Genomic DNA, 69,094 nt, shown 5'->3' on the forward strand with positions numbered 1-69,094 from the left:
TTAACGCACCTTTCCAAGACTTAGAAAGTCAATGATGCTAGTGTTGGGGCGAGACGACAGACGAATGTAACAGACGACGGATGCTATGGTTCAGTAGGAAAGGATGACAATCGGCGAACCTTATATGCGGATGGGACGACGACGATGTTGTTGGTAGTAACAGTGTCTATGGAGATAGGCAAAGGAGAGGTGATGCACCATCTCCTGAAGATAATGGACCATCAGAATTAGCGACTTATTGTATAGAGATAAGATGTAAGGTGTTGTGACACTTGATTGTGTTCTTGGCAGTGTGCATATATGCGATGTTATTGTGTTTTATGTTAGTATTAGGACGTGTGGTCCTAACCCGAGTTATGAATGTATGGGCGTGGAACGTATCGTTTCCTTACGCAGGCATTTAGCAATCCAACCATGCGAGATCTATGGCGGTGCCAAGGGATTCAACGCCATGTGATGAGTATGATGACCTGAGACAGAATGGCTTCAAGTAGAATACTTAGTTGACGCATGTTATTGAGGATTTTAGAGGAATTAAGATTGCTCGATGGAGACAAGACAACAAATGTTCGAGGTGAACGTTGAAAGCTAAAATTCAGGAGAAAAAGAAACAAGAACGATTGGTGGAGTAGATTTTGAATTTACGAAAGTGGATGTATTAAGTTATTGACAAGTTTCTTGAGATCATCAACTTGGTAGGAGGAGTGCTTCACATTAGCAGGCATTTGATAAATGATGCACGAGTTTCTTGCGAATGTTCCTTTGACTACCCTGCGTGGTTTTTCTAATTGAAATTAGAATTGACAACAATGATGTCTTCTAGTGACATGTTGACGCGCAAGGATGCGGACGTGGGAAGACGAGATTGTGAGTTAGTATAATCTTAGTCGAGCAGGATTTGTGGACGAATCCTATTGTAAAGGGGTAGACTTGTAATGACCCATTTTTTTCGTTTTTAATTATACCGCTGGTTTACGACTACGTTTTGAAAAGGCCTTATGCCTAGGTAACGTGGAAGCCTAATATCGACAATAGTGAATGTACACATGTTATGATGGAAAGGAGGATGAAACACATTCGGTTGAAGACTCATTAGCTTATAATGAAATGAATTATGGATGTGCAAAATGAAGCTAAGAAGGATGTATGGATCAATAAATAGCATACACTTGGACATAATGAGATCTCTGAAGACAACAAAGGAGGAGTGAAGCTTGGGTTGGGAGAATGTAGATTTTGTGTTATGGAAATTCACAGATTTGATAAGGGACGAGAACGAGGCTTTGGTGATTCATAATGATATTGAGGCCGACGGCATTTAGTCGTGTTATAGAAACCTTTATCAACATAATGGAAGGAAGAAAAATTATGAATTAATATTTTCAAGTAACCTGAGGATGCAATGGAAACACCATGGATTCAAAAATCATAGCCACGACTATTCTTTATGCAATAGGATTCGAGGACAAGGATTCGAGGACGAATCCTGATGTAAGGAGGAGAGACTTGTAACATTCCGAATTTACGACATTTTTTTGTTGAACGAATGATTAACGAGATTTAGAAGTCACTAGACTGAACATCGATCTTAATGTGATTGTTTTCATTTAATGGACTTGGAGGGGCCTTTTATGTAAGACGTTATAAGCAAAGAAAAATATGTTATCATGATAAGATGAAGGAGTTTAGTGTAAATTTTGAAACCAACTCTCTGCTTAAAAACCCTACACCGCCGAAATCGTATATCATCTCCATAAACCCTAGAACAACCTGCTATACTCTTTTAAACGTTAGGCGTGGTAGCATCTCCTTAATCCTATCTCACACATCCGTTGTAAGGCTATCATTAGTCCACTATGCTCTTGATTGTGTCTTTCTTTATCATTTAGAAGCCCTAACATAAAACTTTGTGATGTGTATGGTTCCGCTACTTGGTTGTTTTCGGTTTGGCACTTCCTATTAGCCATTGTTAATAGTCTTAAAGCTTTCTGTTTTGAGCTCATGATGGGTCGAGTAAACTCGAATTTGTCTCGCTTCGATTCCGGTAACTGAGTTGTTTTGTAGCTGCTAAGTCAAGTCTACCAAAGGTATGTTCGACGGTTAATATACGGTGGTGACCGATGTGGTGGTGGCACTTGAAGAGTGGTAGTTGGGTGTTCGTGTATGGGGTGGTAAAAGTGGACGGTGAGGATGGCGTGGGCGGTACTGGATGACGGGGAAGATGCTAGCAGGGTGTAGGCTAATGGTGGTGACCGGCGAAGTTACATGGTGGGTTCCGATGGTGTGCGGTGATGGTGATGGTTGCGGCTGACGTAATAAGTAGAGGATGAGGTACGGTGACGGCGCGTTGATGTTTGTTGTGGAATGGTTATGATAGTTGCGGGTAGCGAGAAGGGTGGTGGTGCGATGTTGATGCCAACATGTGTGGTGGTTGAACGGTGCGGTGTGGTGTGATGATGAGGTTGCGGGTGGATCGAGTTCTTGCGGATTCATGCAAGGGACTACATTTTGGTTATAAACTAAATCCTCGTACGTTTTTTTTACTTGTGTACAAGCTTACATGCCATGGTGCGATGAATTTGTTGATAACTACTTGTTTTGTAGGAACGTTTGACGACCTGAAGAGTCGATCAGAAGAGCGCTTAGACAGAATCAGAGGCGGATTTCATTGATTCAGTCTTCGTAAAGCTTGATTTCACTACTTAACGTCTCTTTTATTGATTATCTGACAAATATACAAGATCCGGAGACAAACAGGCAGGGCTTCGCCGTTACACCTTCAAAACACACACTCTAACTCCCTGATCCGCTCATACGACTCCACTATATATAGATATATGGGTTCGCTTATATGGCTTGACAAATAAGCGAACCTATATAGTGCAGTATGAGCGAACCTCCCTATATTGTCACATAAGCGAACCTCTATGATATGACCTATAAGAAAACCTATATAATACATGATTTCTCGTTTTCCGATCACTATACAATCAGCCCTAGCCTAAGACTCGAACTAAGATGTAGTCGACAGACAACTGCACCAACGGAATCTTCAGTGAGAGTCTTCAATATGACATTACAGCTCTTCACTCTTAATCGGTCTTCTTCAGGAACTTCCTCCTGGAATCATGTGCCTGGATCTTTCTCTGGCTATAACTTTCATCAGACTCCCCCTATCATCATGCTGGGATCACTGTCTGGGATTTGTTACCACCATTGAAATCATCTCCTGACTTTATCTCTTCAAACTTCTTCTCAGGTTCTAATGTTTCTCCTGGCTTTCCGTAGCAACAGGATTAGAAACCTGCATAACTCAAACAATCTATCACAAACAAAAAACACAATTGTGATTCAACTTAATGAATCAACTAATCATTTAAGAATATTCAAGAGTTTTTCAAATTTAACAATTTATTAAACTTTCCAAAATCTAATTAACCATTTCAAATCACTTTAACCAAACCAACTATTCATCTTGTTTAGCCTTTGAGATTTTGAAATTTCAGCTCTCCAACATCAGTTGTCGAAAATCTTTTTGGATTTTTCAAATATGAAACACGAATGCAATAACAACAACTAAAATGCAGAAATGAAATATATACAAACATATTTTTGTGAGTTCGTGGAAGAGGATCATATCAGCTGCTGACTAGACACTAGCACCGTTAAGCTGTTATTTCATTTTAAGCTTTTAAACAGTTCGCGTAGATTGCCGATATTTTGATCCACTTAAATTCTCACAAAATGTTCAACCTGTTCGGGATACAGATTTAATGTTTTAGAACTTAAACATCTACATGTGTCCCACCTCAGTATATACTCCCATATCCAGACCCCAGTATTCAGTCTTACCGGTGAGTATACCACAGCTGATATATGTTAAGGGGTTATGGGCGAGGGCCGTGAGAGCTCAGGTCGATACTTCCGTATACGCAGAGAGATGACGGCTTCGACTTTAAGGTGGGTCCCCTTTAGAGGATCTTTTATTACAACAGCAAAGATTCTCAATTTTATTGTTTAATCAGATTGCTGAGGGCTAGCTTATATTTCAAAGCTTTTTGCAGAAAGTATTATCCGGGGACTAGGTCAGTACTTCCATACAGCAGAAGTCCCGGGATAATAACCCAGATATCACTGAGCATAAAGACCTACTATTTCAGAATACGTGACCCTTCAAACAGGATTTCAGGGGTTACCTATATATCCTGGAGGTGTTCCCCACGTAGACGCAAGTGAAATTTATGTTTATATCCCAAACTGATCTACTAATAACCTATCGACACATCTTTAGCGAGACTGCTTAATTGCATTTATACATTACAAATCTTTAGCGTACTGTGCCAGTCTAGCTGATGTACTATCATTTCCCCTATTTGCACCAAAACTCATTTTTAATTTTTCAATGTTTTTTACATTTTCAAATTTTCTAATTTTTTTAAAATTTTACTCCCCCTAAAATCAAAATATGTTTCAATTTTGATTTTCTGGGAAAATTTGAAACAAACTGTACAAATTTGACAACTTGATGAGAATCGCATCAATTCTCCATCCACATGGCGTAAACAATTAGAACTCCCCCTCTCAACAAACTATTTTCCCATTATGATCTCAAAACACTTAAGTTTATTTTAATCAAAACGGAAATTAGTTTGTTTACCAAACATTTATAGGTACTGGGGATCAAATCATGTAGTTAACTCAAGTTCAATTTAATGACCTTGATTAACCACTTGTAGGATTGATCTGATTCAAAATCTGAACCACTTGAATCAATCACAAACAAACCTTTTACCTTTTGAATGAATGACGTTACCGAATAAAATTTTAAGAAAGATACCGATTCATGCTCCACGCTTACCAACCTGGGAGCTCCGGCAAGTCAGGTTTTTCTATTTAAACAGATTCACCCAAGCCTGACGGTCCTTGGGTGATTTCGAATTCTTATTCAACAATGGTGGAAAATTTGCATCATCCATTGTTAAATCTGAATTCTCCTTTTTTACCTCAACCAATGGCTCCACTGGTTTTGACGAACCAGAATCATTGCCCGCAGGTGGCTTGTCTGACTTTGACCTGTCAGATTCATCGCCGACCATTTTCTTCTTCTTCTTTTCTTCTTTCATCCTCAGATTTGTATCTGATGAATTCATCTTGCTTGACTTTGCAGTCGAGGGAGTGGATTCATCAGAACTCTTATTTTTACCAACAGATGAACCTGAGGACAAAATCTTCTCGAGATACTCTCTCGCCTTCTTCCACTTTTTCCTCAGTCTGTCTTTCTGCCCCTGTGAAAGTTTAACTTTCTTTTCTTGAATTGTCTGATCTTGAACTTTAGGTTTTAGAACCTTCTGTTCATGGAGCTTGACTTTGACTGGAATCTTTGCCAATTTCTGAGACTTAGCCCTCAATCTTTCATTCGATCTCCTTGGGCAATCTCTGGCAATGTGACCTTTGATCTGACAATTGTAGCATCTTCTGGTCTCATAACTCCAATTCCGGCAGTTAACAGCAATGTGTCCTTGATATCCGCATCGGTAACACACTCTGTTATCGTACCGTATACCACCTTCACACCAAACGCTCAGATCATAGCATTGTCTGGCTTGGTGATATTCCTTCCTCAAGTTTGCTGGTTTTAACTTTTCAGCACTGTGGTCCAACCTGCACCACTTATTACCAACACTTTTTGAGTTTTCATTTTTTACTATTTGTAATTTTTCATTGCGATTGGATGATCGATCTGATGAGCTTTTATTTTCTTTTTGTACATTTTTCAAATTTTTATCTTTTTGTTTCTGTTCCACTTTCTTCTTCAAAGGTTTTTGCTTAGAGCATTCACCTTTTTCAGTTGATTGTAGAACAGTTTTCTGAAATTTTTCTTTTAATTTCAAAAACAATTTTTGTTTTTCAATTTTTTCTTTTTCATCAGATTTCTCATCGCAATCTTCAACTTTGACATTATCAAAGTTTGTGACATTGTCACGTATTGGAACAGAATTGATCGGTTTTGGACAAGGAAATTTCAAACCGTCAGATGAAGTCACAAAACCTTTCAATTTCTTCTCGAGCTCATCAATTGTCTTTCTAGAATTCTCAGCTTCATTTTCAAGCTGAGATATTTTACTGAGCTGAGAAGCAATTGTATTCTCATTTTCAATTTTCATGTTTTCAAGAACAGACTTTTCATTTTCCAAAGCTTTTATCTGTTCTTGAAATTTCTTTTCATTTGCTTTCAGATTTTTGTTTTCAAGTTTTATCGAGAAATCTTCATTTTCCGAAGATTTCTGTTTGCTTTCAAGCTCTTTTTCGAACTTTTCAATTTTCTTTCTAGCACATTCACCTTCTTTTTCCAATTTTATAATCTTCTGAAGATGGGAATTTATCATTTTCTGTTTTTCAATGTTATTTTTACTAAACACATCTCTCCCATCTTCAAGAATTTTCATTTGATTTTGAAGATCTTTCTCAATTTTTGTTTTTTCAATTTCACAGTTTTTAATCTTTTCTTCAAACTTCTGATTTTTCAATGTCAAACTGTTAAAATTACTTAACAGTTTGTTGTTTTCAGCTTTTAGTGTTTCTCACAAATTCCTTGAACCATAAGAATCTGTTTTTCATCAGTTTGCTTTTCATCTTTCAACTTCTTGACTTCTGATGTCAAACTTTCCGCATTCTTCAACAGTTTGTCATAGTCAGTCTTGAAGCTGTCACACTTAGAGCACACTGATTCACAATTTGACAATTCAAACTTTGCAGATTCCTCAGCACTTGAAGCTTCCTTTTCATTTTCCCTTACTGTACCTGCACAAAATATTTTAACGAAATCAAGAGGATTTTCATTTACATCTATATAACAACCTCTCTTAAAATCGTATTTCATCACATATTTTGCTCTAACACATTCAACTATCCTTTTGATCATCTCCTCAATCACATCTAAACCCAAACCCAACACATGATTTTCCAACACTTTAATCATATCTTTTCTTTTCTTTCTACTTTCAACTTCATGAGTTTTAAGTTTGCTGATGAATTTGTTTAGATGTAATTTTGAAAAATTGGAATCCTTCCTTAAATTTTCCAAACATTCACTCCATTCAACAGGTAATGCATCTGCAAACTTTTCTATCTTTTCACCATCTGATAGAAATATCTCATGTTTTTTTAAGTATTCAAGTAAGACTCCATATCGGTTTTCTGACTCTTCCAAAGCTTCATCTTTCAAACATACAAAATATTTAAACCTTTTTGCCCATCCATCCTTGCTCACTGTTCTATAACTCTCATCTATAAATCCTCGATGCCAATCATTAAATCTCTCAAAATAATAATTTTCTTGTTCATCAAATACCATCGTCATTTTTCAAAATAATCCCGACAGATCTTTATTGAACACAAAAGCAAACCACCAAGAATGACAGAAAAGCGAACCAGAATGTTCCTAAAAGCGAACTAGAATGTCTTAGGAGCGAACCTATATCAAAATATGTCCTTAAAAGCGAACTGTTATCCACCCTAAAAGCGAACCAGAAAAGTGTACTTTCGAGCGAACCAAGGTGCAAATTTGGAGCGAATCTACTACAAAGTGTCCAAATAAGCGAACCTATTCCTTGTTCGAATAAGCGAACCTCAGGTCGAAGCAATTTTGACCCATTTTTAGTCCGTAATTTGGTCCAAAACTTTCCAGGATTTATCAATGTTCAATAATACACAATCGGTGAAATTTTGGTTCAATTTTGTCTGGTAAAACTCCCTGAACTAATGAAAGAAGGTGTAGAAATCAGAATTTTGAGCGAAAATCGAGCTAAACGGTAAGAAATCTTCCTCCTGAGCTTTGATACCACTTGTAGGAACGTTTGACGACCTGAAGAGTCGATCAGAAGAGCGCTTAGACAGAATCAGAGGCGGAATTCATTGATTCAGTCTTCGTAAAGCTTGATTTCACTACTTAACGTCTCTTTTTGTTGATTATCTAACAAATATACAAGATCCGGAGACAAACAGGCAAGGCTTCGCCGTTACACCTTCAAAACACACACTCTAACTCCCTGATCCGCTCATACGACTCCACTATATATAGATATCTGGGTTCTCTTATATGGCTTGACAAATAAGCGAACCTATATAGTGCAGTATGAGCGAACCTCCCTATATTGTCACATAAGCGAACCTCTATGATATGACCTATAAGCGAACCTATATAATACATGATTTCTCGTTTTCCGATCACTATACAATCAGCCCTAGCCTAAGACTCGAACTAAGATGTAGTCGACAGACAACTGCACCAACATGTTTCATGAAAGTGACCATGATGTTGTAGTTGGATTCTAGCCTGCATGGTGGAAAATAAATGAAGTTTGGTGTACAGAATGAATGACGTTGAGGATGCATGCAAAGTAAGGTTGTCATGGGGTTTAGAGTATTAAGATATTATTATGTAATAATTTCAAACAATGATGATTTAATGATTGGATAAGGATGATAATTTTATAATTTAGTGATGATAATGAAAATAAAGGCAACTATGGAGGTTTGTGTTGAGTGAGTTACATGTAATTGAAGATATGCATGGGTTCATGTACGGGGAGGTTGTTTGGTATGCGTATCGGAACCGGGCGCGAGTTCACAGGTTCGGATGAGCCCGGGGTGATTCGATCACATTGAGGCATGAGTCGGGTTATACATTATTTATTCGAATGACACATAACCACGAGTTATTCGGTTACAAGTTTCGCTTGAGGATGCGGTTCGGGACGTAGTATGTGGACCGGAACTTTTGCAATTGGTGAGTTCTTGAGCCCACTCTTTTAAATGTTTTTAAATATTTTGGGCTAATGTGCATGCTAAACTCGTATGATTATTTTTATGAAGGAAGTTGTGAAGCTTGTTACGTACGTATGAAATTCATGCATACTTGTATGGTTTTTAAGAATGAAAAATAAGTAGGTTTATATATTTCTATATACCTATTTGTGTGAAGACGAGCATTGATTATACTTATATATACGTATATTTATGTATATATATACGTATATATATTTATGTACTCGAGTCTATGAAGGGAAGATATATACCAAAGACATATGATGATTTAAGCATATCTATATATCTATATCTATATCTTTATATATACATACATACACACACATAAACGTATGTATTTATGTGTGAGCTGATGATGCCCTCTTTAAACTTTTTCAAAGTTTAGGGCTAACACACATGTTAGATGTATTACTTAGATGAATATTTTTTTTATTTATGAAGTTGTATAGTTTATTTGTACTTACATACCAACTATACATGAGGATTATTTGCTTGCCCTTTTATGTGCTTGCGTGTAATGTGTTGGGTCATGCCACAACTAGGTCGAACAGAGGAAGTCCCCTAACAGTTTATCTGTCCTTGGGGCAAGAGGAAGTCCCCTAACAGTTTATCTGTCCTTGGGGCAAGAGGAAGTCCCCTAGCAGTTTATATATCTGCCCTTGGGGCAAGCTGAGAAGAAAAATTCCTTTATCCCCTACTTTGTGTTCGGGATTTAAGGTGAGGAGATTTGTGTTGTGTGCTTGACTCATCAAAAGATGAATTTTAAATTTTGAGGATAAAATAAATATATTTATTTAATTCGATGATGAAGATGTTTTACAAGTTTTTATTTGTTAAATTATAAACTTGAACTCACTCTGCGTAGCTGACTTTTGCATGCACGTTAGTTTGATTTCAGGTTAGACATATGAGCGCAAGACCCCTTGGATGTTGCACGAAGCTACCCGGCATTGACATTGGCATTTCTAGTTGAAGACGCCGCTTTAATAATTTTTTTAACATTAAATTTTGTATTTTTAGTTTGGAAGTTTCCCATGTTTTGGTAATTTGACTTCAAAGTTTTCCACTGCGTAGTTTTTTTTTTCAAATGAAGGAAATAATAATTAAAATTTTCAAGTTTTTGGATTATTTATGCAATGATGTCCTAACTGTGAGGCACCCGGATTTTGGGGTCTAACAAAGATTCTTGCTAGCTATCGGTTTTTGAAAGTTGTTAACAAATAAATAAATACGGGCGCTCAAGTTTGCTTCAGATATTATGTTTATTTATGAGTTTCTAATCTAGAATGACCTAACCTGATTAAAAATGAAATAAATGTGAGCCACGATTTTTTGTCTCCTTTGATAAATAATTTGGTTGTTCCAAATTTATGTAAATATACAAATGTATTCCTAACAATTCTCACTCTATTTTACTTGAAGCCATATTTAAAAAAAAATAGTTTTAAAAAATTATTTTATCAACCTAAATCAATTAAGTTCAGCCAGTATTTCTTTTTCATCTTTTGTTCTGTTTAGAAAACGGAAGAAATCACATATACAATGGAATTATATGTAACAATACTAGAAAAATAAGTATTTGCGAACAAATAAAATTATCGCAAAATTACTGATCGACGGAGATCCAATTGCAAAAGGGTCGCAATTCAATGCCCACCAGGTCTGGTAGCAAATTGGTAACCGTCTAAGGGTTGTCGCAAAGCTGTCACAAAATTAATTTTAAAATAAAAGTTAAACTAGGTCGTAAAGGTTGCAAAAATGTCACAAAAAATGAAAAGAAAAATTGAAAACTAAAATCTCGGTCACATTGGTCACAAAAATGAATACTCTTTGGCAAGGTTATTTTGATGACTATAATATACAATAAACATTTCTCGAATATTGACAGTCTAGACGTATTGGGTTGAATCGGCTTGATGTAGATTGGAGTCAAGAAGTTGATCTTATGGGTTGTTTTGGGAAAATCATGAGAATGATAGTTGATTCTATGTTTCAAACAATGTCATTCCACGAGTAGATCCATATTTAATTTTACGGTTGCCACCAATTTTCAATCTTTATATGTCTATCACTAGACTTGCAGGTTTCTTGAGGGCCTAGTTGGATTACGTTAACTAACTAATTAAGTTAACTAAAAAACAATGTTAATATATAAGAAAATTTACACTCTTAAATTATTTTGTACAAATTTTCATCATAGCTCGAAACATTATTTGTGTGATGTTTAATGTGTGTGTTGGGAAAAGGGGGATAGAACTAACACTTAGGTGTAATGGGTCAACAATGGAATGCCAAAATATAAATGTGTGTATTCTTGACTTTGTGTTATATATTAGCATCTAAATGCCCTTAAAATTCCTACCCTTCTACCCTATAAATACCATTGTGTTGGCACATATTTCATCATCATTCATCTAACAAATCTTCATTCCTAAAATAACTCATACATAATGGATGTTGCTTCCATGGAGGTTGAGATCACTTCTTCCCTTTCAGCTTCTAAACTTTTCAAGATGCTTTCTGACTTTGACACCATTGCACCTAAAGTAATTCCTCAAACATACAAATCCATCGCCCTTATGCAAGGTGATGGTGGCGTTGGAAGCATCAAGAGCGTTACTTTCGGTAATGGTAAGCGATCGCACAATTAAGTACATGTATAGTGTTTGCATCAAATACAAATAAGTTTCAGCATGCAAACTTTATGAAATAAATGAAAAGCCCACATTTTCGTAATTACTCTAAAACAAGATAATAGAAGAGTAATAACAATTATGCTATAGTTTACAAGTAACGTAATTTAATTACTCTATTTAAATTTTGTTGTAAAGTAATTATTTGTTGAATATTGTATTTATCATATTTACCATTATGCCACTTCATCCTTTTTTCTTCTCTTTGTACACTTTGCACACTAAATATTATTTGTATTGGAACCCACCATAAATAGTTGTTTTATTATTGAATTCAACCGATCCACTTTCATATCTTTTCGTAAATGGTTTTTCGAAATACTATCATAGGTACAACATGGAAACAGAAGATAGATGCTATTGACACAAGCAACCTTTCAGTTAGCTACACCTTGTTTGATGGTGATGCATCGAGTGATATAATGGACACAGCAACCCATCATATTAAGTGTATATCTTCAGCTAATGGAGGATCTGTATATAAACATACGTGCTTGATTAAGTGTAAAGGTGATGCTAAGATAACTGACGATTTTATTAATCTTAGCAAAGAATCCATGACGGACACTTTCAAGGCGCTGGAGTCATATGCTATTGATCATCCTGAAATTTACTAGATTTTCTATCTAAATAATGGGAATGTGTTTGACTATATCATCATTCTACTATGTTATCGTTTGATGTAATAATAAACAATGATATATTATATGTTTGATCCATGTTCGCATCTTAGACTACTTTGTATCGTTCTATCTATGATTCGAGTGGTTACATAAAAGGATTATAATTCTTGACAGTTATAATGAGACCCTCTCTCTTGACCGGTATTGCACTACTAACAGAGAAACAAATGTAAGGTTAGGAATGAGTTTCTAGATTAAAGTAAGTAGAAGATTCTTGCTAGCTATTGGTTTTTGAAAGTTGTTAACAAATAAATAAATACGGGCGCTCAAGTTTGCTTCAAATATTATGTTTAGTTATGAGTTTTTAGTCTAGAATAACGTAACAAGATTAAAATGAAATAAATGTGAGCCACGATTTTTTGTCTCCTTTGAAAAATAATTTGGTTGTTCGAAATTTATGTAAATATACAAATGTATTCCTAACAATTCTCACTCTATTTTACTTGAAGCCATATTTAAAAAAATAGTTTTAGAAAATTATTTTATCAATCTTAATCAATTAAGTTCAGCCGGTATTTCTTTTTCATCTTTTGTTCTGTTTAGAAAACGGAAGAAATCACATATACAATGGAATTATATGTAACAATACTAGAAAAATAAGTATTTGCGAACAAATAAAATTATCGCAAAATTACTGACCGACGGAGATCCAATTGCAAAAGGGTCGCAATTCAATGCCCACCAGGTCTGGTAGCAAATTGGTAACCGTCTAAGGGTTGTCGCAAAGCTGTCACAAAATTAATTTTAAAATAAAAGTTAAACTAGGTCGTAAAGGTTGCAAAAATGTCGCAAAAAATGAAAGGAAAACTTGAAAATTAAAATCTCGGTCACATTGGTCAAAAAAATGAATACTCTTTGGCAAGGTTATTTTGATGACTATAATATACAATAAACATTTCTCAAATATTGACAGTCTAGACGTATTGGGTTGAATCGGCTTGATGTAGATTGGAGTCAAGAAGTTGATCTTATGGGTTGTTTTGGGAAAATCATCAGAATGATAGTTGATTCTATGTTTCAAACAATGTCATTCCACGAGTATATCCATATTTAATTTTACGGTTTCCACCAATTTTCAATCTTTATATGTCTATCAACTAGACTTGCAGGTTTCTTGAGGACCTAGTTGGATTACGTTAACTAACTAATTAAGTTAACTAAAAAACAATGTTAATAGATAAGAAAATTTACATTCTTAAATTATTTTGTACAAATTTTCATCATAGTTCGAAACATTATTTGTTTTATGTTTAATGTGTGTGTTCGGAAAAGGGGGATAGAACTAACACTTAGGTGTAATGGGTCAACAATGGAATGCCAAAATATAAATGTGTGTATTCTTGACTTTGTGTTATATATTAGCATCTAAATGCCCTTAAAATTCCTACCCTTCTACCCTATAAATACCTTTGTGTTGGGACATATTTCATCATCATTCATCTAACAAATCTTCATTCCTAAAATAACTCATACATAATGGATGTTGCTTCCATGGAGGTTGAGATCACTTCTTCCCTTTCAGCTTCTAAACTTTTCAAGATGCTTTCTGACTTTGACACCATTGCACCTAAAGTAATTCCTCAAACATACAAATCCATCGCCCTTATGCAAGGTGATGGTGGCGTTGGAAGCATCAAGAGCGTTACTTTCGGTAATGGTAAGCGATCGCACAATTAAGTACATGTATAGTGTTTGCATCAAATACAAATAAGTTTTAGCATGCAAACTTTATGAAATAAATGAAAAGCCCACATTTTCGTAATTACTCTAAAACAAGATAGTAGAAGAGCAATAACAATTATGCTATAGTTTACAAGTAATGTAATTTAATTACTCTATTTAAATTTTGTTGTAAAGTAATTATTTGTTGAATATTGTATTTATCATATTTACCATAATGCCACTTCATCCTTTTTTTTTCTCTTTGTACACTTTGCACACTAAATATTTTTTGTATTGGAACCCACCATAAATAGTTGTTTTATTATTGAATTCAACCGATCCACTTTCATGTCTTTTCGTAAATGGTTTTTCGAAATACTATCATAGGTACAACATGGAAACAAAAGATAGATGCTATTGACACAAGCAACCTTTCAGTTAGCTACACCTTGTTTGATGGTGATGCATCGAGTGATATAATGGACACAGCAACCCATCATATTAAGTGTATATCTTCAGCTAATGGAGGATCTGTATATAAACATACATACTTGATTAAGTGTAAAGGTGATGCTAAGATAACTGACGATTTTATTAATCTTAGCAAAGAATCCATGACGGACACTTTCAAGGCGCTGGAGTCATATGCTATTGATCATCCTGAAATTTACTAGATTTTCTATCTAAATAATGGGAATGTGTTTGACTATATCATCATTCTACTATGTTATCATTTGATGTAATAATAAACAATGATATATTATATGTTTGATCCATGTTCGCATCTTAGACTACTTTGTATCGTTCTATGATTCGAGTGGTTACATACAAGGATTATAATTCTTGAAAGTTATAATGAGACCCTCTCTCTTGACCGGTATTGCACTACTAACAGAGAAACAAATGTAAGGTTAGGAATGAGTTTCTAGATTAAAGTAAGTAGAAGATTCTTGCTAGCAATTGGTTTTTGAAAGTTGTTAACAAATAAATAAATACGGCGCTCAAGTTTGCTTCAAATATTATGTTTATTTATGAGTTTTTAATCTAGAATAACGTAACAAGATTAAAAATGAAATAAATGTGAGCCACGATTTTTTGTCTCCTTTGAAAAATAATTTGGTTGTTCGAAATTTATGTAAATATACAAATGTATTCCTAACAATTCTCACTCTATTTTACTTGAAGCCATATTTAAAAAAATAGTTTTAGAAAATTATTTTATCAATCGTAATCAATTAAGTTCAGCCAGTATTTCTTTTTCATCTTTTGTTCTGTTTAGAAAACCGAAGAAATCACATATACAATGGAATTATATGTAACAATACTAGAAAAATAAGTATTTGCGAACAAATAAAATTATCGCAAAATTACTGACCGACGGAGATCCAATTGCAAAAGGGTCGCAATTCAATGCCCACCAGGTCTGGTAGCAAATTGGTAGCCGTCTAAGGGTTGTCGCAAAGCTGTCACAAAATTAATTTTAAAATAAAAGTTAAACTAGGTCGTAAAGGTTGCAAAAATGTCGTAAAAAATGAAAGGAAAAATTGAAAATTAAAATCTCGGCCACATTGTTACAAAAATGAATACTCTTTGGCAAGGTTATTTTGATGACTATAATATACAATAAACATTTCTCGAATATTGACAGTCTAGACGTATTGGGTTGACTCGGCTTGATGTAGATTGGAGTCAAGAAGTTGATCTTATGGGTTGTTTTGGGAAAATCATCAGAATGATAGTTGATTCTATGTTTCAAACAATGTCATTCCACGAGTAGATCCATATTTAATTTTACGGTTGCCACCAATTTTCAATCTTTATATGTCTATCAACTAGACTTGCAGGTTTCTTGAGGGCCTAGTTGGATTACGTTAACTAACTAATAAAGTTAACTAAAAAACAATGTTAATAGATAAGAAAATTTACATTCTTAAATTATTTTGTACAAATTTTCATCATAGTTCGAAACATTATTTGTGTTATGTTTAATGTGCGTGTTGGGAAAAGGGGGATAGAACTAACACTTAGGTGTAATGGGTCAACAATGGAATGCCAAAATATAAATGTGTGTTATAATATAACAAGGATTAACACAAGATTAGTGCTAAAACTTTAAGAATTTTTAGAAATGTTATAAGAGAAAGAAGAAGAGAGTTGTATAACTTATAAAAGTGTATACATGAGGTGCATATTTTTTCTTCTATCTTGAGCTAGTATTTATACTACAAAAAGATTAACTATTTGGTAGTCAATGTTAACTATTTGGTAGACAAGATTAACTATTTGGTAGATAAGGCTATCCATAAGTTTGACAAAGAGTTCATCCACTTGCTTGGTAAATGTAGAGGTAGAACTTGATCTTCATGGTAAATCATTTTGTAATATTATAACACTCCCCCTTGGATGACACTTTGCAAACTTCGGAGTCTTTATGTACTGCCTCATTAAAAACCTTGCTAAAGAAAAACCCAGTGGGAAAAAACTTAGCTAAGGGAAAAAGAGTGCAGTCTATAGCTCCCCCTCAAGTTTGCAATTTGTAAGGAATCACATTCTCCGTACATGACGCATGCCAATGTCATGAACATGTTTCCTGAAAGTTGTTGTAGGTAGTGCTTTTGTGAAAAGATCGGCTGAATTATTACTGGATTGGACATATCTCATCTCGACCTGATTGTCTTTAATAAGGTCTCGAGTATATGCAAAGAATCTTGGTGGTATATGTTTTGTTCTGTCACTTTTGATATACCCTTCTTTCATCTGAGAGACACAAGCAGCATTATCTTCATGGATAGGAGTTGGACTTCGATCTTTCTCTAGCCCACAAGAAGTCACTATGTGTTGTGACATAGATCTTAGCCATACACATTCTCTTGAAGCTTCATGTAGTGCAATGACTTCAGCATGATTTGAGGATGTTGCGACAAGTGTTTGTTTCTGAGAACGCCATGAAATCGCAGTTCCTCCGTTCATAAATACATATCCAGTTTGAGATTTTGCTTTATGAGGATCAGATAAATAACCTGCATCTGCATAACCAACTAACCCTTCTTTTGAATCGTTAGGATAAAACAAGCCTAAATCAACAGTGCCTCGAAGATATCGAAAAATATGTTTAATCCCATTCCAGTGCCTTTTAGTAGGAGCTGAACTAAATCTTGCCAACAAGTTCACTGCAAAAGAAATGTCAGGTCTCGTACAATTCGTAAGATACATAAGTGCTCCAATTGCACTGAGGTATGGTACTTCTGGACCGAGAACTTCTTCGTTGTCCTCACAAGGACGAAATGGATCATTTTCGACATTAAGTGACCTAACGACCATTGGAGTGCTTAAAGGATTTGCCTTGTCCATGTTGAAACGTTTCAACAGCTTTTCAGTATAATTCGTTTGATGCACAAGTATGCCATTGCTCATATGTTCAATTTGTAAACCAAGACAATATTTGGTGTTTCCAAGGTCTTTCATTTCAAATTCTTCCTTTAAAAGAATAATTGCTTCAAAAATTTCTTTTTGCGTCCCAATTATATTTAGGTCATCAACATATACAGCTATGATCACATATCCTGATGTTGTCTTCTTAATAAAGACACATGGACAGATAAGATTATTTGTATAACCTTTACTTGTCAAATAGTCGCTCAAACGATTGTACCACATCCTTCCAGATTGTTTCAACCCATATAAAGATCTTTGTAATCTGATCGAATACATTTCTTTGGGTTTTGAATTTAACGCTTCAGGAAGTTTAAATCCCTTAGGAACTTTCATATAGATGTCACTATCAAGTGATCCATACAAGTAAGCTGTAACAACATCCATAAGACGCATTTCTAACTTTTTAGAAACTGCTAAGCTGATTAAGTATCTAAAGGTTATTGCATCCATAACGGGAGAATATGTTTCTTCATAGTCAATCCCTGGCCTTTGTGAAAAACCTTGAGCTACAAGTCTTGCTTTATATCTTGTAACCTCGTTTTTCTCATTTCGTTTTGGTACGAAAACCCATTTATACCCTACAGGCTTTACAGCCTTAGGTGTAACAACAATAGACCCAAAAACCTTTCGTTTGTTAAGTGAATCTAATTCAGCTTGCATAGCGCCTTTCCATTTATCCCAGTCATGTCTATTTTGACAATCATTGACAGATTTTGGCTCAGGATCATCATCTCCACCCATGATGTCACTTGCTATAGAATAAGAAAATATTTCATCAATATTTTCCATTTCATATCGGTTCCATATGATATGTGTATGACCATAGTTGATTGATATCTCTTTGTTAGTATCATCAACATCTTTCTCATGAGAGGTTTCGGTATTTACTGTTTTATCAAGATCATTCTCTTTGTGGTCAATTTCTTTTACAAGTGCTTTTCTTTTTCGTGGATTCTTATCCTTTGAACCGATTGGCCTTCCACGTTTTAAACGTTTTTGAGATTCATGAGCTATCTTATTATCTATTGCCTTACTTGGGATCTCAACTCGAGCTGGAGCATTAGCAGCTGGTATATGAGATTTAGTAACTCTATTTGTATCAGTAAAAGCATCAGGCAATTGATTTGCAATGTTTTGCAAGTGTATTATCTTTTGAACCTCTGTCTCACATTGTTTTGTTCTTGGATCAAGATGAGACAATGAAGGCACACACCATGAGACATCATTTTCTGGTTTTTTATTTTCTCCCCCTAATGCTGGGAACATTGCCTCGTTAAAATGGCAGTCATCAAAACGGGCTTTAAATACGTCACCTATTAAAGGTTCAAGATATCGTATGATGGAGGCTGTTTCATATCCAACATATATTCCCAACCTTCTTTGAGGTCCCATTTTTGTGCGTTGTGGTGGTGCAATTGGAACATAAACTGCACACCCAAAAATTTTAAGGTGGGAAATGTCTGGCTCATTGCCAGAAATGAGTTGTAATGGAGAGTACTTATGATTTGCACTTGGTCTCACACGAATCAGTGATCCAGCATGTAAAATTGCATGACCCCAAACTGACACAGGAAGTTTTGTTCTCATTATTAATGGTCTAGCGATTAGCTGTAAACGTTTGATCAATGATTCAGCTAAGCCATTTTGTGTGTGTACATGAGCAACAGGGTGTTCGACAACAATTCCCACAGACATGCAATAATCATTAAAAGCATGTGATGTGAATTCACCAGCATTATCAAGTCTCACCCTTTTAACAGTGTAATCAGGGAAATGTGCTCGTAGTTTGATAATTTGAGCAAGAAATTTTGCAAAGGCAATATTGCGAGTTGATAATAAAGAGACATGAGACCATCTGCTGGATGCGTCTATCAAGACCATGAAATATCTAAACGGTCCACATGGTGGATGAATTGGTCCACATATATCACCTTGAATTCTTTCAAGAAACATTGGTAATTCCTTGTCAACTTTTAAGGATGAAGGCCTTGTAATTAGTTTTCCAAGTGAACAAGAGGTACATAGAGGCATTTTATCTGATTGGGGGATCTTTTGATATTTCAATGGATGACCATGTGTGTTTTCAATAATTCTTTTCATCATTGTAGATCCTGGATGGCCTAGTCTGTCATGCCATAAGTTAAATGTCTCAGGATCACAAGAATTTTCCTTTACTGCCATATGTGCTTGAGGCACATTAATGTGTGTATAATGCAAACCAGAGTGGAGCATTGGCAGTTTTTCCAATATATGGTCTTTGCTCATGATGTGTAAATATTTCTTATTATCAACAGTCCTTGACTGAGTATCATATCCGTTATGGTATATGTTTTTGAAACTCAACAAGTTTCTTGTTGATTTTGGGGAAAATAAAGCATTCTCTATTAAGAGCTTTGTACCATTTGGTAATATTAAATTAGCTTTTCCCACTCCTTCTATCAAGTTTGTAGGACCTGATATTGTATCAACGGTTCCTTTTGTTGGTTTCAACTCATAAAAATATTTCTTAGATTTAAGTATAGTGTGTGTGGCTCCACTATCTGCTATACATATATCTGCATCATTTGTCTGTTCTTGTGCTCCAGTGGTATTCATTTTAATCTTGAAAAATATAAAGTGAAATAATAATAAGTGTATAACGAAGACATTGTGAATTATAATAAGAAGTTTATTTATTAATTGAAAATGTTACATGAAAAGAAAGACTAATGAAACATAATAAAGATACTTATAATAGAGGAAATTACATAATTGTTGCATATAATCATTATGGTTTAGCAACATTCGTTTCAGAGTTCCATGTTATTGTTAAAGTCGGCGACATTCATTTCGACGTTGATATCATTAAAATTATCCACATGGTTCATCTCCTTTTCTTTTCTTTTGAGAGAGGCTTGGTAAAGTTCACATAAATGTGAAGGTGTACGACAAGCCTTTGACCAATGGTTTGCACTTCCACATCTGAAACAAGAAGTGCCATTGTTTTCGGACCTACCAGCTTCATTCCTTTTGTTATACTGGTTGGAATTGGTATTTTGTGGAGTGTGGTAATTGGGGGTTCTTTGATTTCGACCACGACCACGACCACGTCCACGACCATGGGAATTGCCTCGGAAGTTATTATTTCTTTTGAAGGAATAATTTCGACCATTACCTTTACCAAAATGGCCACGGCCACGGCCTCGTCCCCATTTTCTTCCAGAGTCTTTAATATCATCATTAATAACAGCATTTGCTTCTGGAATGGCTAATGATCCAGTGGGACGAGCTTGATGATTTTTCATTAGTAGCTCATTGTTTTTCTCTGCTACGAGGAGAAATGAATTTAGATCAGAATATCTTTGAAACTTTTGCAACCGATATTGTTGTTGCAAGTTTATATTTGATGCATGAAATGTGGAGAAAGTTTTCTCCAACATATCTTCCTCCGTAACAGTTTGCCCACAGAATCGGAGCGTTGAGCATATCCTGTACAAAGCAGAGGTGTATTCATTCACCTTTTTAAAATCTTGGAACCTGAGATTGTTCCATTCATCTCTAGCAGTGGGAAGTAAAACTTCCCTTTGATTATCAAATCTGCTTTTTAAATCTTCCCACAAAACGTATGGATCCTCAAAATTTGAATATTCAAATTGCAACATTTCATCAATGTGTTTATGGAGGAAGACATCGGCTTTTGCCCTGTCTTGATCGCTACATTCGTTCCACTCCGTTATCGTTTCCAAAACACCCATTGACTTTAGATGTCGCTTAACATGTGCCGTCCACGGCATATAATTTTCTCCGGTGATATTAAGAGCCGGGAATTCAATTTTTGCGATGTTTGCCATTTTTGTTGCTAAACATAAATAAGATAAATATTAAAATCTAAATACTCATTAAAAATGAGATAACATACAAAGGTAAAGCTATAAACAAATAAATGAATACATAAGTACTAAAAAGATGAGGTGGAAGCTCATACATTAAGGTCGGCAACAATATTAATATTATGCCGACCAATATTAAAACCGGGTGAATCATCTTCGATTTTTTTTTTCTTGAATAGCCTTGAAAAGAAAACTGTTTGTTGTGGAAAAAATGAGATTGATAATTGGTAATTTATAGCGGTAAATTATAACCGTTTTATAACGGTTATATTACCGTTTTATAGCCGTTATATAACGGTTATATACATATATATATATATATATGTATTTATAATAAATGATGTATTACATAAATGTTATTTTATAAGATATAAAATTAGGATGTATAATAAGAAAAAAATGTTAGTATACATGAATGTAAACTCTAAATTAAATGTTAGTATGTGTGTATAAATAAAAGTTAGATGCATAAATAAATACAAGTGCTATCAAGTCTTTCAGTCTCTTTACTTTATTTTTCACTTTTTTTTAAGTATGGGACTTAATTGTTTTTATGATAGGAGTGTCTGGATAACAGGGTCTCCTAAAGGAAAACAATCCCATGATACATAAAAAGACATGTTACGTTTTTGTAGTCCAACAACGATCGAATATCCATCGTAAGATACATCTGCACTGGTATTAGTTTATCATAGCAATTATAGTTTATATATTAATCAAATGCTTACTTTGATTATAATTGCTTGAACGTTTCCTTGACTAGAGCCTCGTGCTGATAACGTGTTATAATATAACAAGGATTAACACAAGATTAGTGCTAAAACTTTAAGAATTTTTAGAAATGTTATAAGAGAAAGAAGAAGAGAGTTGTATAACTTATAAAAGTGTATACATGAGGTGCATATTTTTTCTTCTATCTTGAGCTAGTATTTATACTACAAAAAGATTAACTATTTGGTAGACAATGTTAACTATTTGGTAGACAAGATTAACTATTTGGTAGATAAGGCTATCCATAAGTTTGACAAAGAGTTCATCCACTTGCTTGGTAAATGTAGAGGTAGAACTTGATCTTCATGGTAAATCATTTTGTAATATTATAACAATGTGTGTATTCTTGACTTTGTGTTATATATTAGCATCTAAATGCCCTTAAAATTCCTACCCTTCTACCCTATAAATACCATTGTGTTGGCACATATTTCATCATCATTCATCTAACAAATCTTCATTCCTAAAATAACTCATACATAATGGATGTTGCTTCCATGGAGGTTGAGATCACTTCTTCCCTTTCAGCTTCTAAACTTTTCAAGATGCTTTCTGACTTTGACACCATTGCACCTAAAGTAATTCCTCAAACATACAAATCCATCGCCCTTATGCAAGGTGATGGTGGCGTTGGAAGCATCAAGAGCGTTACTTTCGGTAATGGTAAGCGATCGCACAATTAAGTACATGTATAGTGTTTGCATCAAATACAAATAAGTTTTAGCATGCAAACTTTATGAAATAAATGAAAAGCCCACATTTTCGTAATTACTCTAAAACAAGATAGTAGAAGAGTAATAACAATTATGCTATAGTTTACAAGTAACGTAATTTAATTACTCTATTTAAATTTTGTTGTAAAGTAATTATTTGTTGAATATTGTATTTATCATATTTACCATAATGCCACTTCATCCTTTTTTCTTCTCTTTGTACACTTTGCACACTAAATATTATTTGTATTGGAACCCACCATAAATAGTTGTTTTATTATTGAATTCAACCGATCCACTTTCATGTCTTTTCGTAAATGGTTTTTCGAAATACTATCATAGGTACAACATGGAAACAGAAGATAGATGCTATTGACACAAGCAACCTTTCAGTTAGCTACACCTTGTTTGATGGTGATGCATCGAGTGATATAATGGACACAGCAACCCATCATATTAAGTGTATATCTTCAGCTAATGGAGGATCTGTATATAAACATACGTGCTTGATTAAGTGTAAAGGTGATGCTAAGATAACTGACGATTTTATTAATCTTAGCAAAGAATCCATGACAGACACTTTGAAGGCGCTGGAGTCATATGCTATTGGTCATCCTGAAATTTACTAGATTTTCTATCTAAATAATGGGAATGTGTTTGACTATATCATCATTCTACTATGTTATCGTTTGATGTAATAATAAACAATGATATATTATATGTTTGATCCATGTTCGCATCTTAGACTACTTTGTATCGTTCTATGATTCGAGTGGTTACATACAAGGATTATAATTCTTGAAAGTTATAGTGAGACCCTCTCTCTTGACCGGTATTGCACTACTAACAGAGAAACAAATGTAAGGTTAGGAATGAGTTTCTAGATTAAAGTAAGTAGAAGATTCTTGCTAGCTATTGGTTTTTGAAAGTTGTTAACAAATAAATAAATACGGGCGCTCAAGTTTGCTTCAAATATTATGTTTATTTATGAGTTTTTAATCTAGAATAACGTAACAAGATTAAAAATGAAATAAATGTGACCCACGATTTTTTGTCTCCTTTGATAAATAATTTGGTTGTTCGAAAGTTATGTAAATATACAAATGTATTCCTAACAATTCTCACTCTATTTTACTTGAAGCCATATTTAAAAAAGTAGTTTAAGAAAATTATTTTATCAATCTTAATCAATTAAGTTCAGCTAGTATTTCTTTTTCATCTTTTGTTCCGTTTAGAAAACCGAAGAAATCACATATACAACGGAATTATATGTAACAATACTAGAAAAATAAGTATTTGCGAACAAATAAAATTATCGCAAAATTACTGACCGACGGAGATCCAATCGCAAAAGGGTCGCAATTCAATGCCCACCAGGTTGTAGCAAATTGGTAACCGTCTAAGGGTTGTCGCAACGCTGTCACAAAATTAATTTAAAATAAAAGTTAAACTAGGTCGTAAAGGTTGCAAAAACGTCATAAAAAATGAAAGGAAAAATTGAAAATTAAAATCTCGGTCACATTGGTCACAAAAATGAATACTCTTTGGCAAGGTTATTTTGATGACTATAATATACAATAAACATTTCTCGAATATTGACAGTCTAGACGTATTGGGTTGAATCGGCTTGATGTAGATTGGAGTCAAGAAGTTGATCTTATGGGTTGTTTTGGGAAAATCATCTGAATGATAGTTGATTCTATGTTTCAAACAATGTCATTCCACGAGTAGATCCATATTTAATTTTACGGTTGCCACCAATTTTCAATCTTTATATGTCTGTCAACTAGACTTGCAGGTTTCTTGAGGGCCTAGTTGGATTACGTTAACTAACTAATTAAGTTAACTAAAAAACAATGTTAATAGATTAGAAAATTTACAATCATAAATTATTTTGTACAAATTTTCATCATAGCTCGAAACATTGTTTGTGTTATTTTAATGTGCGTGTTGGGAAAGGGGAATAGAACTAACACTTAGGTGTAATGGGTCAACAATGGAATGCCAAAATATAAATCTGTGTATTCTTGACTTTGTGTTATATATTAGCATCTAAATGCCCTTAAAATTCCTACCCTTCTACCCTATAAATACCATTGTGTTGGCACATATTTCATCATCATTCATCTAACAAATCTTCATTCCTAAAATAACTCATACATAATGGATGTTGCTTCCATGGAGGTTGAGATCACTTCTTCCCTTTCAGCTTCTAAACTTTTCAAGATACTTTCTGACTTTGACACCATTGCACCTAAAGTAATTCCTCAAACATACAAATCCATCGCCCTTATGCAAGGTGATGGTGGCGTTGGAAGCATCAAGAGCGTTACTTTCGGTAATGGTAAGCGATCGCACAATTAAGTATATGTATAGTGTTTGCATCAAATACAAATAAGTTTTAGCATGCAAACTTTATGAAATAAATGAAAAGCCCACATTTTCGTAATTACTCTAAAACAAGATAGTACAAGAGTAATAAGAATTATGCTATAGTTTACAAGTAACGTAATTTAATTACTCTATTTAAATTTTGTTGTAAAGTAATTATTTGTTTAATATTGTATTTATCATATTTACCGTAATGCCACTTCATCCTTTTTTCTTCTCTTTGTACACTTTGCACACTAAATATTATTTGTATTGGAACCCACCATAAATAGTTGTTTTATTATTGAATTCAACCGATCCACTTTCATGTCTTTTCGTAAATGGTTTTTCGAAATACTATCATAGGTACAACATGGAAACAGAAGATAGATGCTATTGACACAAGCAACCTTTCAGTTAGCTACACCTTGTTTGATGGTGATGCATCGAGTGATATAATGGACACAGCAACCCATCATATTAAGTGTATATCTTCAGCTAATGGAGGATCTGTATATAAACATACGTGCTTGATTAAGTGTAAAGGTGATGCTAAGATAACTGACGATTTTATTAATCTTAGCAAAGAATCCATGACGGACACTTTCAAGGCGCTGGAGTCATATGCTATTGATCATCCTGAAATTTACTAGATTTTCTATCTAAATAATGGGAATGTGTTTGACTATATCATCATTCTACTATGTTATCGTTTGATGTGATAATAAACAATGATATATTATATGTTTGATCCATGTTCGCATCTTAGACTACTTTGTATCGTTCTATGATTCGAGTGGTTACATACAAGGATTATAATTCTTGAAAGTTATAATGAGACCCTCTCTCTTGACCGGTATTGCACTACTAACAGAGAAACAAATGTAAGGTTAGGAATGAGTTTCTAGATTAAAGTAAGTAGAAGATTCTTGCTAGCTATTGGTTTTTGAAAGTTGTTAACAAATAAATAAATACGGGCGCTCAAGTTTGCTTCAAATATTATGTTTATTTATGAGTTTTTAATCTAGAATAACGTAACAAGATTAAAAATGAAATAAATGTGACCCACGATTTTTTGTCTCCTTTGATAAATAATTTGGTTGTTCGAAAGTTTTGTAAATATACAAATGTATTCCAAACAATTCTCACTCTATTTTACTTGAAGCCATATTTAAAAACGTAGTTTTAGAAAATTATTTTATCAATCTTAATCAATTAAGTTCAGCCAGTATTTCTTTTTCATCTTTTGTTCCGTTTAGAAAGCGGAAGAAATCACATATACAATGGAATTATATGTAACAACACTAGAAAAATAAGTATTTGCGAACAAATAAAATTATCGCAAAATTACTGACCGACGGAGATCCAATTGCAAAAGGTTCGCAATTCAATGCCCACCAGGTCTGGTAGCAAATTGGTAACCGTCTAAGGGTTGTCGCAACGCTGTCACAAAATTAATTTAAAATAAAAGTTAAACTAGGTCGTAAAGGTTGCAAAAACGTCGTAAAAAATGAAAGGAAAAATTGAAAATTAAAATCTCGGTCACATTGGTCACAAAAATGAATACTCTTTGGCAAGGTTATTTTGATGACTATAATATACAATAAACATTTCTCGAATATTGACAGTCTAGACGTATTGGGTTGAATCGGCTTGATGTAGATTGGAGTCAAGAAGTTGATCTTATGGGTTGTTTTGGGAAAATCATCAGAATGATAGTTGATTCTATGTTTCAAACAATGTCATTCCACGAGTAGATCCTTATTTAATTTTACGGTTGCCACCAATTTTCAATCTTTATATGTCTGTCAACTAGACTTGCAGGTTTCTTGAGGGCCAAGTTGGATTACGTTAACTAACTAATTAAGTTAACTAAAAAACAATGTTAATAGATAAGAAAATTTACATTCTTAAATTATTTTGTACAAATTTTCATCATAGCTCGAAACATTATTTGTGTCATGTTTAATGTGCGTGTTGGGAAAAGGGGAATAGAACTAACACTTAGGTGTAATGGGTCAACAATGGAATGCCAAAATATAAATGTGTGTATTCTTGACTTTGTGTTATATATTAGCATCTAAATGCCCTTAAAATTCCTACCCTTCTACCCTATAAATACCATTGTGTTGGCACATATTTCATCATCATTCATCTAACAAATCTTCATTCCTAAAATAACTCATACATAATGGATGTTGCTTCCATGGAGGTTGAGATCACTTCTTCCCTTTCAGCTTCTAAACTTTTCAAGATGCTTTCTGACTTTGACACCATTGCACCTAAAGTAATTCCTCAAACATACAAATCCATCGCCCTTATGCAAGGTGATGGTGGCGTTGGAAGCATCAAGAGCGTTACTTTCGGTAATGGTAAGCGATCGCACAATTAAGTACATGTATAGTGTTTGAATCAAATACAAATATGTTTTAGCATGCAAACTTTATGAAATAAATGAAAAGCCCACATTTTCGTAATTACTCTAAAACAAGATAGTAGAAGAGTAACGTAATTTAATTAGTCTATTTAAATTTTGTTGTAAAGTAATTATTTGTTGAATATTGTATTTATCATATTTACCATAATGCCACTTCATCCTTTTTTCTTCTCTTTGTACACTTTGCACACTAAATATTATTTGTATTGGAACCCACCATAAATAGTTGTTTTATTATTGAATTCAACTGATCCACTTTCATGTCTTTTCGTAAATGGTTTTTCGAAATACTATCATAGGTACAACATGGAAACAGAAGATAGATGCTATTGACACAAGCAACCTTTTAGTTAGCTACACCTTGTTTGATGGTGATGCATCGAGTGATATAATGGACACAGCAACCCATCATATTAAGTGTATATCTTCAGCTAATGGAGGATCTGTATATAAACATACGTGCTTGATTAAGTGTAAAGGTGATGCTAAGATAACTGACGATTTTATTAATCTTAGCAAAGAATCCATGACGGACACTTTCAAGGCGCTGGAGTCATATGCTATTGATCATCCTGAAATTTACTAGATTTTCTATCTAAATAATGGGAATGTGTTTGACTATATCATCATTCTACTATGTTATCGTTTGATGTAATAATAAACAATGATATATTATATGTTTGATCCATGTTCGCATCTTAGACTACTTTGTATCGTTCTATGATTCGAGTGGTTACATACAAGGATTATAATTCTTGAAAGTTATAATGAGACCCTCTCTCTTGACCGGTATTGCACTACTAAGAGAGAAACAAATGTAAGGTTAGGAATGAGTTTCTAGATTAAAGTAAGTAGAAGATTCTTGCTAGCTATTGGTTTTTGAAAGTTGTTAACAAATAAATAAATACGGGCGCTCAAGTTTGCTTCAAATATTATGTTTATTTATGAGTTTTTAATCTAGAATAACGTAACAAGATTAAAAATGAAATAAATGTGACCCACGATTTTTTGTCTCCTTTGATAAATAATTTGGTTGTTCGAAATTTATGTAAATATACAAATGTATTCCTAACAATTCTCACTCTATTTTACTTGAAGCCATATTTAAAAAAGTAGTTTTAGAAAATTATTTTATCAATCTTAATCAATTAAGTTCAGCCAGTATTTCTTTTTCATCTTTTGTTCTGTTTGGAAAACGGAAGAAATCACATATACAATGGAATTATATGTACCAATACTAGAAAAATAAGTATTTGCAAACAAATAAAATTATCGCAAAATTACTGACCGACGGAGATCCAATTGCAAAAGGGTCGCAATTCAATGCCCACTAGGTCTGGTAGCAAATTGGTAACCGTTTAAGGGTTGTCTCAAAGCTGTCACAAAATTAGTTTTAAAATAAAAGTTAAACTAGGTCGTAAAGGTTGCAAAAACGTCGTAAAAAATGAAAGGAAAAATTGAAAATTAAAATCTCGGCCACATTGGTCACAAAAATGAATACTCTTTGGCAAGGTTATTTTGATGACTATAATATACAATAAACATTTCTCGAATATTGACAGTCTAGACGTATTGGGTTGACTCGGCTTGATGTAGATTGGAGTCAAGAAGTTGATCTTATGGGTTGTTTTGGGAAAATCATCAGAATGATAGTTGATTCTATGTTTCAAACAATGTCATTCCACGAGTAGATCCATATTTAATATTACGGTTGCCACCAATTTTCAATCTTTATATGTCTATCAACTAGACTTGCAGGTTTCTTGAGGGCCTAGTTGGATTACGTTAACTAACTAATTAAGTTAACTAAAAAACAATGTTAATAGATAAGAAAATTTACATTCTTAAATTATTTTGTACAAATTTTCATCATAGCTCGAAACATTATTTGTGTTATGTTTAATGTGTGTGTTGGGAAAAGGGGATAGAACTAACACTTAGGTGTAATGGGTAAACAATGGAATGCCAAAATATAAATGTGTGTATTCTTGACTTTGTGTTGTATATTAGCATCTAAATGCCCTTAAAATTCCTACCCTTCTACCCTATAAATACCATTGTGTTGGCACATATTTCATGGTCATTCATCTAACAAATCTTCATTCCTAAAATAACTCATACATAATGGATGTTGCTTCCATGGAGGTTGAGATCACTTCTTCCCTTTCAGCTTCTAAAATTTTCAAGATGCTTTCTGACTTTGACTCCATTGCACCTAAAGTAATTCCTCAAACATACAAATCCATCGCCCTTATGCAAGGTGATGGTGGCGTTGGAAGCATCAAGAGCGTTACTTTCGGTAATGGTAAGCGATCGCACAATTAAGTACATGTATAGTGTTTGCATCAAATACAAATAAGTTTTAGCATGCAAACTTTATGAAATAAATGAAAAGCCCACATTTTCGTAATTACTCTAAAACAAGATAATAGAAGAGTGATAACAATTATGCTATAGTTTACAAGTAACGTAATTTAATTACTCTATTTAAATTTTGTTGTAAAGTAATTATTTGTTGAATATTGTATTTATCATATTTACCATAATGCCACTTCATCCTTTTTTCTTCTCTTTGTACACTTTGCACACTAAATATTATTTGTATTGGAACCCACCATAAATAGTTGTTTTATTATTGAATTCAACCGATCCACTTTCATGTCTTTTCGTAAATGGTTTTTCGAAATACTATCATAGGTACAACATGGAAACAGAAGATAGATGCTATTGACACAAGCAACCTTTCAGTTAGCTACACCTTGTTTGATGGTGATGCATCGAGTGATATAATGGACACAGCAACCCATCATATTAAGTGTATATCTTCAGCTAATGGAGGATCTGTATATAAACATACGTGCTTGATTAAGTGTAAAGGTGATGCTAAGATAACTGACGATTTTATTAATCTTAGCAAAGAATCCATGACGGACACTTTCAAGGCGCTGGAGTCATATGCTATTGATCATCCTGAAATTTACTAGATTTTCTATCTAAATAATGGGAATGTGTTTGACTATATCATCATTCTACTATGTTATCGTTTGATGTAATAATAAACAATGATATATTATATGTTTGATCCATGTTCGCATCTTAGACTACTTTGTATCGTTCTATGATTCGAGTGGTTACATACAAGGATTATAATTCTTGAAAGTTATAATGAGACCCTCTCTCTTGACCGGTATTGCACTACTAACAGAGAAACAAATGTAAGGTTAGGAATGAGTTTCTAGATTAAAGTAAGTAGAAGATTCTTGCTAGCTATTGGTTTTTGAAAGTTGTTAACAAATAAATAAATACGGGCGCTCAAGTTTGCTTCAAATATTATGTTTATTTATGAGTTTTTAATCTAGAATAACGTAACAAGATTAAAAATGAAATAAATGTGACCCACGATTTTTTGTCTCCTTTGATAAATAATTTGGTTGTTCAAAATTTATGTAAATATACAAATGTATTCCTAACAATTCTCACTCTATTTTACTTGAAGCCATATTTAAAAACGTAGTTTTAGAAAATTATTTTATCAATCTTAATCAATTAAGTTCAGCCAGTATTTCTTTTTCATCTTTTGTTCCGTTTAGAAAGCGGAAGAAATCACATATACAATGGAATTATATGTAACAACACTAGAAAAATAAGTATTTGCGAACAAATAAAATTATCGCAAAATTACTGACCGACGGAGATCCAATTGCAAAAGGTTCGCAATTCAATGCCCACCAGGTCTGGTAGCAAATTGGTAACCGTCTAAGGGTTGTCGCAACGCTGTCACAAAATTAATTTAAAATATAAGTTAAACTAAGTTGTAAAGGTTGCAAAAACGTCGTAAAAAATGAAAGGAAAAATTGAAAATTAAAATCTCGGTCACATTGGTCACAAAAATGAATACTCTTTGGCAAGGTTATTTTGATGACTATAATATACAATAAACATTTCTCGAATATTGACAGTCTAGACGTATTGGGTTGAATCGGCTTGATGTAGATTGGAGTCAAGAAGTTGATCTTATGGGTTGTTTTGGGAAAATCATCAGAATGATAGTTGATTCTATGTTTCAAACAATGACATTCCACGAGTAGATCCTTATTTAATTTTACGGTTGCCACCAATTTTCAATCTTTATATGTCTGTCAACTAGACTTGCAGGTTTCTTGAGGGCCAAGTTGGATTACGTTAACTAACTAATTAAGTTAACTAAAAAACAATGTTAATAGATTAAGAAAATTTACATTCTTAAATTATTTTGTACAAATTTTCATCATAGCTCGAAACATTATTTGTGTTATGTTTAATGTGCGTGTTGGGAAAAGGGGAATAGAACTAACACTTAGGTGTAATGGGTCAACAATGCAATGCCAAAATATAAATGTGTGTATTCTTGACTTTGTGTTATATATTAGCATCTAAATGCCCTTAAAATTCCTACCCTTCTACCCTATAAATACCATTGTGTTGGCACATATTTCATCATCATTCATCTAACAAATCTTCATTCCTAAAATAACTCATACATAATGGATGTTGCTTCCATGGAGGTTGAGATCACTTCTTCCCTTTCAGCTTCTAAACTTTTCAAGATGCTTTCTGACTTTGACACCATTGCACCTAAAGTAATTCCTCAAACATACAAATCCATCGCCCTTATGCAAGGTGATGGTGGCGTTGGAAGCATCAAGAGCGTTACTTTCGGTAATGGTAAGCGATCGCACAATTAAGTACATGTATAGTCTTTGAATCAAATACAAATAAGTTTTAGCATGCAAACTTTATGAAATAAATGAAAAGCCCACATTTTCGTAATTACTCTAAAACAAGATAGTAGAAGAGTAACGTAATTTAATTAGTCTATTTAAATTTTGTTGTAAAGTAATTATTTGTTGAATATTATATTTATCATATTTACCATAATGCCACTTCATCCTTTTTTCTTCTCTTTGTACACTTTGCACACTAAATATTATTTGTATTGGAACCCACCATAAATAGTTGTTTTATTATTGAATTCAACTGATCCACTTTCATGTTTTTTGTAAATGGTTTTTCGAAATACTATCATAGGTACAACATGGAAACAGAAGATAGATGCTATTGACACAAGCAACCTTTCAGTTAGCTACACCTTGTTTGATGGTGATGCATCGAGTGATATAATGGACACAGCAACCCATCATATTAAGTGTATATCTTCAGCTAATGGAGGATCTGTATATAAACATACATGCTTCATTAAGTGTAAAGGTGATGCTAAGATAACTGACGATTTTATTAATCTTAGCAAAGAATCCATGACGGACACTTTCAAGGCGCTGGAGTCATATGTTATTGATCATCCTGAAATTTACTAGATTTTCTATCTAAATAATGGGAATGTGTTTGACTATATCATCATTCTACTATGTTATCGTTTGATGTAATAATAAACAATGATATATTATATGTTTGATCCATGTTCGCATCTTAGACTACTTTGTATCGTTCTATGATTCGAGTGGTTACATACAAGGATTATAATTCTTGAAAGTTATAATGAGACCCTCTCTCTTGACCGGTATTGCACTACTAACAGAGAAACAAATGTAAGGTTAGGAATGAGTTTCTAGATTAAAGTAAGTAGAAGATTCTTGCTAGCTATTGGTTTTTGAAAGTTGTTAACAAATAAATAAATACGGGCGCTCAAGTTTGCTTCAAATATTTTGTTTATTTATGAGTTTTTAATCTAGAATAACGTAACAAGATTAAAAATGAAATAAATGTGACCCACGATTTTTTGTCTCCTTTGATAAATAATTTGGTTGTTCGAAATTTATGTAAATATACAAATGTATTCCTAACAATTCTCACTCTATTTTACTTGAAGCCATATTTAAAAAAGTAGTTTTAGAAAATTATTTTATCAATCTTAATCAATTAAGTTCAGCCAGTATTTCTTTTTCATCTTTTGTTCTGTTTGGAAAACGGAAGAAATCACATATACAATGGAATTATATGTAACAATACTAGAAAAATAAGTATTTGCGAACAAATAAAATTATCGCAAAATTACTGACCGACGGAGATCCAATTGCAAAAGGGTCGCAATTCAATGCCCACCAGGTCTGGTAGCAAATTGGGAACCGTCTAAGGGTTGTCGCAAAGCTGTCACAAAATTAATTTTAAACTAAAAGTTAAACTAGGTCGTAAAGGTTGCAAAAACGTCATAAAAATGAAAGGAAAAATTGAAAATTAAAATCTCGGTCACATTGGTCACAAAAATGAATACTCTTTGGCAAGGTTATTTTGATGACTATAATATACAATAAACATTTCTCGAATATTGACAGTCTAGACGTATTGGATTGAATCGGCTTGATGTAGATTGGAGTCAAGAAGTTGATCTTATGGGTTGTTATGGGAAAATCATCAGAATGATAGTTGATTCTATGTTTCAAACAATGTCATTCCACGAGTAGATCCTTATTTAATTTTACGGTTGCCACCAATTTTCAATCTTTATATGTCTGTCAACTAGACTTGCAGGGTTCTTGAAGGCCTAGTTGGATTACGTTAACTAACTAATTAAGTTAACTAAAAAACAATGTTAATAGATAAGAAAATTTACATTCTTAAATTATTTTGTACAAATTTTCATCATAGCTCGAAACATTATTTGTGTTATGTTTAATGTGCGTGTTGGGAAAAGGGGAATAGAACTAACACTTAGGTGTAATGGGTCAACAATGGAATGCCAAAATATAAATGTGTGTATTCTTGACTTTGTGTTATATATTAGCATCTAAATGCCCTTAAAATTCCTACCCTTCTACCCTATAAATACCATTGTGTTGGCACATATTTCATCATCATTCATCTAACAAATCTTCATTCCTAAAATAACTCATACATAATGGATGTTGCTTCCATGGAGGTTGAGATCACTTCTTCCCTTTCAGCTTCTAAACTTTTCAAGATGCTTTCTGACTTTGACACCATTGCACCTAAAGTAATTCCTCAAACATACAAATCCATCGCCCTTATGCAAGGTGATGGTGGCGTTGGAAGCATCAAGAGCGTTACTTTCGGTAATGGTAAGCGATCGCACAATTAAGTACATGTATAGTCTTTGAATCAAATACAAATAAGTTTTAGCATGCAAACTTTATGAAATAAATGAAAAGCCCACATTTTCGTAATTACTCTAAAACAAGATAGTAGAAGAGCAATAACAATTATGCTATAGTTTACAAGTAACGTAATTTAATTACTCTATTTAAATTTTGTTGTAAAGTAATTATTTGTTGAATATTGTATTTATCATATTTACCATAATGCCACTTCATCCTTTTTTTCTTCTCTTTGTACACTTTGCACACTAAATATTATTTGTATTGGAACCCACCATAAATAGTTGTTTTATTATTGAATTCAACTGATCCACTTTCATGTCTTTTCGTAAATGGTTTTTCGAAATACTATCATAGGTACAACATGGAAACAGAAGATAGATGCTATTGACACAAGCAACCTTTCAGTTAGCTACACCTTGTTTGATGGTGATGCATCGAGTGATATAATGGACACAGCAACCCATCATATTAAGTGTATATCTTCAGCTAATGGAGGATCTGTATATAAACATACGTGCTTGATTAAGTGTAAAGGTGATGCTAAGATAACTGACGATTTTATTAATCTTAGCAAAGAATCCATGACGGACACTTTCAAGGCGCTGGAGTCATATGCTATTGATCATCCTGAAATTTACTAGATTTTCTATCTAAATAATGGGAATGTGTTTGACTATATCATCATTCTACTATGTTATCATTTGATGTAATAATAAACAATGATATATTATAGGTTTGATCCATGTTCGCATCTTAGACTACTTTGTATCGTTCTATGATTCGAGTGGTTACATACAAGGATTATAATTCTTGAAAGTTATAATGAGACCCTCTCTCTTGACCGGTATTGCACTACTAACAGAGAAACAAATGTAAGGTTAGGGATGAGTTTTCTAGATTAAAGTTAGTAGAAGATTCTTGCTAGCTATTGGTTTTTGAAAGTTGTTAACAATTGTTAACAAATAAATAAATACGGGCGCTCAAGTTTTGTCACACCCCCAAATTCCACCTGCGGATAACACCCGCTTCGAGGGCGTGACTGACCAGGATCCAGCCACCAATTATACTGAATAATTAAATTGATAATCAAAGTAATACTCGCTAACCATGAGACTAGCAAATATCAAGTTCAGAGTTTAAAACTTAAATAGAGGAAGCAGAAGTATAAAGGCTTAACAAAGTTCATAGTTCATGATAAATAAACCCAACACACGGGTTTTGACAAACACTACACATTCCCAAGCAGCCGCTCCTCAGTCACTGGTTACCTGCAAAGCATGCAGTAAGGGGGTCAACAATAATGCTGAGTGAGTTCACTAGTTGTCCAGTTTTAATTACCAAAAACTTGTTTCACCAGTTAATTTATCCGTTTATACATGCCATGGGGAGCTACCCCAAAAGTTAGCGACTAAACTGTTTTTCCAATACCGAACACTAGGTAACCGTTTGCGTTTCCGCAGGATGCCCCGATGTCAATGTTCTATCATCATTGACGGATGCCTGAGTACATTAGTTCACGACCGATCCCATACCATGGCACGGTGTGAGGTTGGTAAAACCTAAATAGCGCTATCAACTAATAACCCGTTCGTCTGGCCCCGGCGACTAATCGGTATTATGTAGTAGGGACTTGAGTGATAGAGTTGCGTTTAGTGCCGTTTGGTTGCATTTCGTATAAACAGTAATTAACTAAAAGGTTTCCCAATGACAAGGGAAGGAAAAGTAAGTTTGTTCCCAGTAACTAGGGAAGGAATGTAAATGGTATCCCCTTTACAAGGGGATAGGGTTGTTTTAGTCTCGTGTCCCAAACCACCGGGACGCATGCTTTTAAGTTGTGAACTCACCTTGGGTTGCTCGGTAGATTATTTTACCCGGTCAAGTATGTTGGTCACCACGTCCTAGCATGGTTACCAAGTATGGGTCAAGTTGGGTACAAATAAACACATAGCGAACACGTACGGCAAACACATATAGCAAACACGTATAACATGCGTAACAACAAACAGTTGGGTTATTGGGCCAGCCCTAAACATACAATCAGCAGCAACAACACGTAGCCCAGTCAACAGAAAGCCCAACAGTCAAAGCCCAATAACACCAAAATAGCCCAGTCGAGACAAGGGTGGTTGCGACTCGCAACCGAGGTTACGACTCGCAACCGAGGTCACGGTTCATCACGTTTTGGTTACGACTTAGCAGCAATGGTTACGACTCGCAGCCGGATTCGACACGCGTTGATTGCGACTCGCAACTGGGAGGTCTCGACAAAGCTTGATGTGGTCTCGAGTCGCAACCAAAGGTTGCGACTCGCAACCGTGATTACGTGCACAGCAATCATCTAGAACCTGCAATATGTACTGACCAATAGGATTGTATTTTCATGAAACATAGTACTATCCACACTAAACATGTCTGTTTGTCTATTTTGTGTCTAAATTGGATCAAACAAGGCATATTCAAAATATTTAAGTGACATTCATGCTGTTCATCATCATATTCATATAACATTCAAGCAATTATTTATGAACATTCAAACCCCATTTATCAATAATCCAACCTAAAATCCTGTTTAAACCTTCTATATACTTCTCGGACAATATCAAGGCACACAAACAAGATTCATCATATAAACCCAAACATTTATGCCTAAAACCTCCTAACCAACCCTTACTACAACCGAATAGCAAACCTTTAAACACAAAACCGGATCATTTTCATTAAGACACAAAAATCATTTCAAGCAACCACTTTTATCATCAAACAAGCATTTTATAGCAACAACATCAACAATCAAGCACTATCAAGCATTTTAGTAACAAGACAAACAAGCAAAACAACTATGAAGATATTCATGCTAACCGGTTGGAAGTAGGGGTACAAGGAATCAATGAACCAAGCTCCAAATAATGATCTCGAGCTAGAATCCGAGAGTGATCTTGTTACCGGTTGATCCGAGGAAGAAGGAAAGGAGAGGAAATGAGGGTGTTGTGCTAGGGTTTTAGTGAAGGAGAAATGAGAGGAGAGTAGGAGGGTGAGTGTGAGAGGTGTGTTGTAAAAATGATTAAGGGAGGGGAGGGTTGGTTTATATAATGTCACGAGTGGGTTAGGGTGTGGTTGCGGTTAAGGTGTGGTTGCGTCTTGGGCCTCCATATGGCCCAAACCGAACCGGCCCTAAATAAGTTGCGAGTTGGGTCATGGTTTTCTGCTCGCCTCTCTCTTACACATACTCACTCACGCACACACACACACATATATATATATATAATACGTACATGTTATCATCATTAGTACGCCACAATGATCACAACCTTTCATTTAATATAAATCATATATATACAAGTAGGTTGAATACAGGAATGGTTGTCCGGGAAAACCCGAAGTATCACATTATCCCCAAGTTTTAGGAACTTTCATCCCGAAAGTTATGGCAGCCACTGTCGAGCTAGTATAAGTGAAAGCTAGTATACGGGCGCTCAAGTTTGCTTCAAATATTATGTTTATTTATGAGTTTTTAATCTAGAATAACGTAACAAGATTAAAAATGAAATAAATGTGACCCACGATTTTTTGTCTCCTTTGATAAATAATTTGGTTGTTCAAAATTTATGTAAATATACAAATGTATTCCTAACAATTCTCACTCTATTTTACTTGAAGCCATATTTAAAAACGTAGTTTTAGAAAATTATTTTATCAATCTTAATCAATTAAGTTCAGCCAGTATTTCTTTTTCATCTTTTGTTCCGTTTAGAAAGCGGAAGAAATCACATATACAATGGAATTATATGTAACAACACTAGAAAAATAAGTATTTGCGAACAAATAAAATTATCGCAAAATTACTGACCGACGGAGATCCAATTGCAAAAGGTTCGCAATTCAATGCCCACCAGGTCTGGTAGCAAATTGGTAACCGTCTAAGGGTTGTCGCAACGCTGTCCCAAAATTAATTTAAAATATAAGTTAAACTAAGTTGTAAAGGTTGCAAAAACGTCGTAAAAAATGAAAGGAAAAATTGAAAATTAAAATCTCGGTCACATTGGTCACAAAAATGAATACTCTTTGGCAAGGTTATTTTGATGACTATAATATACAATAAACATTTCTCGAATATTGACAGTCTAGACGTATTGGGTTGAATCGGCTTGATGTAGATTGGAGTCAAGAAGTTGATCTTATGGGTTGTTTTGGGAAAATCATCAGAATGATAGTTGATTCTATGTTTCAAACAATGTCATTCCACGAGTAGATCCTTATTTAATTTTACGGTTGCCACCAATTTTCAATCTTTATATGTCTGTCAACTAGACTTGCAGGTTTCTTGAGGGCCAAGTTGGATTACGTTAACTAACTAATTAAGTTAACTAAAAAACAATGTTAATAGATTAAGAAAATTTACATTCTTAAATTATTTTGTACAAATTTTCATCATAGCTCGAAACATTATTTGTGTTATGTTTAATGTGCGTGTTGGGAAAAGGGGAATAGAACTAACACTTAGGTGTAATGGGTCAACAATGCAATGCCAAAATATAAATGTGTGTATTCTTGACTTTGTGTTATATATTAGCATCTAAATGCCCTTAAAATTCCTACCCTTCTACCCTATAAATACCATTGTGTTGGCACATATTTCATCATCATTCATCTAACAAATCTTCATTCCTAAAATAACTCATACATAATGGATGTTGCTTCCATGGAGGTTGAGATCACTTCTTCCCTTTCAGCTTCTAAACTTTTCAAGATGCTTTCTGACTTTGACACCATTGCACCTAAAGTAATTCCTCAAACATACAAATCCATCGCCCTTATGCAAGGTGATGGTGGCGTTGGAAGCATCAAGAGCGTTACTTTCGGTAATGGTAAGCGATCGCACAATTAAGTACATGTATAGTCTTTGAATCAAATACAAATAAGTTTTAGCATGCAAACTTTATGAAATAAATGAAAAGCCCACATTTTCGTAATTACTCTAAAACAAGATAGTAGAAGAGTAACATAATTTAATTAGTCTATTTAAATTTTGTTGTAAAGTAATTATTTGTTGAATATTGTATTTATCATATTTACCATAATGCCACTTCATCCTTTTTTCTTCTCTTTGTACACTTTGCACACTAAATATTATTTGTATTGGAACCCACCATAAATAGTTGTTTTATTATTGAATTCAACTGATCCACTTTCATGTTTTTTGTAAATGGTTTTTCGAAATACTATCATAGGTACAACATGGAAACAGAAGATAGATGCTATTGACACAAGCAACCTTTCAGTTAGCTACACCTTGTTTGATGGTGATGCATCGAGTGATATAATGGACACAGCAACCCATCATATTAAGTGTATATCTTCAGCTAATGGAGGATCTGTATATAAACATACATGCTTCATTAAGTGTAAAGGTGATGCTAAGATAACTGACGATTTTATTAATCTTAGCAAAGAATCCATGACGGACACTTTCAAGGCGCTGGAGTCATATGTTATTGATCATCCTGAAATTTACTAGATTTTCTATCTAAATAATGGGAATGTGTTTGACTATATCATCATTCTACTATGTCATCGTTTGATGTAATAATAAACAATGATATATTATATGTTTGATCCATGTTCGCATCTTAGACTACTTTGTATCGTTCTATGATTCGAGTGGTTACATACAAGGATTATAATTCTTGAAAGTTATAATGAGACCCTCTCTCTTGACCGGTATTGCACTACTAACAGAGAAACAAATGTAAGGTTAGGAATGAGTTTCTAGATTAAAGTAAGTAGAAGATTCTTGCTAGCTATTGGTTTTTGAAAGTTGTTAACAAATAAATAAATACGGGCGCTCAAGTTTGCTTCAAATATTTTGTTTATTTATGAGTTTTTAATCTAGAATAACGTAACAAGATTAAAAATGAAATAAATGTGACCCACGATTTTTTGTCTCCTTTGATAAATAATTTGGTTGTTCGAAATTTATGTAAATATACAAATGTATTCCTAACAATTCTCACTCTATTTTACTTGAAGCCATATTTAAAAAAGTAGTTTTAGAAAATTATTTTATCAATCTTAATCAATTAAGTTCAGCCAGTATTTCTTTTTCATCTTTTGTTCTGTTTGGAAAACGGAAGAAATCACATATACAATGGAATTATATGTAACAATACTAGAAAAATAAGTATTTGCGAACAAATAAAATTATCGCAAAATTACTGACCGACGGAGATCCAATTGCAAAAGGGTCGCAATTCAATGCCCACCAGGTCTGGTAGCAAATTGGGAACCGTCTAAGGGTTGTCGCAAAGCTGTCACAAAATTAATTTTAAAATAAAAGTTAAACTAGGTCGTAAAGGTTGCAAAAACGTCATAAAAATGAAAGGAAAAATTGAAAATTAAAATCTCGGTCACATTGGTCACAAAAATGAATACTCTTTGGCAAGGTTATTTTGATGACTATAATATACAATAAACATTTCTCGAATATTGACAGTCTAGACGTATTGGATTGAATCGGCTTGATGTAGATTGGAGTCAAGAAGTTGATCTTATGGGTTGTTATGGGAAAATCATCAGAATGATAGTTGATTCTATGTTTCAAACAATGTCATTCCACGAGTAGATCCTTATTTAATTTTACGGTTGCCACCAATTTTCAATCTTTATATGTCTGTCAACTAGACTTGCAGGTTTCTTGAAGGCCTAGTTGGATTACGTTAACTAACTAATTAAGTTAACTAAAAAACAATGTTAATAGATAAGAAAATTTACATTCTTAAATTATTTTGTACAAATTTTCATCATAGCTCGAAACATTATTTGTGTTATGTTTAATGTGCGTGTTGGGAAAAGGGGAATAGAACTAACACTTAGGTGTAATGGGTCAACAATGGAATGCCAAAATATAAATGTGTGTATTCTTGACTTTGTGTTATATATTAGCATCTAAATGCCCTTAAAATTCCTACCCTTCTACCCTATAAATACCATTGTGTTGGCACATATTTCATCATCATTCATCTAACAAATCTTCATTCCAAAATAACGTGCGCATAATGGATGTTGCTTCCATGGAGGTTGAGATCACTTCTTCCCTTTCAGCTTCTAAACTTTTCAAGATGCTTTCTGACTTTGACACCATTGCACCTAAAGTAATTCCTCAAACATACAAATCCATCGCCCTTATGCAAGGTGATGGTGGCGTTGGAAGCATCAAGAGCGTTACTTTCGGTAATGGTAAGCGATCGCACAATTAAGTACATGTATAGTCTTTGAATCAAATACAAATAAGTTTTAGCATGCAAACTTTATGAAATAAATGAAAAGCCCACATTTTCGTAATTACTCTAAAACAAGATAGTAGAAGAGTAACGTAATTTAATTAGTCTATTTAAATTTTGTTGTAAAGTAATTATTTGTTGAATATTGTATTTATCATATTTACCATAATGCCACTTCATCCTTTTTTCTTCTCTTTGTACACTTTGCACACTAAATATTATTTGTATTGGAACCCACCATAAATAGTTGTTTTATTATTGAATTCAACTGATCCACTTTCATGTTTTTTGTAAATGGTTTTTCGAAATACTATCATAGGTACAACATGGAAACAGAAGATAGATGCTATTGACACAAGCAACCTTTCAGTTAGCTACACCTTGTTTGATGGTGATGCATCGAGTGATATAATGGACACAGCAACCCATCATATTAAGTGTATATCTTCAGCTAATGGAGGATCTGTATATAAACATACATGCTTCATTAAGTGTAAAGGTGATGCTAAGATAACTGACGATTTTATTAATCTTAGCAAAGAATCCATGACGGACACTTTCAAGGCGCTGGAGTCATATGTTATTGATCATCCTGAAATTTACTAGATTTTCTATCTAAATAATGGGAATGTGTTTGACTATATCATCATTCTACTATGTTATCGTTTGATGTAATAATAAACAATGATATATTATATGTTTGATCCATGTTCGCATCTTAGACTACTTTGTATCGTTCTATGATTCGAGTGGTTACATACAAGGATTATAATTCTTGAAAGTTATAATGAGACCCTCTCTCTTGACCGGTATTGCACTACTAACAGAGAAACAAATGTAAGGTTAGGAATGAGTTTCTAGATTAAAGTAAGTAGAAGATTCTTGCTAGCTATTGGTTTTTGAAAGTTGTTAACAAATAAATAAATACGGGCGCTCAAGTTTGCTTCAAATATTTTGTTTATTTATGAGTTTTTAATCTAGAATAACGTAACAAGATTAAAAATGAAATAAATGTGACCCACGATTTTTTGTCTCCTTTGATAAATAATTTGGTTGTTCGAAATTTATGTAAATATACAAATGTATTCCTAACAATTCTCACTCTATTTTACTTGAAGCCATATTTAAAAAAGTAGTTTTAGAAAATTATTTTATCAATCTTAATCAATTAAGTTCAGCCAGTATTTCTTTTTCATCTTTTGTTCCGTTTAGAAAGCGGAAGAAATCACATATACAATGGAATTATATGTAACAACACTAGAAAAATAAGTATTTGCGAACAAATAAAATTATCGCAAAATTACTGACCGACGGAGATCCAATTGCAAAAGGTTCGCAATTCAATGCCCACCAGGTCTGGTAGCAAATTGGTAACCGTCTAAGGGTTGTCGCAACGCTGTCACAAAATTAATTTAAAATATAAGTTAAACTAAGTTGTAAAGGTTGCAAAAACGTCGTAAAAAATGAAAGGAAAAATTGAAAATTAAAATCTCGGTCACATTGGTCACAAAAATGAATACTCTTTGGCAAGGTTATTTTGATGACTATAATATACAATAAACATTTCTCGAATATTGACAGTCTAGACGTATTGGGTTGAATCGGCTTGATGTAGATTGGAGTCAAGAAGTTGATCTTATGGGTTGTTTTGGGAAAATCATCAGAATGATAGTTGATTCTATGTTTCAAACAATGTCATTCCACGAGTAGATCCTTATTTAATTTTACGGTTGCCACCAATTTTCAATCTTTATATGTCTGTCAACTAGACTTGCAGGTTTCTTGAGGGCCAAGTTGGATTACGTTAACTAACTAATTAAGTTAACTAAAAAACAATGTTAATAGATAAGAAAATTTACATTCTTAAATTATTTTGTACAAATTTTCATCATAGCTCGAAACATTATTTGTGTTATGTTTAATGTGCGTGTTGGGAAAAGGGGAATAGAACTAACACTTAGGTGTAATGGGTCAACAATGCAATGCCAAAATATAAATGTGTGTATTCTTGACTTTGTGTTATATATTAGCATCTAAATGCCCTTAAAATTCCTACCCTTCTACCCTATAAATACCATTGTGTTGGCACATATTTCATCATCATTCATCTAACAAATCTTCATTCCTAAAATAACTCATACATAATGGATGTTGCTTCCATGGAGGTTGAGATCACTTCTTCCCTTTCAGCTTCTAAACTTTTCAAGATGCTTTCTGACTTTGACACCATTGCACCTAAAGTAATTCCTCAAACATACAAATCCATCGCCCTTATGCAAGGTGATGGTGGCGTTGGAAGCATCAAGAGCGTTACTTTCGGTAATGGTAAGCGATCGCACAATTAAGTACATGTATAGTCTTTGAATCAAATACAAATAAGTTTTAGCATGCAAACTTTATGAAATAAATGAAATGCCCACATTTTCGTAATTACTCTAAAACAAGATAGTAGAAGAGTAACGTAATTTAATTAGTGTATTTAAATTTTGTTGTAAAGTAATTATTTGTTGAATATTGTATTTATCATATTTACCATAATGCCACTTCATCCTTTTTTCTTCTCTTTGTACACTTTGCACACTAAATATTATTTGTATTGGAACCCACCATAAATAGTTGTTTTATTATTGAATTCAACTGATCCACTTTCATGTTTTTTGTAAATGGTTTTTCGAAATACTATCATAGGTACAACATGGAAACAGAAGATAGATGCTATTGACACAAGCAACCTTTCAGTTAGCTACACCTTGTTTCACTTATACTAGCTTTCACTTATACTAGCTTCAACGGGGTGTCACATCATCCCCCTGTTAGTTTGGAATTTCGTCCCGAAATTCGGTTGTAGCTTCAGTGCTGGGGTTTTCGTTTGGGAACAGCTAGGGATACTTGTGTTTCATCTGGTCTTCCCGCTCCCAGGTATACTCTGGGCCACGTCGCGAGTTCCAACGGACTCGTACAAGAGGTATTTGGCTACGTTTGAGGATTTTGATCTCTCGATCCGTGATTTCAATCGGTTCCTCAGTAAAGTGTAGCTGTTCATCAATAGTCAGTTCCTTGAAAGGAATTACGAGCGTTTCATCTGATAGACACTTCTTCAGATTAGATACGTGGAATACGTTGTGTACCGCACTCAGTTCTTCAGGCAGGTTCAATCTATAAGCAACCTTACCGATTTTCTCGGTAATTTCGAATGGTCCGATATATCGGATTAAGCTTGCCCCGTTTACCAAAGCGAACCACACCCTTCCAGGGTGAGACTTTAAGTAGAACCCGGTCACCGACCTGGAATTCCAATGGTTTCCTACGCTTATCAGCGTAACTCTTCTGACGGTCACGAGCTGCCGCCATGCGTTGTCCGATCTGGGCAATCTTTTCCGTTGTATCTACCACCATCTCTGGGCCCGTGATTTGACTATCACCGACTTCCGCCCAGCAGAGAGGTGATCGGCATTTACGACCGTACAATGCCTCGAAAGGTGCTGCCTGAATACTGGTGTGGTAGCTGTTGTTATAAGAGAACTCTACTAGCGGTAGGTGCTTCTCCCAATTCTTGCCAAAATCGATCACACACGCTCTAAGCATGTCTTCTAGAGTCTGGATGGTGCGTTCGGACTGTCCATCCGTTTGCGGGTGATAAGCGGTGCTCATGTCCAAACGTGAGCCAAAGGATTTGTGCATAGCTTGCCACAATTCCGAAGTAAAACGAGCGTCTCGGTCGGAAATAATTGAGGTTGGCACCCCGTGCCTTGAAACTACTTCCTTTAAGTAAACCTCTGCCAAGGTAGAAAACTTGTCTGTTTCCTTAATAGCCAGAAAGTGCGCGGACTTGGTCAATCGATCTACTATTACCCAAATAGTATCATTTCCGCGTTGAGACCTAGGTAGTCCTGTAACAAAATCCATGGAAATTTGCTCCCATTTCCATTTCGGGATTTCTGGTTGTTGGAGTAGGCCTGCTGGCTTCTGGTATTCTGTCTTGACTCTTGCGCAAGTCAGACATTTGCTGACGTATGTTGCTATGTGGGCCTTCATACCAGGCCACCAATATGTAGTCTTCAAGTCGTGGTACATCTTGTCCGAACCAGGATGTACGGAGTAGCGGGATTTGTGGGCTTCGTCCATCACGAGTTCACGTAAGTCTCCATAGAGAGGGACCCAAATGCGCCCTGTTACATAGTAAGCGCCATCCTCTTTCTGTTCTAGTCGTTGTCTCGATCCTCGCAGAGACTCAGCCCTGATGTTTTCCGGTTTCAATGCTTCAACTTGAGCATTTCGGATCTGGGTAGGGAGGTTAGACTGGATGGTAAGTTGCAATGCTCGCACGCGCTTTGGTATAGTGTCCTTTCGGCTGAGGGTGTCTGCCACGACATTGGCCTTGCCCGGATGGTATTTGATGGCGCATTCGTAGTCATTCAAGAGTTCGACCCATCGACGTTGTCGGATGTTTAATTCCTTTTGCCTAAAGATATGCTCGAGACTCCTGTGATCGGTGTAAATAGTGCACTTGGTACCGTACAGGTAATGTCTCCATATCTTAAGAGCAAAGATCACTGCTCCCAGTTCCAAATCATGCGTTGTGTAGTTCCTTTCGTGGGTCTTGAGTTGTCGTGAGGCGTAGGCAATAACTTTATCGCGTTGCATTAACACGCAACCGAGCCCATGAATGGACGCGTCGCAGTAAACCACAAAGTCGTCAGTGCCTTCAGGCAACGAGAGAATAGGAGCGCTACAGAGGTTATCTTTTAGCCTTTGAAAGGCCGACTCCTGAGCTTCATTCCACTTATAGGTAACGCCTTTCTGAGTAAGAGTTGTGAGGGGTTGTGCAATCTTTGAGAATCCCTTAATGAATCTGCGGTAGTAGCCTGCCAAACCCAAGAATTGGCGAACTTCAGTGGGAGTCTTAGGCGTAGGCCAGTTCTTTATTGATTCGATCTTAGCTGGGTCAACATGAATTCCGTTCTTATTAACTACATGGCCGAGGAAATGGACTTCTCGAAGCCAGAAGTCACATTTAGAGAATTTGGCGTACAGCTGCTCGTTGCGAAGGAGTTCCAGAATAAGGCGTAGGTGTTGTTCATGCTCCTCTTGACTTTTCGAATAAATCAGGATGTCGTCGATAAACACAATCACGAATTTGTCGAGGTAAGGCTTACATACGCGGTTCATAAGATCCATGAACACTGCCGGCGCGTTGGTCATTCCGAAAGGCATAACAAGAAATTCATAGTGACCATAACGGGTCCTGAACGCAGTCTTGGAGATATCTTCATTACGAACTCTCAGCTGATGGTAGCCTGATCGCAGGTCAATCTTGGAGTAGTAGCTCGATCCTTGCAACTGATCGAATAGGTCGTCGATGCGCGGGAGAGGGTAACGATTCTTGATGGTAACCTTGTTCAGCTCACGATAGTCGATGCACATTCGGAACGTGCCATCCTTCTTCTTGACAAAGAGTACTGGGGCTCCCCAGGGTGATGAACTAGGACGGACAAATCCTTTATCCAGTAGTTCTTGTAGTTGCGTAGAAAGTTCCTTCAGTTCTGCAGGGGGTAGACGGTAAGGTGCACGAGCTATGGGTGCGGCTCCGGGAGCTAGCTCGATTTGGAATTCGACCTGACGGTGGGGAGGGAGTCCGGGTAGTTCCTCAGGGAATACCTCGGGATAGTCACGTACTACAGGAAAATCTTCAATCCTCTTTTCCTTATCGTGAGTGTCGGTGACAAGTGCTAGGATAGCGGTGTGCCCTTTCTGTAAGCACTTCTGGGCTTTCAGGAGCGAGATAATGCATGTGACTTCTCTACCTTTGTTGCCTTGAACGATGAGGGGTTGGCCAGAACGACGGGGTATACGAACTGCTTTCTCTTGACAGAGGATCTCAGCGCGATGTTTGGATAACCAATCCATACCGATGACAACGTCGAAGCTTCCAAGTTTGACGGGGAAAAGATCGATACTAAACGTGTGGCCAGACAATTCTAGTGTGCAGTCGTAGATCACGTGCGTGGCCTCGATGTTCCTACCATTGGCTATCTCGACGACGTGCTTAGAACTTAATAATGCAGGCGGGTGCTTAAGTTTCTTACTAATGCGAAGGGATACATAACTGGCATCGGCACCGGAATCAAATAACACAGAAACATAACGATCATCAAGTAGGAACTTACCCGCCACGACGTTGGGATCGTTCCTTGCTTCTCCAGCTCCAATCACGAAAGCTCTTCCCCTTGCACCATTCCCAGCGTTGTTGTTTTGCTCATTGTTCCCAGCTCCCTGATTGTTGTTGCGATTCTGATTCAGTTCAGGGCAATCCTTTCGCATGTGCCCTGTTGCCCCACACTTAAAACATGCCCGGTTGTTTCCCTGCTGTTGTTGCTGTTGAGGTTGTTGCTGATTCTGCCTTGCTGGGAACTGACTTCTACAATCCTTGGCTTCGTGCCCCATCTTGTGGCATCGCTGACACTGACCCTTGTTACATGCCCCATTGTGGTGCCTGTTACACTTGTTGCACTTAGGGTAGTTTCCCCGGTTGCCACCCTGTTGCTGAGTGCCTTTGTTGTTGTTAGTTTTCCTTTGCTGGGCTGGGGCCTGAGTAGAGTTAGCATCCTTGCCCTGATTTCCATCCCACTTTCGTTTGCCATCACTGGAAGTTCCTTCCGCAGCACTGATCCTTTTGGGCAACCTGCCCTCCTCCACAGCCTGGTTGGTGAGTTTGTGGGCAAGACGAACCACAGGCTGTATGGCAGTGAGGTTGGCCGAGGTTACATGGCTCCTGATTTCCGGGACTAAACCCTTGATGTACAATTCGATCCTTCGGTACATAGGTCGGGACATGTTTGGGCAAAGAGCAGCATAGTCGTTGGACAGCTTGGTGTAGGTCTCAATCTCTGACCCAACCATCTTGAGTTCATAGTACTCGTCCTCGAGTTTGTGGATGTCATCCCGGTGACAGTACTCTTCCTTGATCATATTCTTGAAATCTTCCCATGCAGTAGCGTTTGCAGTCTCCAAACCAAGCATTTGAATTTGCGCCTTCCACCACGAAAGTGCGCTTCCCTCAAGAGTACCAGTAGCAAACTTCACCCAATTAGCAGGGGGACACTCGCAGACAGCGAAGACAGCTTCGACCTTCTCGATCCAGTGCAGGAGACCTATGGCACCCTCAGTGCCACTGAATGGAAGAGGCTTGCAATCCATGAAGGTCTTGAAGGTACAGACACGTGGTTGCACAGGCGCAGGCTGACCTGTTGTGAGGAGTGAAGCGAAATAGGTTTAGAGGCGAAAAGACGATGTGGTGGTAGGATCTAAACATCCTAAAACAACGAGCTTACCTATAGGGTGAGCTGCGAAAGCTGCAGCCACCGTGTTGAGCAGGTTAGTGAACTGAGCCTGAGTCATGTTGACGTTTCCTCGTCCGCGTCCACTCATTTTCTTCATAACCAGAAAACATAGTATGAGTGTGGTATCGTAACATAGCGAGAATGAGATAGAAGAGGGGAGGCGTATCTATCTAATCAGGCAAACTAGTACGTATAGTAACGCAGAAAGCATAAGACAACAAGCAAGTAAATATGGGTCCGAGCTATGAGGTCAGATAAGTCGAGCCTTGCACTTGGAGTGTAGTGTCGTCACGAGTCACGGGTTATAGTCTGGTTTTTCTCAAAAAGATTTTCCCCCTTTTTAAAACCAAGTTCACTATAACCAATGGCTCTTATACCAATCTGTCACACCCCCAAATTCCACCTGCGGATAACACCCGCTTCGAGGGCGTGACTGACCAGGATCCAGCCACCAATTATACTGAATAATTAAATTGATAATCAAAGTAATACTCGCTAACCATGAGACTAGCAAATATCAAGTTCAGAGTTTAAAACTTAAATAGCGGAAGCAGAAGTATAAAGGTTTAACAAAGTTCATAGTTCATGATAAATAAACCCAACACACGGGTTTTGACAAACACTACACATTCCCAAGCAGCCGCTCCTCAGTCACTGGTTACCTGCAAAGCATGCAGTAAGGGGGTCAACAATAATGCTGAGTGAGTTCACTAGTTGTCCAGTTTTAATTACCAAAAACTTGTTTCACCAGTTAATTTATCCGTTTATACATGCCATGGGGAGCTACCCCAAAAGTTAGCGACTAAACTGTTTTTCCAATACCGAACACTAGGTAACCGTTTGCGTTTCCGCAGGATGCCCCGATGTCAATGTTCTATCATCATTGACGGATGCCTGAGTACATTAGTTCACGACCGATCCCATACCATGGCACGGTGTGAGGTTGGTAAAACCTAAATAGCGCTATCAACTAATAACCCGTTCGCCTGGCCCCGTCGACTAATCGGTATTATGTAGTAGGGACTTGAGTGATAGAGTTGCGTTTAGTGCCGTTTGGTTGCATTTCGTATAAACAGTAATTAACTAAAAGGTTTCCCAATGACAAGGGAAGGAAAAGTAAGTTTGTTCCCAGTAACTAGGGAAGGAATGTAAATGGTATCCCCTTTACAAGGGGATAGGGTTGTTTTAGTCTCGTGTCCCAAACCACCGGGACGCATGCTTTTAAGTTGTGAACTCACCTTGGGTTGCTCGGTAGATTATTTTACCCGGTCAAGTATGTTGGTCACCACGTCCTAGCATGGTTACCAAGTATGGGTCAAGTTGGGTACAAATAAACACATAGCGAACACGTACGGCAAACACATATAGCAAACACGTATAACATGCGTAACAACAAACAGTTGGGTTATTGGGCCAGCCCTAAACATACAATCAGCAGCAACAACACGTAGCCCAGTCAACAGAAAGCCCAACAGTCAAAGCCCAATAACACCAAAATAGCCCAGTCGAGACAAGGGTGGTTGCGACTCGCAACCGAGGTTACGACTCGCAACCGAGGTCACGGTTCATCACGTTTTGGTTACGACTTAGCAGCAATGGTTACGACTCGCAGCCGGATTCGACACGCGTTGATTGCGACTCGCAACTGGGAGGTCTCGACAAAGCTTGATGTGGTCTCGAGTCGCAACCAAAGGTTGCGACTCGCAACCGTGATTACGTGCACAGCAATCATCTAGAACCTGCAATATGTACTGACCAATAGGATTGTATTTTCATGAAACATAGTACTATCCACACTAAACATGTCTGTTTGTCTATTTTGTGTCTAAATTGGATCAAACAAGGCATATTCAAAATATTTAAGTGACATTCATGCTGTTCATCATCATATTCATATAACATTCAAGCAATTATTTATGAACATTCAAACCCCATTTATCAACAATCCAACCCAAAATCCTGTTTAAACCTTCTATATACTTCTCGGACAATATCAAGGCACACAAACAAGATTCATCATATAAACCCAAACATTTATGCCTAAAACCTCCTAACCAACCCTTACTACAACCGAATAGCAAACCTTTAAACACAAAACCGGATCATTTTCATTAAGACACAAAAATCATTTCAAGCAACCACTTTTATCATCAAACAAGCATTTTATAGCAACAACATCAACAGTCAAGCACTATCAAGCATTTTAGTAACAAGACAAACAAGCAAAACAACTATGAAGATATTCATGCTAACCGGTTGGAAGTAGGGGTACAAGGAATCAATGAACCAAGCTCCAAATAATGATCTCGAGCTAGAATCCGAGAGTGATCTTGTTACCGGTTGATCCGAGGAAGAAGGAAAGGAGAGGAAATGAGGGTGTTGTGCTAGGGTTTTAGTGAAGGAGAAATGAGAGGAGAGTAGGAGGGTGAGTGTGAGAGATGTGTTGTAAAAATGATTAAGGGAGGGGAGGGTTGGTTTATATAATGTCACGAGTGGGTTAGGGTGTGGTTGCGGTTAAGGTGTGGTTGCGTCTTGGGCCTCCATATGGCCCAAACCGAACCGGCCCTAAATAAGTTGCGAGTTGGGTCATGGTTTTCTGCTCGCCTCTCTCTTACACATACTCACTCACGCACACACACACACACATATATATATATAATACGTACATGTTATCATCATTAGTACGCCACAATGATCACAACCTTTCATTTAATATAAATCATATATTGTTGGTGCACTTGTGTCTGTACTTTGTCTGTATTCGGTCTGTATGTAAACGATGTCCTAAATCAGTCTGTAAGTTGACCAAGTCAACTATCCTCCTAGTTTGACTTGGACAACATGATGTTTGTCTGGATCGAAGGATAGCCTCGAAGGATACGCATCATCCTTCGAGGTGCTCGAAAGATATGGTTCGACCATTAGACATCGAAGGATGATCCTTCGATGTCCACGCTGATCGTTCGAGCTCCCTGTCATCGATAGATGATCCTTCGGACCATCTATCGATCCTTCGACCAAGACCTGCTGTGTATGGGTATAAATACCCATGCAGTGTGTTAGTGTTGCATAGATGCACATTTGGAGAGTTAGAGAAACTCTGCTGGAAAACACACACACACACACTTTAGAGAGTTTGCAAACAAGATTGTAAACATTGTGCTTGTAACCGTAAACCTTCATACGTATTAATACAGTGGTGTTAATCGGTGAACTTTGTGTGTTCTTGTGTTTGTTCTTGCTTCATCCCGGTTTGCCTAATAGCTTGGATTCCGCACTCGCTAGTGGGTTAGTATAACAAGGTTTAGGTTTGTTCTCGATCCTCCGAGAAAAGGGACCTACAAGTGGTATCAGAGCCTCGCTCTTTACCTTGTTTAAAACCGGGTTGTTCGAGTTCTTGGTGTGTTTGAACACTTGGTTTAGCACCCGTTTTTGGAGATTTCCTTGCGTTTTGAAACTGAAAAACGTGTTCTAAACCTATCGGGAGTGTTCGGGATCGGTTTGGGTAACATAAAAATTGTTTTTGTGAAACTTTGATTTTTCCGGCCGTGTTCCGATCATCTTTCCGGTGACTGGACTTGGGGATAAGGTTGCCATTTTGGGTAAACTTTTTGAAAGTCAAATTGTTTGGTGAAAAGTTGTTGCAGAACCATCCTTTCTGCCGAAAGTTGGTACATCAACACATCACCTTTTTCACCAACCCGTCGTACTTTGTGTCAGTGTGTCAGAGCTGTCGAAAGATATCCTTCGACATCGAAAGATATCCTTCGACATCTTTCGATCAAAGGCAGCTCGAAAGATAAGCATCCTTCGAGTAGTCTTTCGAAGTCTAAGGGTTATCCTTCGTAGTTGGAATCTTTTTGAAAGATAATTGTCCGAAAGATACAAATTCATCTCGAAAGATAAGGATCATTCATAGTGAATCCTTCGAGACCAGAATTCGAAAGATAAAGATCTTTCGAACTGTGAATCTTTCGTGACAATCAGTCGAAAGATAAGGATCTTTCAATTGTGAATCTTTCGAAGACTTTGCTCGAAACTCAACAGTCATCTTTCGATCACTGTTGATCCTTCGAACAAGTCTTGATCTTTCGATCAGATTGGATCTTTCAATTGTTGTCTGTTTGTTGTTAACAGTTTGTGGTGTGTAGGTGATTTATTAATTTTTGATCACAATGAGTTGCACAAGTCCTTGGGATTGGAGTACGGATCCACAACCAGATCTGAAACAGATGTCGATGGCTGAATATATGACGAGTGCCATTCCAAAACAACAACAATCAATAAGTTCGTGTCAATGGGCTTTGGTATCCAATCAAAGTCAAAGTCTTCAGAATCTTCTGATTAGTGAGAGTGAAACAGGCAGTAACAATCGTCCACCAAAGCTGAACCACATGAACGATTTTCCGTCATGGAAAGGCCGCTTTCACACATATGTTCAAGGACAAAGCACCGACCTTTGGATGTGTTTTGTCAATGCATTCAATGAAAGTCTTGAAAGTAGAGCATCCACTTCAGAAGGTTACGCCAATATGCTTGAAAATGACAAGAAGGCTTATGAATTGGAGAAAAAGGCATATGCCATACTTACTCAAGCACTCAACAAAGACATCTACCATCAGTTTTCATATTGCAAGACCACGAAAGCATTGTGGGATGCCTTAGTTGCTAGAGGAGAAGGCAATGCAGCTGCTCGAAAGTCTAGGCATGATTTGTTGAAGAAAGAATTTGAATCTTTTCAGTTTTTGGAAAACGAGACTCTGAATGATATGACCACACGTTTCTATCATTTGATTAGTGAAATGTGTGCTTATGGGGTGGCAGCTACTCAACAAGACATGGTGAACAGGTTTGCTGACGCCCTACCCCCAAAATGGAGTTCGTTTATTGAGCTGTTGAAGCATACTAAAGCTCTAGATGAGATTAACATCTATGAGTTCATTCAGAAGCTGGAACATAAAAATGATGAAGAAATTAGGAAAGCAAGGCGTGCTCCAGCTCCTCAAAATACAGAAATGTATTTGCCTGGTTTTGGTCCTTCAGCTAGTTCTGTTCAGCAACCGAAGCTTCAAACTGCTTTTGTGTCCAATACGAGTTCTTTTCCATTTCCTCAATCAACAGCTGCTCCACCACAACCTCAATTCGATCCGAGGTCCTATATTCCTGTTCCAACACAGCCACAACCACAACCTCAACAACAACAACAGCAAGCTCACTATACAAGCAATCCTCAACCTCAACCTCAAAGTCATCACACAATCCGAGTCGACAACTCAAATCTTTCACACCTTAGCATTGAAGTTGCTAAGGAACATATGGAAATTATCAACACCATGGTCAGTGCTTACTGTGGTTTGGTAGCTGGTCAGCTTGGAAACATCAACATGACCAATGAAGATTATGATCAGATCGACAAGGAAGAAATGGAGTTGATGGATATTAAATGGGCTTTTGCTAGTGCGGTTAGAAGGGCAAAAGATTTCATGGCACGAACTGGAAGAACTTCGTTGGAAGGAAAGAAAAACACGAAGTATGGGTTTGATATTAATGCCGTCACGTGCTTTAATTGTGGCGAGAAAGGGCACTTTAAACGTGAGTGCACTCGACCAACAAAACACGGCAATCACAACCCGTTCAGAAACCAGACTAATGCGAATGCCCAACAAGAAAACCGTGAACGGAGGATGGTGGCAGTGAATAACAATCAGGGACAGCCTGGAGCTACCAATCACAATCGGGCTTTGGCTGTTCAAGCTGATGAAGGATGTGACTGGTCAGTGCAGTTTGGTGAAGGTGATCAAGGAAGTGGAACTGCATTGTATGCTAAAGTCATCGAGCAGGTTCATAAAGAAGAATCTTCTGGGAGCGATGACAGTTCTGGTTATTCGGGCAGTTCTGATGAAGAAGGCTCTGTTTCTGGGGATAATCACTCAGAGCCTGATGTGAATGAAGAAGGAGATGATGATATACAGGAGCTACTGAATGAAGCTGATGAGCTTAAATGTCAGAAATCAATTCTGATTAGGAAGGCTGCTGATACATCAATGGAAATGGAAAAGCTATTCTCTGAAGATGGAGCTTTTTCTTTTCAAACTGCCTTTATGGCAAATGGTTCAGCCTCTACTAGTCAGGTAACTTCTGAACCTCCTGCTCCTAGTATTTGTAAATCATGTGCAGAGATGAAGCTTGAATCAGAAAAGCTTCATAGTCATAATCAGAATTTGGTTATTGAACTGTCAAAATGCCAAGAGGCAAACATGGCTTTAACCCGGAATGAAAAAGAATTTAAATCTGTAATAGAAACATTAAAGAAAAATGTGTCCGAGGTTAACAAAGTAGTTTACCACAAACAAGTAAGTATAAATGAGTACATTAACCTTGTGGAAGAAACTAAGAAGCAATTAGCCATTGCCCAATGCAAGCATGATGCGATCAAACAGAAATTGGATAGTTATTCTAACTCCCGATTTGTGCTTGATCACATCATAGACGTTCAACAACTGAAAGGTAACGTGAAAGGTGTAGGGTATAAGGCGTGTCCACCCCCTTTGATGGACAACTATACCAAGATGCCTGATGAAGAGGAAATGCCCCGGTATGAACCCAGTGTGCCTTTGAACTTTGAGGAATTTTCTACTGGCCTAGGGTTCAAACCGGAGAATTCTGAAAATACATCCACAGAGCAACAGGAAGCTTCAACATCCATGAAACAAAGTCCTCCAATCATCGAGGACTGTGAGTCATCGGATGATGAATCAGAAGTGGATGTGAGTGAACAGGATAACTCACTTAACAAGATGAAAGGAGTTGTCATTCCCATTGAGAATCACATCCTTTGTGATCCTGATACTCCTGAGGCTTCATCTGTTGAGAAGCAAGTGATTGATCCTGTCAAGGTTGATAAGACAAGTGTGTCTACTGTTAAAAGCAGTAATGTGTTGTACACTTTGGTTGGAGATAATAAAATCTACTCAGATCATGTTTTTCCAATTAAAAATGTAAATAAATCTTTGATTGACAAAGTCTTTGAAGACAATACAAACAAATTTTTGGGAAAAACACTTCCGGGAATTGTGGTAACACAATGTGATCCAATTCCTAAGGCTGAGATTAGGAAACAATTTGGTAATCAAAAATCTCCAACCACTCGACAACCTACTGCTTCTAAGGGTAAACAACCACAACGAGCTCCAAAGCCAAAGGCTAAAGTTGAAACAAAAGGAGCTCGTTACATGAAGAAAGGAAAAGATGTTAAGTTTGTAGCATCAAAAGGTACAGATAAAATTGAGACTTTTGAAAACAAATCAAACACTGATTTTGTACAACAAGTCAAGATTTTGAAACGAAACAGTGATAACAATTACACCCAACACACAAACGGGTGTGATGAAAAAGCAAGTACCTCAGGTTCTACAAGCTCAACATCTGGTAGTCGATCAAGTTCTCCTAAGTCTGTTGAAAGGAGAACTTGTTTCAAATGTGGAGAAATTGGGCACATTATCAGAAATTGCCCAAACGCTCCAAAGAAGAAGTTTGTTGAAAAGGCTCCACCTGAAGCAGTTCACCCTCAACGTCGGTCAGTTTCACCTAAACAAGATAAACGAACTGTAAAAGAACAAGAAACTAAACAACGACGTAAGAACATAAAAACTGTTGAAAAAGCTTTAAAATCTGAAGTTAAAACAGTTCAAAAGGAACCAAGAGTGTCACAACCTATAAAACCAGAATCTTCAAAAGCTGGTAGGCAAAGACAAACTTGGTTACCTAAATCGGGTGACAATTCAGGGGGAGCAGTTGTTCTTGAAAACCATCAGGAGATAGAGCTTACGTATCGTGATGCCAAGGGACGACCCAAGACCACTAAGGCTTGGGTCCCCTTTCTCAACTGATGTGTTTATTTGACATGTGCAGGATGTTCTAGGAGGAACTATTAATAGTCATTGGATTGTTGATAGTGGGGCATCCAGGCACATGACTGGCGACTTACGACTCCTATACGACGTGAGAAATATTAGAGGAGGGTATGTTGCTTTTGCGGGTGATAAAGGAGGGTACATTACTGGAGAAGGAAGTATCTCCAATGGCATCGTGTGCTTTGATAAGATCAATTATGTGAAGCAAATTGATCACAATCTTCTCAGTGTGTCGCAAATCTGCGATAAAAAGTTCTCAGTGATTTTTGATGATGCTGGCTGTTATGTGCTGAAGCCTGGATTCAAAATTCCACAAGAATGGGTTCTCTTATCGGCTCCGAGAGTTAATGATCTTTATATTCTCGATATGAGCCAAGCGATTACTACATCTGCACAAGTTACTTGTTTTGTCTCAAAAGCCACAGAAAAGGAGTCTATATCTTGGCACAGAAGAATGGGACACATTCACTTGAGAAAAATGAACCATTTGGTGAAAAATAATCTTGTGAATGGTGTGCCTGTAAGAAGTTTTCATCTACAAGATATCTGTGTCTCTTGCCAAAAGGGGAAGCAAACGAAGAAGTCTCACCCTTTGAAGAAAATCAACACTGTCAGCATGCCTCTCGAACGTCTTCATATGGACCTTTTTGGACCTATGAAGCACAAGACAACGTTTGGTGATGCTTATTGTTTAGTAGTTACTGATGACTACTCTAGATTTTCTTGGGTATCCTTTATGGCACACAAGAGTGAAACTCCTGGCATCCTCAAGGATCTTCTTACAATGTTGGAGAATCTCTATACGTTGAAAGTGAAAAGGATCCGAAGCGACAATGGAACTGAATTCAAGAATCAAGTTATGGATGAGTTTTGTACTTCTAAAGGCATTCTTCATGAGTACAGTTCTCGTTATACTCCACAACAAAATGGTGTCGCTGAGAGGAAGAATCGAACTATTATTGAAACTGCAAGAACAATGTTAGTAGAGTCGGAACTCCCTATTCAATTCTGGGGAGAGGCTGTATCGGCTGCTTGCTACACGTTGAACAGAGTTCTTACAGTTAAGAGACATGGCAAGACTTGCTTCGAACTCCTTCAGAGAAGGAAACCGGATCTTTCTTACCTTGAACCGTTTGGTGCTCCTTGTACTATGATTGAGCCGGATGGAAAGTTTGGTGCACGAGCTATCGAGGGTTTCTTCCTTGGATATGCAACTCCGAATTTTCGTGTTTGGAATCTAGCTACCAAAAAGATTGAGCTATGGAGCGAAGTTAGGGTTCAAAGGTACACGAGTCCTGTTAGGGCTCCGGGTGATCCGTGGATGTTCGATTATGATGGGCTATTTGACTCCTTCAATCTGCCAACCTTTGACGAAGAATCAGCAGCGGCTCGGATGTTGTTAGAAAGTGACAACGCTGCTGTCTCGCCATTGGTCAGACCTATTGTTGTTGACCCTCAAGCTTCTACGTCAGTCAACAATATGGTTCAAAATGAGGTTTATGAAGATGCTGCTGATTATAATGACTCTTCTGAAGATGATGAATATCATGATGCAGCCGAAGGATCTTCAGCTCCAGCTGCTCCTGTTCAAGGTGCCTCTGGTGATACACCTCATACGCAGAATGTAGATACTGCTGAAGGGAATGCATCCACCTCTACACACATTCCTGGTGTGGAGTTGGTTGTTGATCTTAATCTGAACAATTTGGGTATCAATGCACGTGTGCCAGATAATCCTGAAATGCGGATTCACGATACCCATCCCCAGCAGAATATCATAGGAGATGTCCATCGCGGTGTGCAGACGCGTAATCAGCTGAGAAACAACCGGAATGCTGGTTTGTATTCAGCTATAAGAGAATCTGGTCAACAAAATGACTGGTCCTTCGCGTGTTATGTGTCACAAGAAGAACCAAAGTCGTGGAAAGAAGCATTGAAAGACAGTGCTTGGGTTGAGGCCATGCAGGAAGAATTACAGCAATTTCACAAGCTGGGTGTTTGGAAGCTTGTTGAAAAGCCTGAGAATTATAAGAAGATTGGCACTCGATGGGTCTTCAAATGCAAGAAAGACGACCGTGGAGTGGTTATTCGGAACAAAGCTCGTTTAGTCGTTCAAGGTTTTCGTCAGATAGAGGGTATCGACTACAACGAAGTCTATGCACCAGTTGCACGTCTGGAAGCTATTCGGATCTTTCTGGCTTATGCCTCATTCAAAGGATTCAAAGTTTACCAGATGGACGTCAAAAGTGCATTTTTACATGGTGTGGTTGAAGAAGAGGTATATGTCGAACAGCCTCCAGGTTTTGAAGATCCTGTTCATCCCGATCGGGTTTGGTTGCTCAACAAAGCTCTATATGGTCTTCATCAAGCGCCACGAGCTTGGTATGCAACCTTATCTACATATCTGTTGGAGAACGGTTTTCGAAGAGGTCTTATCGATTGTACTCTCTTCATCAAAGAACAAGATGGAGATCTTCTTCTGGTACAGGTATATGTTGATGATATTATTTTTGGTTCTACTAATGATGTTTTGTGTAGGAATTTCGAGCGCATCATGCAGGATAAATTCGAGATGAGTGCTATGGGGGAAATGAATTTCTTTTTGGGCCTACAAGTGCAACAAACGGAGTCTGGGATATTCATCCATCAGACTAAATATGTTGGAGACATCTTGAGCCGGTTCCAGATGTCCGATGCAACGCCCATTGGTACCCCATTGCCAACTAATCACGGAATAACTCCTGACGTAAAGGGTGAACCTGTTAGCCCTTCATACTATCGCGCGATGATTGGATCCCTTATGTACCTCACAGCATCAAGGCCAGATATAATGTACCCAACGTGCCTGCTTGCCAGATATCAAGTTAACCCGAAGGCCTCACATCTTGCAGCTGTCAAAAGGATTTTTCGTTATTTGAAGGCTTATCCAGACACCGGTCTGTGGTATCCTAGGGATAATAACTTTGACTTGGTTGCATTCAGTGATTCTGATTTTGGCGGATGTAAAATCGACGGCAAATCCACAACGGCTGGATGTCAGTTTTTAGGAAATCGCCTAGTCACATGGCAGTGCAAGAAGCAGACGTGTGTAGCTACATCAACATGCGAAGCTGAATACATTGCTGCCTCAAGTTGTTGCTCCCAAGTTCTTTGGATCCAACAACAGATGCGGGACTACGGTTTTGAATTCCTAACTACTCCTATTTACGTTGATAATTCTGCTGCTTTAGATATCACTAGAAATCCTGTGCAGCATTCAAAGACCAAACACATCGAAATCAAATATCACTTCATACGTGACTGCTTTGAGAAAAGGCTAATCGATGTTGTTAAGGTCCACACCGATGACCAACGTGCCGACTTATTTACCAAAGCCTTTGACAAATCTAGATTTGACTTCTTATTATTGGTAAACGGCATTAAGGTCAAGCAAGAGTAAACCAACATCGGAAAATCATTTTTGTAAATACCTTTGTGTTTTTAAATTTATCTTAGTTTGTTGATTTTAGGGGGAGTAAATCCAAAAATCGGAAAATACAAAAACATTGAAAAATTTCAAAAACACAAAAACAATAGAAAAACAAAAATGAGTTTCCTGGCGAGCAAAAGAGAAAATGATAGTACATCAGTGGTCTATCCAAACCTCTTTAAACCTTAAATGCAAAACGATAAGCAGCTCTATATAAGATGTATCGGTAGGCTCACAATCATTTTAAAGTGTGCAGGGTGATATAAATCTTAATCGACTGAAGACCAGGTGGGAACCATTCATTGGCATATGGTCTTAGTACCGAAATTTCGTTTGATAGATTGCCGAGGTTCTGAGATATTCGGTCTTTATGCTGCTTATCATCTGGGTATCATGGTTGTATCTTTTACCGAAAAATAACGGGGACGCAAGTCTAGATCTTCCATGACACTATACATACGTGTACATATTGCATACTGCATTCGACCTCAATAAGTGATAAACAATCACATGTCCAAATCAAATAAGTGATAAAATATCACATTTATCCGGGTGTCAAGTTCGTCTCTCTGCTGTACGGAAGTACTGACCTGTTCACGGACTTGCACCTGTGCCCTCATGCATACGAAAATCAAGTTCCTTATCAATAAGTGATTATATCACATAGGACTTGTTTTCAAATCAAAATAAGTGAGTATCTCACAATTTTATACGGTCAAACAGATGATAATCGGTATACTCACCGGTAAGATGAACTCTCGTGCATACCTTGATACGGGAATGTGTCGTGATGTGGATGAACACCGGTCGGTAAGTATAAATCATACATTAACGTATCCTCTAAACATGATTACATCTGATAAGTTGAGCTTAAGTGGATAACAATACCGATAATTGTTATAGGATGCTTATCTTAATGTTAACTAACTGAACAACAAGAGTGTTTTGGCATGACCGTACACTGATATGATTCTCTTACCCTCGAAACTCGCAAAAAGAATGTCTGTATATATTTATTTACTGCTTAACTTTTTTTGTTTTTCTTTTAAACAGTTTCGTCGTTTGGTGCATATCAGCACGACATTAGCGGTGATGTCGTTTGATAACACTCAAAGGATATTAAAATTGTTGTCTTTTAATTTCAAAAACACATCTAAAATCTGTGTTTTAATATAAACTTTATAAAAGCCAAAAAGATTTTATTTCTACTTTATTTTCGATCGTACGATGTTGGAGCTCAAGTCTTCGTTGCCTGAAACCTGAACGAAAACCAAACTGACTAAATCTTCATAAACGGTCGAAATTTGCATGTTTTGAAAGTTAGAATTTAAAATTTGAAAAATTTATTAAACTTTCAAACTGTCGGACGGTGTTTGATTGTGACATGGTCATTCGTGTGTCATTTGTTTATACTATGTTCCAAGCAGTTGTTCTCATTACGCGTTTAGATTTCTTGCATGTGCAGATTCTAAAGGCTAGGAGAACATGGTCGATGACAAGCTTTGGAATGAAGACACGACGAGAAGGCGCTCAAAAGACGAAGATGATCGAGTTGCCGCTGGCCATCTTCAACACCACAAGGATCTCACTTCATAAAGATAAAGTCCATTCACGAGCATAACTCAAGGGGGAGCTTATGTTAAGGGGGAGTTTGTCAACACACTTCCTACATGATACGGGTAGTTTGTTGATACACTCTCTGCTTTCAAGACGTGAAGACTTTGAAGATCCTCCGACCATGAAGACTTGAAAGGACATCAGAGTTTTGGAAACTCGAAGACCAAAGACTGTCGAAGTTCGAGACAAGTCTACATCTATAGAAGATAAAGACAAGATAAAGACAAAGCTACAGCCAAGGGGGAGTTTGTTGGTGCACTTGTGTCTGTACTTTGTCTGTATTCGGTCTGTATGTAAACGATGTCCTAAATCAGTCTGTAAGTTGACCAAGTCAACTATCCTCCTAGTTTGACTTGGACAACATGATGTTTGTCTGGATCGAAGGATAGCCTCGAAGGATACGCATCATCCTTCGAGGTGCTCGAAAGATATGGTTCGACCATTAGACATCGAAGGATGATCCTTCGATGTCCACGCTGATCGTTCGAGCTCCCTGTCATCGATAGATGATCCTTCGGACCATCTATCGATCCTTCGACCAAGACCTGCTGTGTATGGGTATAAATACCCATGCAGTGTGTTAGTGTTGCATAGATGCACATTTGGAGAGTTAGAGAAACTCTGCTGGAAAACACACAAACACACACTTTAGAGAGTTTGCAAACAAGATTGTAAACATTGTGCTTGTAACCGTAAACCTTCATACGTATTAATACAGTGGTGTTAATCGGTGAACTTTGTGTGTTCTTGTGTTTGTTCTTGCTTCATCCCGGTTTGCCTAATAGCTTGGATTCCGCACTCGCTAGTGGGTTAGTATAACAAGGTTTAGGTTTGTTCTCGATCCTCCGAGAAAAGGGACCTACATATATATACAAGTAGGTTGAATACAGGAATGGTTGTCCGGGAAAACCCGAAGTGTCACAAGTTTGCTTCAAATATTTTGTTTATTTATGAGTTTTTAATCTAGAATAACGTAACAAGATTAAAAATGAAATAAATGTCACCCACGATTTTTTGTCTCCTTTGATAAATAATTTGGTTGTTCGAAATTTATGTAAATATACAAATGTATTCCTAACAATTCTCACTCTATTTTACTTGAAGCCATATTTAAAAAAGTAGTTTTAGAAAATTATTTTATCAATCTTAATCAATTAAGTTCAGCCAGTATTTCTTTTTCATCTTTTGTTCTGTTTGGAAAACGGAAGAAATCACATATACAATGGAATTATATGTAACAATACTAGAAAAATAAGTATTTTCGAACAAATAAAATTATCGCAAAATTACTGACCGACGGAGATCCAATTGCAAAAGGGTCGCAATTCAATGCCAACAAGGTCTGGTAGCAAATTGGTAACCGTCTTAGGGTTGTCGCAAAGCTGTCACAAAATTAATTTTAAAATAAAAGTTAAACTAGGTCGCAAAGGTTGCAAAAACGTCGTAAAAAATGAAAGGAAAAATTGAAAATTAAAATCTCGGCCACATTGGTCACAAAAATGAATACTCTTTGGCAAGGTTATTTCGATGACTATAATATACAATAAACATTTCTCGAATATTGACAGTCTAGACGTATTTGGTTGACTCGGCTTGATGTAGATTGGAGTCAAGAAGTTGATCTTATGGGTTGTTTTGGGAAAATCATCAGAATGATAGTTGATTCTATGTTTCAAACAATGTCATTCCACGAGTAGATCCATATTTAATTTTACGGTTGCCACCAATTTTCAATCTTTATATGTCTATCAACTAGACTTGCAGGTTTCTTGAGGGCCTAGTTGGATTACGTTAACTAACTAATTAAGTTAACTAAAAAACAATGTTAATAGATAAGAAAATTTACATTCTTAAATTATTTTGTACAAATTTTCATCATAGCTCGAAACATTATTAGTGTTATGTTTAATGTGCGTGTTGGGAAAAGGGGGATAGAACTAACACTTAGGTGTAATGGGTCAACAATGGAATGCCAAAATATAAATGTGTGTATTCTTGACTTTGTGTTATATATTAGCATCTAAATGCCCTTAAAATTCCTACCCTTCTACCCTATAAATACCATTGTGTTGGCACATATTTCATCATCATTCATCTAACAGATCTTCATTCCTAAAATAACTCATACATAATAGATGTTGCTTCCATGGAGGTTGAGATCACTTCTTCCCTTTCAGCTTCTAAACTTTTCAAGATGCTTTCTGACTTTGACACCATTGCACCTAAAGTAATTCCTCAAACATACAAATCCATCGCCCTTATGCAAGGTGATGGTGGCGTTGGAAGCATCAAGAGCGTTACTTTCGGTAATGGTAAGCGATCGCACAATTAAGTACATGTATAGTGTTTGCATCAAATACAAATAAGTTTTAGCATGCAAACTTTATGAAATAAATGAAAAGCCCACATTTTTGTAATTACTCTAAAACAAGAGAGTAGAAGAGTAATAACAATTATGCTATAGTTTACAAGTAACGTAATTTAATTACTCTATTTAAATTTTGTTGTAAATTAATTATTTGTTGAATATTGCATTTATCATATTTACCATAATGCCGCTTCATCCTTTTTTCTTCTCTTTGTACACTTTGCACACTAAATATTATTTGTATTGGAACCCACCATAAATAGTTGTTTTATTATTGAATTCAACCGATCCACTTTCATGTCTTTTCGTAAATGGTTTTTCGAAATACTATCATAGGTACAACATGGAAACAGAAGATAGATGCTATTGACACAAGCAACCTTTCAGTTAGCTACACCTTGTTTGATGGTGATGCATCGAGTGATATACTGGACACAGCAACCCATCGTATTAAGTGTATATCTTCAGCTAATGGAGGATCTGTATATAAACATACGTGCTTGATTAAGTGTAAAGGTGATGCTAAGATAACTGACGATTTTATTAATCTTAGCAAAGAATCCATGACGGACACTTTCAAGGCGGTGGAGTCATATGCTATTGATCATCCTGAAATTTACTAGATTTTCTATCTAAATAATGGGAATGTGTTTGACTATATCATCATTCTACTATGTTATCGTTTGATGTAATAATAAACAATGATATATTATATGTTTGATCCATGTTCGCATCTTAGACTACTTTGTATCGTTCTATGATGTCTATGATTCGAGTGGTTACATACAAGGATTATAATTCTTGAAAGTTATAATGAGACCCTCTCTCTTGACCGGTATTGCACTACTAACAGAGAAACAAATGTAAGGTTAGGAATGAGTTTCTAGATTAAAGTATGTAGAAGATTCTTGCTAGCTATCGGTTTTTGAAAGTTGTTAACAAATAAATAAATACGGGCGCTCAAGTTTGCTTCAAATATTATGTTTATTTATGAGTTTTTAATCTAGAATAACGTAACAAGATTAAAAATGAAATAAATGTGAGCCACGATTTTTTGTCTCCTTTGATAAATAATTTGGTTGTTTGAAATTTATGTAAATATACAAATGTATTCCTAACAATTCTCAATCTATTTTACTTGAAGCCATATTTAAAAAAATAGTTTTAGAAAATTATTTTATCAATCTTAATCAATTAAGTTCAGCCAGTATTTCTTTTTCATCTTTTGTTCTGTTTAGAAAACGGAAGAAATCACATATACAATGGAATTATATGCAACAATACTTGAAAAATAAGTATTTGCGAACAAATAAAATTATCGCAAAATTACTGACCGACGGAGATCCAATTGCAAAAGGGTTGCAATTCAATGCCCACCAGGTCTGGTAGCAAATTGGTAACCGTCTAAGGGTTGTCGCAAAGCTGTCACAAAATTAATTTTAAAATAAAAGTTAAACTAGGTCGTAAAGGTTGCAAAAACGTCATAAAAAATGAAAGGAAAAATTGAAAGTTAAAATCTCAGTCACATTGGCCACAAAAATGAATACTCTTTGGCAAGGTTATTTTGATGACTATAATATACAACAAACATTTCTCGAATATTGACAGTCTAGACGTATTGGGTTGAATCGGCTTGACGTAGATTGGAGCCAAGATGTTGATCTTATGGGTTGTTTTGGGAAAATCATCAGAATGATAGTTGATTCTATGTTTCAAACAATGTCATTCCACGAGTAGGTCCATATTTAATTTTACGGTTGCCACCAATTTTCAATCTTTATATGTCTATCAACTAGACTTGCAGGTTTCTTGAGGGCCTAGTTGGATTACGTTAACTAACTAATTAAGTTAACTAAAAAACAATGTTAATAGATAAGAAAATTTACATTCTTAAATTATTTTGTACAAATTTTCATCATAGCTTGAAACATTATTTGTGTTATGTTTAATGTGTGTGTTGGGAAAAGGGGGATAGAACAAACACTTAGGTGTAATGGGTCAACAATGGAATGCCAAAATATAAATGTGTGTATTCTTGACTTTGTGTGTTATATATTAGCATCTAAATTCCCTTAAAATTCCTACCCTTCTACCCTATAAATACCATTGTGTTGGCACATATTTCATCATCATTCGTCTAACAAATCTTCATTCCTAAAATAACTCATACATAATGGATGTTGCTTCCATGGAGGTTGAGATCACTTCTTCCCTTTCAGCTTCTAAACTTTTCAAGATGTTTTCTGACTTTGACACCATTGCACCTAAAGTAATTCCTCAAACATACAAATCCATCACCCTTATGCAAGGTGATGGTGGCGTTGGAAGCATCAAGAGCGTTACTTTCGGTAATGGTAAGCGATCGCACAATTAAGTACATGTATAGTGTTTGCATCAAATACAAATAAGTTTTAGCATGTAAACTTTATGAAATAAATGAAAAGTCCACATTTTCGTAATTACTCTAAAACAAGATTGTAGAAGAGTAATAACAATTATGCCATAGTTTACAAGTAACTTAATTTAATTACTCTATTACAATTTTGTTGTAAAGTAATTTTTTGTTGAATATTGTATTTATCATATTTACCATAATGCCACTTCATCCTTTTTTCTTCTCTTTGTACACTTTGCACACTAAATATTATTTGTATTGGAACCCACCATAAATAGTTGTTTTACTATTGAATTCAGCCGATCCACTTTCATGTCTTTTGGTAAATGGTTTTTTGAAATACTATCATAGGTGCAACATGGAAACAGAAGATAGATGCTATTGACACAAGCAACCTTTCGGTTAGCTACACCTTGTTTGATGGTGATGCATCGAGTGATATAATGGACACAGCAACCCATCATATTAAGTGTATATCTTCAGCTAATGGAGGATCTGTATATAAACATACGTGCTTGATTAAGTGTAAAGGTGATGCTAAGATAACTGACGATTTTATTAATCTTAGCAAAGAATCCATGGCGGACACTTTCAAGGCGCTGGAGTCATATGCTATTGATCATCCTGAAATTTACTAGATTTTCTATCTAAATAATGGGAATGTGTTTGACTATATCATCATTCTACTATGTTATCCATTGATGTAATAATAAACAATGATATATTATATGTTTGATCTATGTTCGCATCTTAGACTACTTTGTATCGTTCTATGATTCGAGTGGTTACATACAAGGATTATAATTCTTGAAAGTTATAATGAGACCCTCTCTCTTGTACGGTATTGCACTACTAACAGAGAAACAAATGTAAGGTTAGGAATGAGTTTCTAGATTAAAGTAAGTAGAAGATTCTTGCTAGCTATCGGTTTTTGAAAGTTGTTAACAAATAAATAAATACGGGCGCTCAAGTTTGCTTCAAATATTATGTTTATTTATGAGTTTTTAATCTAGAATAACGTAACAAGATTAAAAATGAAACAAATGTGAGCCACGATTTTTTGTCTCCTTTGATAAATAATTTGGTTGTTCGAAATTTATGTAAATATACAAATGTATTCCTAACAATTCTCACTCTATTTTACTTGAAGCCATATTTAAAAAAAATAGTTTTAAAAAATTATTTTATCAATCTTAATCAATTAAGTTCAGCCGGTATTTCTTTTTCATCTTTTGTTCTGTTTAGAAAACCGAAGAAATCACATATACAATGGAACTATATGTAACAATACTAGAAAAATAAGTATTTGCGAACAAATAAAATTATGGCAAAATTACTCAACGACGGAGATCCAATTGCAAAAGGGTCGCAATTCAATGCCCACCAGGTCTGGTAGCAAATTGGTAACCGTCTAATGGTTGTCGCAAAGCTGTCACAAAATTAATTTTAAAATAAAAGTTAAACTAGGTCGTAAAGGTTGCAAAAACGTTGTAGAAAATGAAAGGAAAAATTGAAAATTAAAATCTCGGTCACATTGGTCACAAAAATGAATACTCTTTGGCAAGGTTATTTTGATGACTGTAATATACAATAAACATTTCTCGAATATTGACAGTCTAGACGTATTGGGTTGAATGGGCTTGATGTAGATTGGAGTCAAGAAGTTGATCTTATGGGTTGTTTTGGGAAAATCATCAGAATGATAGATAGTTGATTCTATGTTTCAAACAATGTCATTCCACGAGTAGATCCATATTTAATTTTACGGTTGCCACCAATTTTCAATCTTTATATGTCTATCAACTAGACTTGCAGGTTTCTTGAGGGCCTAGTTGGATTACGTTAACTAACTAATTAAGTTAACTAAAAAACATTGTTAATAGATAATAAAATTTACATTATTAAATTATTTTTTTTACAAATTTTCTTCATTGCTTGAAACATTATTTGTGTTATGTTTAATGTGTGTGTTGGGAAAAGGGGGATAGAACTAACACTTAGGTGTAATGGGTCAACAATGGAATGCCAAAATATAAATGTGTGTATTCTTGACTTTGTGTGTTATATATTAGCATCTAAATGCCCTTGAAATTCCTACCCTTCAACCCTATAAATACCATTGTGTTGGCACATATTTCATCATC

At 36.0% G+C, this 69,094-nt stretch overlaps 14 protein-coding genes across 15 annotated transcripts in view; 13 read left to right on the plus strand and 1 right to left on the minus strand.

The window, feature by feature from the left end:
- Positions 1-11,218: 11,218 nt before the first annotated feature.
- Positions 11,219-12,251, plus strand: LOC110890502 (root allergen protein). Its single transcript, XM_022138120.2, has 2 exons — positions 11,219-11,457; positions 11,850-12,251. Exons 1-2 carry the CDS (start codon positions 11,277-11,279, stop codon positions 12,134-12,136), a joined length of 468 nt encoding a protein of 155 aa, XP_021993812.1. The 5' UTR covers positions 11,219-11,276; the 3' UTR covers positions 12,137-12,251.
- A 1,366-nt stretch (positions 12,252-13,617) lies between these two features.
- LOC110890503 (root allergen protein) lies at positions 13,618-14,640 on the plus strand. The gene is made up of 2 exons (XM_022138121.2): positions 13,618-13,859; positions 14,252-14,640. The coding sequence occupies exons 1-2, from the start codon at positions 13,679-13,681 to the stop codon at positions 14,536-14,538; spliced, it is 468 nt and encodes a 155-aa protein (XP_021993813.1). The 5' UTR covers positions 13,618-13,678; the 3' UTR covers positions 14,539-14,640.
- Positions 14,641-20,088: 5,448 nt separating this feature from the next.
- LOC110888411 lies at positions 20,089-21,129 on the minus strand. The gene has a single exon (XM_022135937.1). The coding sequence runs from the start codon at positions 21,127-21,129 to the stop codon at positions 20,089-20,091; it is 1,041 nt and encodes a 346-aa protein (XP_021991629.1).
- A 1,233-nt stretch (positions 21,130-22,362) lies between these two features.
- On the plus strand, positions 22,363-23,396 carry LOC110890504 (root allergen protein-like). The gene is made up of 2 exons (XM_022138122.2): positions 22,363-22,602; positions 22,995-23,396. The coding sequence occupies exons 1-2, from the start codon at positions 22,422-22,424 to the stop codon at positions 23,279-23,281; spliced, it is 468 nt and encodes a 155-aa protein (XP_021993814.1). The 5' UTR covers positions 22,363-22,421; the 3' UTR covers positions 23,282-23,396.
- Positions 23,397-24,782: 1,386 nt separating this feature from the next.
- Positions 24,783-25,742, plus strand: LOC110890506 (root allergen protein-like). The gene is made up of 2 exons (XM_022138123.2): positions 24,783-24,996; positions 25,389-25,742. The coding sequence occupies exons 1-2, from the start codon at positions 24,816-24,818 to the stop codon at positions 25,673-25,675; spliced, it is 468 nt and encodes a 155-aa protein (XP_021993815.1). The 5' UTR covers positions 24,783-24,815; the 3' UTR covers positions 25,676-25,742.
- A 1,409-nt stretch (positions 25,743-27,151) lies between these two features.
- On the plus strand, positions 27,152-28,160 carry LOC110890507 (root allergen protein-like). Its single transcript, XM_022138124.2, has 2 exons — positions 27,152-27,394; positions 27,759-28,160. The coding sequence occupies exons 1-2, from the start codon at positions 27,214-27,216 to the stop codon at positions 28,043-28,045; spliced, it is 468 nt and encodes a 155-aa protein (XP_021993816.1). The 5' UTR covers positions 27,152-27,213; the 3' UTR covers positions 28,046-28,160.
- A 1,391-nt stretch (positions 28,161-29,551) lies between these two features.
- On the plus strand, positions 29,552-30,558 carry LOC110890508 (root allergen protein-like). Its single transcript, XM_022138125.2, has 2 exons — positions 29,552-29,764; positions 30,157-30,558. Exons 1-2 carry the CDS (start codon positions 29,584-29,586, stop codon positions 30,441-30,443), a joined length of 468 nt encoding a protein of 155 aa, XP_021993817.1. The 5' UTR covers positions 29,552-29,583; the 3' UTR covers positions 30,444-30,558.
- A 1,365-nt stretch (positions 30,559-31,923) lies between these two features.
- LOC110890509 (root allergen protein-like) lies at positions 31,924-32,928 on the plus strand. The gene is made up of 2 exons (XM_022138127.2): positions 31,924-32,163; positions 32,527-32,928. The coding sequence occupies exons 1-2, from the start codon at positions 31,983-31,985 to the stop codon at positions 32,811-32,813; spliced, it is 468 nt and encodes a 155-aa protein (XP_021993819.1). The 5' UTR covers positions 31,924-31,982; the 3' UTR covers positions 32,814-32,928.
- A 1,365-nt stretch (positions 32,929-34,293) lies between these two features.
- LOC110890510 (root allergen protein-like) lies at positions 34,294-35,249 on the plus strand. The gene is made up of 2 exons (XM_022138128.2): positions 34,294-34,532; positions 34,926-35,249. The coding sequence occupies exons 1-2, from the start codon at positions 34,352-34,354 to the stop codon at positions 35,210-35,212; spliced, it is 468 nt and encodes a 155-aa protein (XP_021993820.1). The 5' UTR covers positions 34,294-34,351; the 3' UTR covers positions 35,213-35,249.
- Positions 35,250-39,195: 3,946 nt separating this feature from the next.
- LOC110890511 (root allergen protein-like) lies at positions 39,196-40,182 on the plus strand. Its single transcript, XM_022138129.2, has 2 exons — positions 39,196-39,436; positions 39,800-40,182. Exons 1-2 carry the CDS (start codon positions 39,256-39,258, stop codon positions 40,084-40,086), a joined length of 468 nt encoding a protein of 155 aa, XP_021993821.1. The 5' UTR covers positions 39,196-39,255; the 3' UTR covers positions 40,087-40,182.
- A 1,410-nt stretch (positions 40,183-41,592) lies between these two features.
- LOC110890512 (root allergen protein-like) lies at positions 41,593-42,569 on the plus strand. The gene is made up of 2 exons (XM_022138130.2): positions 41,593-41,804; positions 42,168-42,569. The coding sequence occupies exons 1-2, from the start codon at positions 41,624-41,626 to the stop codon at positions 42,452-42,454; spliced, it is 468 nt and encodes a 155-aa protein (XP_021993822.1). The 5' UTR covers positions 41,593-41,623; the 3' UTR covers positions 42,455-42,569.
- A 1,364-nt stretch (positions 42,570-43,933) lies between these two features.
- Positions 43,934-44,616, plus strand: LOC110888412 (root allergen protein-like). Its single transcript, XM_022135938.2, has 2 exons — positions 43,934-44,173; positions 44,537-44,616. The coding sequence occupies exons 1-2, from the start codon at positions 43,993-43,995 to the stop codon at positions 44,614-44,616; spliced, it is 261 nt and encodes an 86-aa protein (XP_021991630.1). The 5' UTR covers positions 43,934-43,992.
- Positions 44,617-64,297: 19,681 nt separating this feature from the next.
- On the plus strand, positions 64,298-65,293 carry LOC110890514 (root allergen protein-like). The gene is made up of 2 exons (XM_022138134.2): positions 64,298-64,499; positions 64,892-65,293. The coding sequence occupies exons 1-2, from the start codon at positions 64,334-64,336 to the stop codon at positions 65,176-65,178; spliced, it is 453 nt and encodes a 150-aa protein (XP_021993826.1). The 5' UTR covers positions 64,298-64,333; the 3' UTR covers positions 65,179-65,293.
- Positions 65,294-66,652: 1,359 nt separating this feature from the next.
- The window catches only part of LOC110890513 (root allergen protein-like), a 3,393-nt gene continuing 951 nt past the window's right edge, over positions 66,653-69,094 (plus strand). Inside the window, exons 1-2 of one of the 2 annotated variants that reach the window (XM_022138131.2) lie at positions 66,673-66,909; positions 67,302-67,690. In XM_022138131.2, the coding sequence (XP_021993823.1) occupies positions 66,729-66,909; positions 67,302-67,588 (468 nt within the window). In that variant the 5' untranslated portion in view covers positions 66,673-66,728 and the 3' untranslated portion in view covers positions 67,589-67,690. Of the gene's footprint in view, positions 66,910-67,301; positions 67,691-69,094 lie in introns of those variants that run through there. The other variant, XM_022138132.2, reaches the window with a different exon arrangement.

This window comes from Helianthus annuus, chromosome 11 (assembly GCF_002127325.2).
Source record: "Helianthus annuus cultivar XRQ/B chromosome 11, HanXRQr2.0-SUNRISE, whole genome shotgun sequence".
Classification (NCBI taxonomy): Eukaryota; Viridiplantae; Streptophyta; class Magnoliopsida; order Asterales; family Asteraceae; genus Helianthus; species Helianthus annuus.

Bases quoted from the DNA above. Each gene is read 5' to 3' on its own strand.
- LOC110890506 (XM_022138123.2), top strand. From the start codon at position 24,816: ATGGATGTTGCTTCCATGGAGGTTGAGATCACTTCTTCCCTTTCAGCT. The intron at 24,997-25,388 runs GTAAGCGATCGC...ATACTATCATAG, and splicing joins GAGCGTTACTTTCGGTAATG to GTACAACATGGAAACAGAAG.
- LOC110890504 (XM_022138122.2), top strand. From the start codon at position 22,422: ATGGATGTTGCTTCCATGGAGGTTGAGATCACTTCTTCCCTTTCAGCT. The intron at 22,603-22,994 runs GTAAGCGATCGC...ATACTATCATAG, and splicing joins GAGCGTTACTTTCGGTAATG to GTACAACATGGAAACAGAAG.
- LOC110888412 (XM_022135938.2), top strand. From the start codon at position 43,993: ATGGATGTTGCTTCCATGGAGGTTGAGATCACTTCTTCCCTTTCAGCT. The intron at 44,174-44,536 runs GTAAGCGATCGC...ATACTATCATAG, and splicing joins GAGCGTTACTTTCGGTAATG to GTACAACATGGAAACAGAAG.
- LOC110890510 (XM_022138128.2), top strand. From the start codon at position 34,352: ATGGATGTTGCTTCCATGGAGGTTGAGATCACTTCTTCCCTTTCAGCT. The intron at 34,533-34,925 runs GTAAGCGATCGC...ATACTATCATAG, and splicing joins GAGCGTTACTTTCGGTAATG to GTACAACATGGAAACAGAAG.
- LOC110890502 (XM_022138120.2), top strand. From the start codon at position 11,277: ATGGATGTTGCTTCCATGGAGGTTGAGATCACTTCTTCCCTTTCAGCT. The intron at 11,458-11,849 runs GTAAGCGATCGC...ATACTATCATAG, and splicing joins GAGCGTTACTTTCGGTAATG to GTACAACATGGAAACAGAAG.
- LOC110890503 (XM_022138121.2), top strand. From the start codon at position 13,679: ATGGATGTTGCTTCCATGGAGGTTGAGATCACTTCTTCCCTTTCAGCT. The intron at 13,860-14,251 runs GTAAGCGATCGC...ATACTATCATAG, and splicing joins GAGCGTTACTTTCGGTAATG to GTACAACATGGAAACAAAAG.
- LOC110890511 (XM_022138129.2), top strand. From the start codon at position 39,256: ATGGATGTTGCTTCCATGGAGGTTGAGATCACTTCTTCCCTTTCAGCT. The intron at 39,437-39,799 runs GTAAGCGATCGC...ATACTATCATAG, and splicing joins GAGCGTTACTTTCGGTAATG to GTACAACATGGAAACAGAAG.
- LOC110890512 (XM_022138130.2), top strand. From the start codon at position 41,624: ATGGATGTTGCTTCCATGGAGGTTGAGATCACTTCTTCCCTTTCAGCT. The intron at 41,805-42,167 runs GTAAGCGATCGC...ATACTATCATAG, and splicing joins GAGCGTTACTTTCGGTAATG to GTACAACATGGAAACAGAAG.
- LOC110888411 (XM_022135937.1), bottom strand. From the start codon at position 21,129: ATGGCAAACATCGCAAAAATTGAATTCCCGGCTCTTAATATCACCGGA.
- LOC110890507 (XM_022138124.2), top strand. From the start codon at position 27,214: ATGGATGTTGCTTCCATGGAGGTTGAGATCACTTCTTCCCTTTCAGCT. The intron at 27,395-27,758 runs GTAAGCGATCGC...ATACTATCATAG, and splicing joins GAGCGTTACTTTCGGTAATG to GTACAACATGGAAACAGAAG.
- LOC110890514 (XM_022138134.2), top strand. From the start codon at position 64,334: ATGGAGGTTGAGATCACTTCTTCCCTTTCAGCTTCTAAACTTTTCAAG. The intron at 64,500-64,891 runs GTAAGCGATCGC...ATACTATCATAG, and splicing joins GAGCGTTACTTTCGGTAATG to GTACAACATGGAAACAGAAG.
- LOC110890509 (XM_022138127.2), top strand. From the start codon at position 31,983: ATGGATGTTGCTTCCATGGAGGTTGAGATCACTTCTTCCCTTTCAGCT. The intron at 32,164-32,526 runs GTAAGCGATCGC...ATACTATCATAG, and splicing joins GAGCGTTACTTTCGGTAATG to GTACAACATGGAAACAGAAG.
- LOC110890508 (XM_022138125.2), top strand. From the start codon at position 29,584: ATGGATGTTGCTTCCATGGAGGTTGAGATCACTTCTTCCCTTTCAGCT. The intron at 29,765-30,156 runs GTAAGCGATCGC...ATACTATCATAG, and splicing joins GAGCGTTACTTTCGGTAATG to GTACAACATGGAAACAGAAG.